The sequence below is a fragment of the Diuraphis noxia genome, unplaced genomic scaffold (assembly GCF_037042655.1).
Source record: "Diuraphis noxia isolate RWA-SAM2 unplaced genomic scaffold, SU_Dnox_SAM2 contig0005, whole genome shotgun sequence".
In the NCBI taxonomy this organism is placed as follows: domain Eukaryota; kingdom Metazoa; phylum Arthropoda; class Insecta; order Hemiptera; family Aphididae; genus Diuraphis; species Diuraphis noxia.
In genome coordinates this window covers 17,620,635-17,675,505 of record NW_028301715.1, presented here as the reverse complement: position 1 = coordinate 17,675,505, position 54,871 = coordinate 17,620,635, and the positions used below count along the sequence as shown (strand labels likewise).

General features: G+C 30.1%; 5 protein-coding genes and 2 pseudogenes across 6 annotated transcripts in view; 2 read left to right on the top strand and 5 right to left on the bottom strand.

Annotated features, from left to right (window-relative positions):
* The window catches only part of LOC149055003 (uncharacterized), a 6,374-nt gene extending 3,183 nt beyond the window's left edge, over positions 1–3,191 (bottom strand). Inside the window, exon 1 of the mRNA XM_089229488.1 lies at positions 2,114–3,191. Coding sequence (XP_089085614.1) covers positions 2,114–3,191 — 1,078 coding nt within the window. The remainder of the gene's footprint in view (positions 1–2,113) is intronic.
* Positions 3,192–20,767: 17,576 nt separating this feature from the next.
* On the top strand, positions 20,768–24,181 carry LOC149055002 (uncharacterized). Its single transcript, XM_089229487.1, has 3 exons — positions 20,768–21,487; positions 23,864–23,965; positions 24,032–24,181. The coding sequence occupies exons 1-3, from the start codon at positions 20,768–20,770 to the stop codon at positions 24,179–24,181; spliced, it is 972 nt and encodes a 323-aa protein (XP_089085613.1).
* On the bottom strand, positions 21,763–23,253 carry LOC107170814 (KRAB domain-containing protein 2-like). The gene is made up of 2 exons (XM_089228535.1): positions 22,128–23,253; positions 21,763–22,049 (listed from the first exon to the last, which is right to left on the bottom strand). Exons 1-2 carry the CDS (start codon positions 23,251–23,253, stop codon positions 21,763–21,765), a joined length of 1,413 nt encoding a protein of 470 aa, XP_089084661.1.
* Positions 24,182–30,754: 6,573 nt separating the features above from the next.
* Positions 30,755–32,824, bottom strand: LOC107170812 (uncharacterized; annotated as a pseudogene). The gene is made up of 4 exons (XR_016191932.1): positions 32,210–32,824; positions 32,009–32,141; positions 31,652–31,920; positions 30,755–31,576 (listed from the first exon to the last, which is right to left on the bottom strand). The product of XR_016191932.1 is annotated as an uncharacterized LOC107170812 (transcript).
* Positions 32,825–32,840: 16 nt separating this feature from the next.
* Positions 32,841–34,469, bottom strand: LOC107170811 (uncharacterized). The gene has a single exon (XM_015521003.1). It carries the CDS (start codon positions 34,467–34,469, stop codon positions 32,841–32,843), a length of 1,629 nt encoding a protein of 542 aa, XP_015376489.1.
* Positions 34,470–35,474: 1,005 nt separating this feature from the next.
* Positions 35,475–39,009, bottom strand: LOC149055001 (uncharacterized; annotated as a pseudogene).
* Positions 38,986–40,494, top strand: LOC149055000 (uncharacterized). The gene is made up of 2 exons (XM_089229485.1): positions 38,986–39,036; positions 39,115–40,494. Exons 1-2 carry the CDS (start codon positions 38,986–38,988, stop codon positions 40,492–40,494), a joined length of 1,431 nt encoding a protein of 476 aa, XP_089085611.1.
* Positions 40,495–54,871: the final 14,377 nt, after the last annotated feature.

Here is a 54,871-nt window from a genome sequence, read left to right as displayed (position 1 = left end):
CCCTAAATGTGAAAAATATAATTATTTTTAGTGTTTCCAAATAGATGATCATACTATCCTCGTTCTTATCAGAGTCTCACATTTTAAATGATTGTTTAACAGAAAACAACTTAGGTTGTTCTTGTAGTATGAGCAAAAAATATATATTGATAATACGTACCAGCAGGGGCTGAAAACAATAATGTTTAATTAACTTACAACGTTACAACTCTTTAAGTATATACATTTTTCCTAAATACCTAGATAATATGCATATTTGCTATTCATAATTATAAAAATTCTAGATTTAATGAAAAATAGTCATTAAAATTGTTATAAAATGTATTCTAATTTTAATAACTAATTTATCATATTGTATTATATTACGGTACAGTGAAATCAATTACTTAAATAAAACTACCTTTCTAAATAAGTAAAACGATATCTTGACACGTACAATAGTAATTTTGGACTAGTTCGAGAATCCAGACATACCTAATGTTAATTTTCTCTTGGAGTAGTTTAATGTGCTTAATTGTTAAACAGAATTAAAATTTTTTTTACATAACGAAATTTCGTTATGCATTTATGGTATGACGAAAATAAGAAATTGGGAATGTCCATCGCCAGTCATTTTTTCATTTGTTCTCAACAAATTTTCGTGAATTTTTATTTTATGAATTTTAAATTTGCAAATTTAGATTCTGAGCGGAGTTATGAAGGAATATATATTACCATTATGTGTGTTTTTTAAAATTTTTTTTAACATCTCTCATCATGTTTTGGGGCAATAAAAGTGCTTCGATTTTTGTCTTAAGTACCTCGTTAGAACATAAAGTGAATCTAGTTGGTACTTTGATTTGCCAAAACTAAAAAACTCTCAATATTTTTCTAAATAAACGGAATAAATAAACTAAAAATTAAGGAAAAAATCGGAATTTTTACGCTCAACCACTTTTTGACAAAATCAATTTTGGTTTTTAATGTAACTTTAAAACCAATGACCGTAGATACATGAGATATTCACCGAATGTTTATGTAGGTATATTCTATCCACTTTGTAATTTTCAAAAAAATTTGACTTAAGTTGAACTATTTATAGGCATATTCAATATTCGATCATTATTAGTTTTTTTTTAAAAATTACTATCGATAAGAATGTAATAGTTCAGTAGAAAAGTTTGAGAATTTACCTAATACAAGGCTCTATACACATTGTGACAATAGTAGTTGAAAAAAAAAAATAAATCCATGGTCTCAGTTTTGTTTAATAAGCATTCAAAGTGTGAATTTTGACAGCATACGTAAAAATCACGAAAATTCGTAAATTATTTTATGCTAGAAATTCATAAAAAATGTTCCTTTTATATCTAAGATTTGAAAATTTAATACAAGGCGCCTAACATGTTTTTACAATAGCAGTTGAACAACAAAAGAAATACATAGTCTCAGATTTTTTTTACAAGGATTAAAATTTTAATTATGACATCATATGTTTCAAAATGTTTATTTTATAATTCTCAATAGACCAACAAATCAAATTTGAGAAAGAAATATATCCCTCATTTAAAACTATTTAGTAACGTTAAAAAATGTATTAAAGAGATCAATGAAATGTCAAACAGATACGAAAAGTATTTCTTACCGTCTTTTGGAAAATAAAAATAATAATATTAATAATTTGTCTAAAATTGTTAAATCAAAGGCTTAAAAAGTAAAAAGTATTTTCTAATGATGATAATGAACAAATTGTTGTGGTAGAATTATTTTAAAGTTAATTATCATCAATATTTAATCATCATTCTCAGGGACGGATTGGAATTTCAGACCAGCCCGGGAAAATACTTTTTTACCGGCCCACCATTTGTTAGGAGATTGGGGGCAACTGGCAAGTGTACCTACCATACTGAAGATAGTAATTTTTTTTAGTATTTTTAAGAGTAGTCTACTGTAATCAGTGTTATTATAAAATCAACCTTTAACAATAAAATGTAATAATAAAAATAATAATAATGGAATAACAATAGTATTACCTACATATAAATGTTACATAATAAAATGTTAGTAATTATTTTTTATTTGAATAAATAAAATGGTTTAATTTACAATGACAGATTTTTTTTTAAAAGTAAACTCTCTTTTTGTAATTCTTCTATTATTTTATCTGAATCCAATAGTGTTAATTTCTGTTTTTCGATGGCCATTAACATGAAAGCTTCTAGTTTGGGATCCGAAAGCTGACTACGAAGTCTTGATTTAATATTTTTTAAGAAAGAAAAAGATCTTTCACATGATACTTGGGTTGATGGTAGAGTAAGTACATATTTGTATGCCAAAAATAAATTAGCATATGCATCACAATATAAATTATATTTTTGTAAAATGTTATAGCAACAAACAACACAGTTTTTGCAACTCTTGCAAGCCATAGTTTGTGATTCAGGATTTATTTTAGATTCAATGTCATCTTCTTCATCTTGTGTTAGCTCCAAAGAGTATGAAGTAACAAATGATTCAGCAAGACTTTTCTTTAACTTGTCCCAATTTTTTGCAAAATGTATTAACTCATCCTTTAGACCGTTGTAGGTTATATTTGAATTCAAACTTTTTAACTTATCACACAAAGTAGTCAATGCTTGATCAGGCAAACCATTTTGAATTACATACGAAAAATAACTTGGTGACAAACATGATAAGTCATTATACAATTTTCTGTGTTTTATAAATCTTTTGTTAATACTCTCAACAACTATATCTAATATTCTGTTATGAACTTCTATTTCAAACTTCTTTAAAGGATCCTCATGTACCATATCATTACTAATCTCACCTGGTAACATTTTTTTCTTTCTGGTTCTTATATTGGGTAATATTTCATTTACAGTTTTAGGACTATCATCATTAAATTGTAAATCTAACTCAGTATTAGCCCAAATAACAAATGACTCTGCAGATAATTTTACCCATTCCATATTTCTTTGAACTTTTTTTAAATGTTCAAGTGCTCCATCAACTAGGTTCTGAGCTGTAATTAAATCCATTGATTTTGATTGCAGATATCTCGATAAAGGACCTGTAATACTAAAAATTCTAATATATATATATGCAGTCAGAATTGTAGAAAAATTCAATAATGTATTTTTCATAGTTTCAGCTTTGACCCTTATATCTGGTGTGGATTTTTCATCGTTTAGAATATCATATAAAGCCATTAAAACATCAATATATTATAGTGCATTGCTCTTACATGGACCTTCGGTTGATCCAAATATTTTAACAAGTGCAACTTCTTTACTCCACCATCTTGTTTCACCAATACTTTGTAAGCGTTGATGTAGACTATGGCATTGTTCTGCCCAAACTCTCATACGCTTATGTGAATCTTTGAAAAACACCGCTAAACTATTATACAAATTAAAAAGAGATGCAGCAGCCAATGTTGATTTGGAAGCATCTGACAAAATTTGATTTAATACATGGCTATAACACCAAACATGAACTTGATTTGGGGATGATTCATTAAGCCATGCTGAGAATCCATTGTACTCCCCTTGCATATTAGCCGCACCGTCGGTAGTATTGGCAATACAGTTTTTTACATTCAAATCATTTAAAAGTAAAACATTTTGTAATAAATCGTGCATGCCTTTACCTGTTGAATCTGAACAGTTAACAACTGCAATTAGGCTTTCGTGAACACCATTGTCATCGACATATCTTAAGACTACTGCACATTGATCCGATGATGTAATATCTTGAGTAGTATCCAGCATAACTGCATACATTTTAGCATTTTTAACTTCATCAAAAATTGATTTTGTTATCAAACGACTTATTGCAGCAATAACATAATCAACTGTAGTTTTGGAAATAAATGTAACCAGTCCTCTTCTTCCTTTACTACCACTTTCGTGGGCTTTACGGCTCTTTTTTATTATGGTTTCCAAGTGATCTTTCATTTGAAAATCATATTTTGCTAAAAACAATATGATTTCTAAAAAATTTCCGTGGTCTACAAATGGATTATCTAACGTGTATGCTGCTTCAAATTGATTTCCCCTATAACTCAATCCACGTTTTCCTATAAGTTTAACAGCTTCAATCACTCTTGTAACAATTTCGCGGTTTTTTTTTATTTCTTTTTTATTTTCACAGAAAAGTAGTGAACCAATATCATGTTTTTTTGAATGGAAAAAAAAGCTGATACACAATTTTTATGTACTGTGCTTTTATCATGTTCATTAATTCGAATATAAGTATGACTCCATACATCTAAGCCTTTAGTAAAATTATTACTTTCTGAAGAAAATGCAAGACACAAATAGCAGAATAATTGTTTTGGATTTTTATTGTAGGTTAACCATTTTTGTTCAGAGCCATTACTTCTGAAGAAAGCTTTTTGAAAATTAAATGGAATTTCTTCATTTAATTTTGGTTTTTGAGGATGATATTTAAAAAACTGATTAAGCTGTGTAATTTCAGGTTTCTTGAATATATCTAGAGGGCCAAAATTAGAAAAATTACACATTGATCAGTTTGATAATTTACAAACTACAATAGACACAAAGACACATAGGTTATAGGTATCTAATAATGAGCCAAATGCCCAAATTAGTAAATTGTAATTTGTAATATAATATGTCTACAAATATTTTTAATTAAAAATATTATTAATTACTTTATTGTCGAAAATTGCAAAAAGTGAGATTGACCCTTTAGACCCGAGCCACAGAATTGTTGTAATTAATATTATTTTTGTCTATGTGCCTTTGTATGCTAACTAAAATTGTTTCCAAAATTAAAAAAAAACTTACTAGGTATAACTTCATTGTTAACACTTGTTTGATGACCAATAGATTCAATTACATTCAAGCCAATATTTACATTATCTTTATTTCCAATATTAAAAGTTTCATTCTCTATTAAACTAACATTATTAATGCAACTATCAGTAACCTATTTAATTAAAATGTTAAGAAATATTATACATTCAGTTTTAGTATTTGTAAGAGTATAAGATATATCAATTATGTGACCATGCTTATAAGTTATAATAATATTATTTACTTTTATAAGAAAAATATGAGTAATTAAATATAATAATTTAATAGTACTTTTATTAGAACAACAATAAATTACAAGACTTAGTTCATCTAAAGTAGATGTTCCAACTTCAACATCTGTAGTAGTTTCATCCTCATTAATAATACTCTAAAAATAAATCTATAATTATTATACTAGGATGGGTATTAATGATTTAAAAAGTTTAAGTTAAGTTAAAAACTGAGTTTAAAAAAAAAACATTAATTTGCACAGCCTAGTTATTAAATCGATCATAATTTATACTTTTAGATAAATACTATCTATAATTTTTAAAAGTATCAGTTGAATATCACACTAAAATAATTTAATGTATATTTTCATATTAAAAAATAAAATAGGTACCTATTGCATTAAGTATTTAGCAAAATATGTTGTTTCTCTCATTCTCTATCAATAAAATAAATTGTAAATTATTGTACTTTGTAGTTTGTACAGTAACAGTTTAATATTTTTAATTATTAATATATTATTATTATAATGACAAAGTTCAGCTAAAACTCACTTCGCTATTCTGATACTTGAAAAATGATTTAATGCTTTTAGAAGCCTTTGCTTCTAAAAGTAGTATTTTTTTCTTTTTGTCTCGAATTTTTTCAGCTCCTCCTTTTCGTTTTTTACCACAGTCTGATCCATCCATTTCCATTTTATTTTATAATTCACAACTATTAAAATTAACCAAATTGTGCTCACTGCCGAATGCTGACATCGAGGTTTTGAATAACGATTGATATTTAAATATAAATAAAATAAATTTCAAATAAAAATATTCTTATTAGTTATTAGGTATTCATATTAACGACCCGCATCGACTTGTATCTTCAATATTCATCGTCATTACCCGCAACCCGCCGGCCCATCTGATCGACGACAACCCAAATAACCAATTATTTATAGATTTTACTATCCACGGAAGTCGATTTTTTGATTACAGCTGTTATTGATACTACTTATTGATAATTAATATTATTATTCAGTTTCTGTTGTAGACGTTGACACGTTGTATACTTGTATTATTACAATTTACAATGTTTTACGTTATTATATTATAGACTGTTACTGTTATTACGTAATATCATTGAATAAAATATAATCTATAATCAATGGTAATATTTATTAATTATTTTATTATATTTACGTCTACCTACTATTTACTATTTAGTACGCGGCCCATCGAGAATTTCCCGATTTCCCTATGGCCCAATCCGTCCCTGAATTCATTCTACAAGATTATAAACAAATTATTAAAACAATAATAATAATATTTATCCATATACTAAAATATTTTATAATTTAATATGGATATGATATTTTAAGTCATAAATTATTGCATTTAAAAAGATATTGAAAATCATTTTTTTTTTTATATTTATTAGAAATAAACAATCTATACAAGAAATGTACAATAAGATTATGTGTTAAGAGAATACATGGCTTGGAAAATTGAGTAAGAAGCCACCCACTGGAAACACTTAGCATGATTTATTTATATTTATGTTGTGTTTTATTTTTTATTTATTTTTTATTTATTTATTTATTTATTTTTTTATTAAATTTATTTTATTTTCTCATGTTGAGATTAAATGAATATATACATGCAATGAACAAAGTAAATTTTAAAGTTATAATTGTAGTAGGTCACGGCACCATTTCCTTTTTAGCCTGCCCCTTGGATTCCCTGGGAGAGTTAGAGAGGAGAGGTTTTTAATAAGAGGATTTTGGTGGGATAGAAGTCGTGTGTGGAAGCGCAAGTAAAATGACTGAGCTTCTTCATTGATGGTTTTTAAGTGAAAATCATTATGCAATGTTAGGTTAGAGACGTATGGGTGGTGCATTGGACAGACGACGAAGAGCTAGGTTTTGGAATACTTGGATTTTATTGGTATTGGATTTTTTTACTGAGTCCCAGAGCTGAATGCCATAAGTCCAAATAGGTTTTAGGAGGGTTTTGTAAATTAGAAGTTTGGTTTTCTGATTTGTTTTATTATTTCTCGTTATTAGAGGGATGAGGATGCGCATTCGGGCGTTGAGAGTCAGTCTTTTGGTTCGTATATGATTTTTCCATGTTAGTCGTTTATCAAGATTGAGTCACAGGTATTTTATTGTGTCCGATGTGGGGATTGGGATGTTATTTAATGAGACAGTTGGACAAATGCCCTTCTTGAGAGTAAATGTATTGTGACTTGATTTGTTTTGGTTTATTTTGATTCGCCATTTGTTGTACCAGTTAGACATTAGGTGGAGGTGGAGTTGCAGGTTTGATGAGGCGACTACCGGATTTTCACTAATTGACAAGATTACTTTATCGTCAGCATAATCAGCCACCATGGTTTGAGGCGTGGTGGGTTGATCGGCGACATATATATTGAATAGAGTTGGAGATAGGATGCGCCCTTGTGGGACTCCAGCATTGATTTTGGTTATTTCTGAGTATTCAGAGCGATAATTCACTTGAAAGTGACGATCGGTTAAGTAAGATTTTATTAGCAGAAAGAGCGGGTGGGGAAGAAAACTTTTGAGTTTGTACAGTAATCCGTCGTGCCAAACCCCGTCAAACGTTTGAGATATGTCAAGAAAGACACAGGTACAGTAAAGTTTTTTTTTCCAACGAGAAAGATATTGCATCGACAACCCTATGAGCTTGATGAATGGTACTATGTGAGGGTCTGAATCCAAACTGAGTGTTCGGAAGAATATTGTTCGTGACAATATATGGAGTAATTCATTTGAGGATAAGCCTTTCGAAAATTTTCGATAAGAAGGGCAAGAGACTTATCGGCCTGTATGAGGATGGGTCGTCCAAGGTTTTATCAGGTTTAGAAAATAATATAATTTTTGAGAATTTCCAAAGGATCGGAATGTAGGAGAGTCTCAGGCATGCATTAAAAATATATGTTACCAGAACTATTGCTTTTTTTGGGGAGGCATCTATAGCTACTCCTACCGTTAATAGGTCGTAACCCGGCGATTTTTTTAAGGAGTATTTTAGGATAGCCTGTTTGATGTCATTGGGCGAGAAATGTTATTCAAGATGATTAGAGGTTGAGGGAAGGTCTAATCCAGCCTTTACCTCATCAACAAATTGAGGTAAGAATATGTTATGATGTGGTTGGAAGGTTTCCTGAAGGTGAAAATCAATTCTCATAAATAGATAATATGCATATTTGTTATTCATCATTATAAAAATTCTAGATTTTTAGGAAAATAGTCGTTGAAATTGCTATAAAAAAGTTTGTTTCATAATTCATAATATACCAACGAAAGCAATTTGAGAAAGAAATATTTCCCTTATATAAAATTATTTGATAACGTTAAAAAATGTATTAAAAAGATCAATGAAATGACAAACAGATACAAAAAGTATTTCTTACCCTCTTTTGGAAAATAAAAATAACAATAATAATATTAATAATTTGTCTAAAATTGTTAAATCAAAGGCTTAAAAAGTAAATAGTATTTTCTAATGATGATAATGAACAAATTGTTGTGGTAGACTTATTTTAAAGTTAATTATCATCAATATTTAATCATCATTGTACAAGATTATAAACTAATTATTAAAACAATAATAATAATATTTATCCATATACTTAAATATTTTATAATTTAATATGGACATGATATTCTAAGTCATAAGTTGATGCATTTAAAAAGATATTGAAAATCATTTAATTCAAATTTCTATAAAATTCATCAAAATGATCAACATTTGCAAATTTAGTTGAAAATTCATAATGTTTTAATTTTAAACATTTTAGATTCTGAGCGGAGTTATGAAGAAATATATATTAGCATTACGTGTGTTTTTTAAAATTTTTTTTAACATCTCTCATAATGTATTGGGGCAATAAAAGTGCTTCGATTTTCGACTTAAGTACCTCGTTAGAACATAAAGTGAATCTAGTTGGTACTTTGAGTTGCCAAAAGTAAAAAACTCTCAATATTTTTCTAAATAAACGGAATAAACAAACTAAAAATTAAGGAAAAAATTGGAATTATTACGCTCAACCAATTTTTGACAAAATCAATTTTGGTTTTTGATGTAACTATAAAACCAATGACCGTAGATACATGAAATATACACCGAATGTTTATGTAGGTATATTCTATCCACTATGCAATTTTCAAAAAATTTCGACTGAAATTGAACTATTTACAGGCATATGCAATTTTTGATAATTATTAGTTTTTTTTAAATTACTATCGATAAAAATGTAATTGTTCTTTAGAAAAGTTTCAAAATTTAATACAAGGATCTTAAAACATTGCTACAATAGCAGTTGAAAAACAAAATAAATTCATAGTCACAGTTTTGTTTAATAAGCATTCAAAGTGTGAATTTTGACAGCATATGTAAAAATCACGAAAACTCGTAAATTATTTTATAATAGAAATTCATAAAAAATGTTCCTTTTATATCTAAGATTTGAAAATTTAATACAAGGCGCCTAACATGTTTTTACAATAGCAGTTGAACAACAAAAGAAATACATAGTCTCAGATTTTTTTTACAAGGATTAAAATTTTAATTATGACAACATATGTTTCAAAATGTTAATTTTATAATTCTCAATAGACCAACAAATCAAATTTGAGAAAGAAATATATCCCTTATTTAAAATTATTTAGTAACGTTAAAAAAATGTATTAAAGAGATCAAACAAATGTCAAACAGATACGAAAAGTATTTCTTACCGTCTTTTGGAAAATAAAAATAATAATATTAATAATTTGTCTAAAATTGTTAAATCAAAGGCTTAAAAAGTAAAAAGTATTTTCTAATGATGATAATGAACAAATTGTTGTGGTAGACTTATTTTAAAGTTAATTATCATCAATATTTAATCATCATTGTACAAGATTATAAACTAATTATTAAAACAATAATAATAATATTTATCCATATACTTAAATATTTTATAATTTAATATGGACATGATATTCTAAGTCATAAGTTGATGCATTTAAAAAGATATTGAAAATCATTTAATTAAAATATCTATAAAATTCATCAAAATGATCAAAATTTGAAAATTTAGTTGAAAATTCATAAAGTTTTAATTTTAAATATTTTAGATTCTGAGCGGAGCGATGAAGGAATTTATATTACCATTATGTGTGTTTTTTTAAATTTCTTTTTAGCATCTGTCATCATGTTTTGGGGCAGTAAAAGTGCTTCGATTTTTGACTTAAGTACCTCGTTCGAACATAAAGTGAATTTAGTTGGTGCTTTGAGTTGCCAAAAGTAAAAAATTCTCAATATTTTTCTAAATAATCGGAATTAACAAACTAAAAATTAAAGAAAAAATTGGTTTTATTGCACACAACCAGTTTTTGACAAAAACAATTTTGGATTTTGATGTAACTATAAAACCAATGACCGTAGATACATGAAATATTCACCGAATGTTTATGTAGGTATATTCTATCCACTATGTAATTTTCAAAAAAATTTGACTTAAGTTGATTTATTTATAGGCATATTCAATTTTCGATCATTATTAGTTTTTTTTTAAATTACTATCGATATGAATATAATTGTTCGGTAGAAAAGTTTGAAAATTTACCTAATACAAGGCTCTAAACACATTGTGACAATAGCAGTTGAAAAAAATAAAATAAATTCATAGTCACAGCTTTTTTTAATAAGCATTCAAAGTGTGAATTTTGACAGCATACGTAAAAATCACTAAAATTTGTAAATTATTTTATGCTAGAAATTCATAAAAAATGTTCCTTTGATATCTAAGATTTAAAAATTTAATACAAGGCACCTAACATATTTTTACAATAGCAGTTGTAAAACAAAATTATTAAATTGTCACAGATTTCTTTTACAAGGATTAAAATTTTAATTTTAACAACAATGTTACAAAAAGTTTATTTTATAATTCCCAATAGACCGACAAAACAAATTTAAGAAAGAAATATATCCATTATTTAATATTATTTGGTACCTAACGTTAAAAAAATAAATTATAAAGATCAATGAAATATCAATCAGATACACAAAGTATTTCTTACCGTCTTTTGGAAAATAAAAATAAAAATTATAAGATTAATAATAAATTTGTCTAAAATTATTAAATCAAAGGCTTATGAAGTAAAAAGTGTTGTCAAAGATGATAATGAGCAAATTGTTGTGGTAGATAAATATTTTATAATTTAATATGGAAATGATATCTTAAGTCTTAAGTTATTGCATTTAAAATGATATTGAAAATCATTTAGTTAAAATTTGTATAAAATTCATCAAAATTTGCAAATTAAGTTGTAAATTCATAAAGTTTTAAGTTTAAACATTTTTTTTTTTTTTTTTGATACATGGTTTATAATAAATTTATTAACTATAGAATAGTAATAACAATAAAATATTTGAATATAGTTCAAACTTTGTTGACAATTAATTTTAGTTTTTTTTGATTTTTAAATATTATTTTATTCATGGATTCTGGAAACTTAGACATTATAATATTATATTTGCATTTTACAATGCACAATGAAATTATCAAAACATTTGATTGATTAATAGTGCCCATATTATACTATTCATACAACAATCCTGTTAACACCATTAAACATACTGTCTGTATTGGTTTAAAGTTAATAACAATGATATATTGGTAATACACTTCTATAATAACTGACAATGTCTCAAAAGCGCAATGGTTAGAGCTAATATAGAAAATTCATCATACCCTGTTAATATTTCTTTTAATGATTTAACCAATTCAATTTTAATATTTATAGATGTCAATACAATTGATAGATTAGGCTAATTATTCAGATTTTTCATCGATCTTTAATATTGAGCTCCAGTTGTATCACAAACTACTAGCTATATCAGCAATCACGATATACATCCATGCTATACTCATCACATCTTCTGAATTAGTAGATTTATAATACATTTAACATTTTCTTGCATTTAAAGTGAATAAAATATGGAAAAATATGTTTGACATTTTTCGAAATCTTTGAACACCAAAATAATCATGTCTTAATTTGTTTTTTGTTAATTTATCTCATGTACTTTGAATAATTGTTTAAGGCATTTTTAATTTTATCATCAATTAAACTAACTATGTGTAATTTTTAATAACAAATCACCATAAATGTGAAATATAGAATATATTTTTTTAGTGTTTGCAAACAGATTTTAATACTATTCTAGTTCTTATCTGAATCTCACATTTTAAACGATACGCTTCTCGGAAAACAACTTAAGATGTTCTTGTAGTATGTAACACAAAATATATTGATAATACGTACCATCAACGACTGAAAACAATAATGTTGAATTAACATACAACTCCTTATGTATATCTATTTTTCATAAATAGATAATATGCATATTTGTTATTCATTATTATAAAATTTTTAGATTTTTAGGAAAATAGTCGTTGAAATTGCTATAAAAAATTTTGTTTCATAATTCCCAATAGACCAACGAACAAAATTTGAGAAAGAAATATATCCCTTATTTAAAATTATTTAGTAACGTTAAAAAATGTATTAAAAAGAGCAATGAAATTTCAAACAGATACGAAAAGTATTTCTTACCCTCTTTTTGAAAATAAAAATAAAAATAATAATATTAATGAATTGTCTAAAATTGTTATATCAAAGGTTTAAAAAGTAAAAAGTATTTTCTAATGATGATAATGAACAAATTGTTGTGGTAGACTTATTTTAAAGTTAATTATCATCAATATTTAATCATCATTGTACAAGATTATAAACTAATTATTAAAACAATAATAATAATATTTATCCATATACTTAAATATTTTATAATTTAATATGGACATGATATTCTAAGTCATAAGTTGATGCATTTAAAAAGATATTGAAAATCATTTAATTCAAATTTCTATAAAATTCATCAAAATGATCAACATTTGCAAATTTAGTTGAAAATTCATAAAGTTTTAATTTTAAACATTTTAGATTCTGAGCGGAGTTATGAAGGAATATATATTAGCATTACGTGCGTTTTTTAAAATTTTTTTTAACATCTCTCATCATGTTTTGGGGCAATAAAAGTGCTTCGATTTTCGACTTAAGTACCTCGTTAGAACATAAAGTGAATCTAGTTGGTACTTTGAGTTGCCAAAAGTAAAAAACTCTCAATATTTTTCTAAATAAACGGAATAAATAAACTAAAAATTAAGGAAAAAATCGGAATTTTTACGCTCAACCACTTTTTGACAAAATCAATTTTGGTTTTTAATGTAACTTTAAAACCAATGACCGTAGATACATGAGATATTCACCGAATGTTTATGTAGGTATATTCTATCCACTTTGTAATTTTCAAAAAAATTTGACTTAAGTTGAACTATTTATAGGCATATTCAATATTCGATCATTATTAGTTTTTTTTTAAAAATTACTATCAATAAGAATGTAATAGTTCAGTAGAAAAGTTTGAGAATTTACCTAATACAAGGCTCTATACACATTGTGACAATAGTAGTTGAAAAAAAAAAATAAATCCATGGTCACAGTTTTGTTTAATAAGCATTCAAAGTGTGAATTTTGACAGCATACGTAAAAATCACGAAAATTCGTAAATTATTTTATGCTAGAAATTCATAAAAAATGTTCCTTTTATATCTAAGATTTGAAAATTTAATACAAGGCGCCTAACATGTTTTTACAATAGCAGTTGAACAACAAAAGAAATACATAGTCTCAGATTTTTTTTACAAGGATTAAAATTTTAATTATGACATCATATGTTTCAAAATGTTTATTTTATAATTCTCAATAGACCAACAAATCAAATTTGAGAAAGAAATATATCCCTTATTTAAAATTATTTATTAGCGTTAAAAAAATGTATTAAAGAGATCAATGAAATGTCAAACAGATACAAAAAGTATTTCTTACCGTCTTTTGGAAAATAAAAATAAAAATAATAATATTAATAATTTGTCTAAAATTGTTAAATCAAAGGCTTAAAAAGTAAAAAGTATTTTCTAATGATGATAATGAACAAATTGTTGTGGTAGACTTATTTTAAAGTTAATTATCATCAATATTTAATCATCATTGTACAAGATTATAAACTAATTATTAAAACAATAATAATAATATTTATCCATATACTTAAATATTTTATAATTTAATATGGACATGATATTCTAAGTCATAAGTTGATGCATTTAAAAAGATATTGAAAATCATTTAATTCAAATTTCTATAAAATTCATCAAAATGATCAAAATTTGAAAATTTAGTTGAAAATTCATAAAGTTTTAATTTTAAATGTTTTAGATTCTGAGCGGAGCGATGAAGGAATTTATATTACCATTATGTGTGTTTTTTTAAATTTCTTTTTAGCATCTGTCATCATGTTTTGGGGCAGTAAAAGTGCTTCGATTTTTGACTTAAGTACCTCGTTCGAACATAAAGTGAATTTAGTTGGTGCTTTGAGTTGCCAAAAGTAAAAAATTCTCAATATTTTTCTAAATAATCGGAATTAACAAACTAAAAATTAAAAAAAAATTTGGTTTTATTGCACACAACCAGTTTTTGACAAAATCAATTTTGGTTTTTGATGTAACTATAAAACCAATGACCGTGGATACATAAAATATTCATCGAATGTTTATGTAGGTATATTCTATCCACTATGTAATTTTCAAAAAAATTTGACTTAAGTTGAACTATTTATAGGCATATTCAATTTTCGATCATTATCAGTTTTTTTTTAAATTACTATCGATAATATGAATGTAATTGTTCGGTAGAAAAGTTTGAAAATTTACCTAATACAAGGCTCTAAACACATTGTGACAATAGCAGTTGAAAAAAATAAATAAATTCATAGTCAAAGCTTTTTTTAATAAGCATTCAAAGTGTGAATTTTGACAGCATACGTAAAAATCACTAAAATTTGTAAATTATTTTATGCTAGAAATTCATAAAAAATGTTCCTTTGATATCTAAGATTTAAAAATTTAATACAAGGCACCTAACATATTTTTACAATAGCAGTTGTAAAACAAAATTATTACATTGTCACAGATTTCTTTTACAAGGATTAAAATTTTAATTTTAACAACAATGTTACAAAAAGATTATTTTATAATTCCCAATAGACCGACAAAACAAATTTAAGAAAGAAATATATCCATTATTTAATATTATTTGGTACCTAACGTTAAAAAAATAAATTAAAAAGATCAATGAAATATCAATCAGATACACAAAGTATTTCTTACCGTCTTTTGGAAAATAAAAATAAAAATTATAAGATTAATAATAAATTTGTCTAAAATTATTAAATCAAAGGCTTATGAAGTAAAAAGTGTTGTCAAAGATGATAATGAGCAAATTGTTGTGGTAGATAAATATTTTATAATTTAATATGGAAATGATATTTTAAGTCTTAAGTTATTGCATTTAAAATGATATTGAAAATCATTTAGTTAAAATTTGTATAAAATTCATCAAAATTTGCAAATTAAGTTGTAAATTCATAAAGTTTTAAGTTTAAACATTTTTTTTTTTTTTTTTTTGATACATGGTTTATAATAAATTTATTAACTATAGAATAGTAATAACAATAAAATATTTGAATGTAGTTCAAACTTTGTTGGCAATTAATTTTAGTTTTTTTTTGATTTTTAAATATTATTTTATTCATGGATTCTGGAAACTTAGACATTATAATATTATATTTGCATTTTACAATGCACAATGAAATTATCAAAACATTTGATTGATTAATAGTGCCCATATTATACTATTCATACAACAATCCTGTTAACACCATTAAACATACTGTCTGTATTGGTTTAAAGTTAATAACAATGATATATTGGTAATACACTTCTATAATAACTGACAATGTCTCAAAAGCGCAATGGTTAGAGCTAATATAGAAAATTCATCATACCCTGTTAATATTTCTTTTAATGATTTAACCAATTCAATTTTAATATTTATAGATGTCAATACAATTGATAGATTAGGCTAATTATTCAGATTTTTCATCGATCTCTTATATTGAGCTCCAGTTGTATCACAAACTACTAGCTATATCAGCAATCACGATATACATCCATGCTATACTCATCACATCTTCTGAATTAGTAGATTTATAATACATTTAACATTTTCTTGCATTTAAAGTGAATAAAATATGGAAAAATATGTTTGACATTTTTCGAAATCTTTGAACACCAAAATAATCATGTCTTAATTTGTTTTTTGTTAATTTATCTCATGTACTTTGAATAATTGTTTAAGGCATTTTTAATTTTATCATCAATTAAACTAACTATGTGTAATTTTTAATAACAAATCACCATAAATGTGAAATATAGAATATATTTTTTTAGTGTTTGCAAACAGATTTTAATACTATTCTAGTTCTTATCTGAATCTCACATTTTAAACGATACGCTTCTCGGAAAACAACTTAAGATGTTCTTGTAGTACCTATGTAACACAAAATTTATTGATAATACGTACCATCAACGACTGAAAACAATAATGTTTAATTAACATACAACACCTTATGTATATCTATTTTTCATAAATAGATAATATGCATATTTGTTATTCATTATTATAAAATTTTTAGATTTTTAGGAAAATAGTCGTTGAAATTGCTATAAAAAATTTTGTTTCATAATTCCCAATAGACCAACGAACAAAATTTGAGAAAGAAATATATCCCTTATTTAAAATTATTTAGTAACGTTAAAAAAATGTATTAAAGAGATCAATGAAATGTCAAACAGATACGAAAAATATTTCTTACCGTCTTTTGGAAAATAAAAATAAAAATAATAATATTAATAACTTGTCGAAAATTGTTAAATCAAAGGCTTAAAAAGTAAAAAGTATTTTCTAATGGTGATAATGAACAAATTGTTGTGGTAGACTTATTTTAAAGTTAATTATCATCAATATTTAATCATCATTGTACAAGATTATAAACTAATTATTAAAACAATAATAATAATATTTATCCATATACTAAAATACTTTATAATTTAATATGGATATGATATTCTAAGTCATAAGTTGATGCATTTAAAATGATATTGAAAATCAAATTCAAATTTCTATAAAATTCATCAAAATGATCAACATTTGGAAATTTAGATGAAAATTCATTAAGTTTTAATTTAAAATATTTTAGATTCTGAGCGGAGTTATGAAGGAATATATATTAGCATTATGTGTGTTTTTTAAAATTTTTTTTAACATCTCTCATCATGTTTTGGGGCAATAAAAGTGCTTCGATTTTCGACTTAAGTGCCTCGTTAGAACATAAAGTGAATCTAGTTGGTACTTTGAGTTGCCAAAAGTAAAAAACTCTCAATATTTTTCTAAATAAACGGAATAAATAAACTAAAAATTAAGGAAAAATCGGAATTATTACGCTCAACCACTTTTTGACAAAATCAATTTTGGTTTTTAATGTAACTTTAAAACCAATGACCGTAGATACATGAGATATTCACCGAATATTTATGTAGGTATATTCTATCCACTTTGTAATTTTCAAAAAAATTTGACTTAAGTTGAACTATTTATAGGCATATTCAATATTCGATCATTATTAGTTTTTTTTTTTAAAAATTACTATCGATAAGAATGTAATAGTTCAGTAGAAAAGTTTGAGAATTTACCTAATACAAGGCTCTATACACATTGTGACAATAGTAGTTGAAAAAAAAAAATAAATCCATGGTCACAGTTTTGTTTAATAAGCATTCAAAGTGTGAATTTTGACAGCATACGTAAAAATCACGAAAATTGGTAAATTATTTTATGCTAGAAATTCATAAAAAATGTTCCTTTTATATCTAAGATTTGAAAATTTAATACAAGGCGCCTAACATGTTTTTACAATAGCAGTTGAACAACAAAAGAAATACATAGTCTCAGATTTTTTTTACAAGGATTAAAATTTTAATTATGACATCATATGTTTCAAAATGTTTATTTTATAATTCTCAATAGACCAACAAATCAAATTTGAGAAAGAAATATATCCCTTATTTAAAATTATTTATTAGCGTTAAAAAAATGTATTAAAGAGATCAATGAAATGTCAAACAGATACAAAAAGTATTTCTTACCGTCTTTTGGAAAATAAAAATAAAAATAATAATATTAATAATTTGTCTAAAATTGTTAAATCAAAGGCTTAAAAAGTAAAAAGTATTTTCTAATGATGATAATGAACAAATTGTTGTGGTAGACTTATTTTAAAGTTAATTATCATCAATATTTAATCATCATTGTACAAGATTATAAACTAATTATTAAAACAATAATAATAATATTTATCCATATACTTAAATATTTTATAATTTAATATGGACATGATATTCTAAGTCATAAGTTGATGCATTTAAAAAGATATTGAAAATCATTTAATTCAAATTTCTATAAAATTCATCAAAATGATCAAAATTTGAAAATTTAGTTGAAAATTCATAAAGTTTTAATTTTAAACATTTTAGATTCTGAGCGGAGTTATGAAGGAATATATATTAGCATTATGTGTGTTTTAAAAAATTTTTTTTAACATCTCTCATCATGTTTTGGGGCAATAAAAGTGCTTCGATTTTTGTCTTAAGTACCTCGTTAGAACATAAAGTGAATCTAGTTGGTACTTTGATTTGCCAAAACTAAAAAACTCTCAATATTTTTCTAAATAAACGGAATAAACAAACTAAAAATTAAGGAAAAAATTGGAATTATTACGCTCAACCAATTTTTGACAAAATCAATTTTGGTTTTTGATGTAACTTTAAAACCAATGACCGTAGATACATGAAATATACACCCCGAATGTTTATGTAGGTATATTCTATCCACTATGGAATTTTCAAAAAAATTTAAATTTGACTTAAGTTGAACTATTTATAGGCATATTCAATTTTCGATCATTATTAATTTTTTTTTAAAATTACTATCGATAAGAATGTAATAGTTCGGTAGAAAAGTTTGAAAATTTACCTAATACAAGTCTCTAAACACATTGTGACAATAGCAGTTGAAAAAAATAAAATAAATTCATAGTCACAACTTTTTTTAATAAGCATTCAAAGTGTGAATTTTGTCAGCATACGTAAAAATCACTAAAATTTGTAAATTATTTTATGCTAGAAATTCATAAAAAATGTTCCTTTGATATCTAAGATTTGAAAATTTAATACAAGGCACCTAACATATTTTTAGAATAGCAGTTGTAAAACAAAATTATCACATTGTCACAGATTTCTTTTACAAGGATTAAAATTTTAATTTTAACAACAATGTTACAAAAAGTTTATTTTATAATTCCCAATAGACCGACAAAACAAATTTGAGAAAGAAATATGTCCCTTATTTAATATTATTTGGTACCTAACGTTAAAAAAATAAATTAAAAATATCAATGAAATATCAATCAGATACATAAAGTATTTCTTACCCTCTTTTGGAAAATAAAAATAAAAATAATAATATTAATAATTTGTCTAAAATTATTAAATCAAAGTCTTATGAAGTAAAAAGTAATGTCAAATGATGATAATGAGCAAATTGTTGTGAGATAAATATTTTATAATTTAATAGGTATGTAAATTATATTTTAAGTCTTAAGTTATTGCATTAAAAAATATATTGAAAATCATTTAGTTAATATTTGTATAAAATTCATCAAAATTTGCAAATTAAGTTGTAAATTCATAAAGTTTTATGTTTAAACATTTTTTTTTTTTTTTTTGGATACAAGATATCTAATATATTTACTAATTAATAGTAGTAACAATAAAATAGTTAAATGTAGTTTAAACTTTGTCCGAACCAACTGATATTTTGTCTGTTGTATAATATTATTTTAATCATGGATTCTGGAAACTTAGACATTATAATATAATATTAATGCATTTTTACAATGCACAATGAAATATTTAAAACATTTGATTGATTAATAGTGCCCATATTATACTATTCATACAACAATCCTGTTAACACCATTCAATATACTGTCTGTATTGATTTAAAGTTAATAACAATGATATATTGGTAATACACTTCTATAATAACTGACAATGTCTCAAAAACGCAATGGTTACAGCAGTAGTATGTTTTAGTATGTTCTGGGCCCCCCGCAAATCCAGCTGATCCAGGTACCCCGCCCAGCCTATGCTATGCTATCATGAACGTGCCCGGCCTTTCCCCTTCCCATCCATGCTCGGCTTTGCCTCTCCCCCTCCCATCCATGCCTACAACTTACGTGCCCCCCTCTTATCTATTCCTATCATATACATACCCCTCTATTTATGTATATACCTTCCTTCCCACCCTCTTCTATATAGTAGAAATTATATATAAACCTCACCATACACGTATAGTATTACGTACGTACTTCACCATACCCCCCCCCCCCACCACTTCACCCAAATAAATAAATAAATAAAATAGTTTTATGGAATGTGTAAGTATACAACTTTTAATTACTTTTTAATGATCGAAATATAGTAATCAAACCTATTAACCCTCTATCATCACACGATTTCTAGGTATAAATAAAGTAGACTAGTGTTTAGAATATCATTAGTATTGATACAAGTACTTAAACATCAACCCGTTTTTTCTCATTTTATTATCTATTTAAAATAATTTTTACACTATTTACGAATTAAATTTTCAAGTGTATGTGAACATGGCTGGTTCAATCATGGATAATGCAGCTATATACAAGAAAACCTTTACATATATTCCACCATCACCACCTTCAGAACTCATTGATTCTACTAACTATACATTAAACTTCGTGAAACGCAAATTTTTACATATTGGGATCGATCCTAGTGATATGTTCAGAATAGCAGTGCATATAATAACTCCATCACGTTATGTTCACATTTCGACTGAGTTTCTAAAGCAGATATTTTCATTGATGGGTAATATCCTATCATTTATTCTCAAGCAACCAGGAAAATATAAAAGAACCATATTTCTCGAGACAGAGAATTTCAAATTATCTAGTATGATGTATAGCGGGGAAAATTCCTTAGTAATAGAGTCTAAGATACATGATGAATGTCGAATTCATTTAAATCGTACAGAACTCATACGACTACAATATCTAGAAGTGTGTATTTTTGAAACAATTATACGAAAATCAACTATTACGCAACCAATCGTCTTAAAACAATTTGAAATATTTACCGAGTATCTCGATAGAGAACTTAGCAAAATGGAATCATCACCAATAACGAGTGAAGAAATGATTATATTTATTAAAAATATTCTTGATGATCGTATTATCTCAAACAGTTCTGAACATGATGTTAATTTCATCAGTCAACTCGAAATGTTTGCATATACACAATTAGCGGAACATTCAATACAACGATGGAATAGGGAAATGTCACCAGAGGTGTTACGGTCCAGGTGGATAAATAGTCATTGTAAACACTGACCGGACAAAGTTTATAATGTCCAAATTATTCAAGCCAAGTAGATAATTATTCACATAAACCAGGCATTGTATACAACGGCCAGTACTACAGGTGCCAAGTGAACAATTATTTTGATGAATATATATTATAATGAACATTATATAATAATTTTATTTAATATGTTTTTAAGAAATTTGATTAGTAAACAAAATGGAGAATATTTTATTAATTATATTCATTTTTATTAAATAAACTATTTATTTTTACAAGTATTACCATTATGGCATTTAGAGTTGCATAAAATTCCAGCAGCTTTACATTTGCATCTCTTTGTTTCACATTTTTGACCACAAGTGCAGTGGTCATAGCCTTGGCCTCCTAGATTTGAAAACAACCTAGCTACTTCTCTTAGTGACAACTGAATATCGGGTACTTCATCAACACTTACAAACTTCTCCTTGCAAATAGTAAATTGATTTCTACTGTAATAATGTTGGAGTTTACCTTTGGTTGTGCCTAATTTATAATTTCCGTCTTCCACTATGAAAAAATTTAATTTAGAAATAAAAATATTAAGTAATAAATAGGTAATAATGAAAATGTTATTAATTATAATACCTGATATAATTACTGCCAAAATTGATCGTAAGTCGCTTCGGGCTCTATCTACGTCTGGTATTTTTATTTTTACCGATTCTCCAATGTTTCCTTCACAAAACCTTTTTTCAGAGATAGATTTCATTATATTTGCTTGTATTTCTAAATTATGTACAGATTCATTTCTTTTTGTGTGAATAGAAAGTTTTCTAGAGTTTAATGCATCCTCAGAATTGTAATTTTCTTCATTTTCTACTGTAATAATTTCATTGTCCCTGTTTTTTTCTTTATTTTCTTCCTCTTCAATAGTGTTTAATGCTTTTTCTAAATCTTCTTCAGTTTTTAATTTTGCTACTACATGCATTGGGAGTATACAATTATTTAAACCAATTTTAGCCTTAGAGCCAAACATAGCTTCGTACGGTGAAGATTTAATACCGTGATGATAAGCTCGATTTTTCATGAATTGTATAAATTGTATGCCTTCGCTCCTTTTTTTGGTTTTATTGTCTTGCAACCATGTTCCTAACATATTCTCGACATCTTGGTTGGCACATTCTACAGAACCTTGACTTTGCGAATGGTGAGGCTTACCATGTACTATTTTCAAGTCTTTCCACATGCTACATAATTCTTCTACTACCTTGTTTGCAAATTCCCTACCGTTATCGCTTTGCAATATAGCTGGAGCTCCAAAAGTTGTAAAAATATCCAGTAAAACATACGCAACTTCCTCTGCGCGTTTATGAGTTAAAGGACGTAAGTTTACAAATTTAGTTAAATGGTCTTGGTAGACTAAAATAAACTTATAATTACCATCAGGCTGTGCCTGCATGTCAATTAAGTCTATTTGACATCGTGAGTTCATTTCTTTTGATATTATAGGTTTGAATACTAAGCCCTTTTTAATTGTACTTCCCTTTTTTTGGCATGACTCGCACAAGTTTAGGTATAACATTATTGCCTCCCTTGTTATATTTTTATATTTATTATTTAACTCTTGTTCCATTCTACTACGACCTCCATGCCCGATTGATAAATGAGTTTCATGGAGAATATTAAAATGTCCTTCGTTATGTACGTAATATTTAATTTGGTTACCTTCATTTATTGGGACAACAAGTCTTTCCACATTACAGACTTTCATTGTATCATACTTCTTAATCAATTTATAATCATTTGGAATTTTCGTTTTTTTTGATTTTAATTCTTTCAAATGTAATATAAGTTCATCATATTTAATTTTACTTAAATACGTACTGTTAGGTTTTTTAAAATCTAAAATATTATTTAAACGATTAATAAATGTATTTTCCATTTTAAAAACTACACGCATAAAATATACTACACAATTATAACACAGCACTAAACGGTACACGTAAACGGCAGTATGTGTACTGTCGGCTATGACAAATATGACTTCATAGATACCGTCCCAAGATATAATAACAATAAAATTGTGATATAAATTGTGTTCATTATGATTGATGGATGACGAATGGTCATGCGGTGCATGTTGAAAATGCCCACAAATTCCCGATTATCTACTAATGACATTACTGATAAAAATCATCCTAACCCTAAGAGAAATTACTTAGATAATACTTTAAAATAACTAATATTCACATTGCCCACACCAGTTTTAGCATTGTATACAATGACTGATTTATCCACCTGGACCGTAACAGAGGTATGTTTAAAAAAATATATATATATTTATAACACTTATAAAAGAAATAATTAATTAATTATTTTAGATATTTAATGGGAATACCACTTCACCAACCTCACCAACAAACATCGTGGTAGACAATACCTTTGATACCCAAAATGAGGAGGGGGATGTTTTCAAAGTAAAGGTAATTTATAAAATAATAATAAAATATAGAATTGTTTAACATATTAGGTATTATATACTTTTCCAGTCATACGATTCAATTCACGATCTACTACAGTCATTCGATGTTAACGATGGTCTTGATTTTTTCAACACGCAATACTCTCCTCATCCACCAACATACGCTACGTTACCAAGACCATTACACGGAATAAAAAGATCAAACACGTTTCAATAGTTGTAATAAATTAGCAATTTATGTGAAATAAAAAGATATGATATATATTTTACATGTTTTCATTTATTAAAATAATATTAAGTTTATCTCTCTCCTCCCATCCATATATACCCCCCCCCACCATAATATCTATCATCAAAAATCGTTACAATATACATAGAACATTATATACTAGACCTAATTATTACTTAACTATTATTTTAACAATTTAAATGTATTCTAAAATAATTGAAAATATTATATAGATTAATCTTTTAACATGGTAAATGACTAGGTAATATTTTAACAATTCATGGTTTAAAATATTATCATTACCTAAATATATTAGAAATCAATAATCCTATAATCCTACAATATCAGGTTGATAATCGTATATTAATCAAGTATAATCATTATAATATTATCTATATTCATACCTATACCTACTATCATTTAATATTCTAACTTAACATTATTCATTTAATAGACTACCATTTATTCGACTATAATATATCATAAATAACATTTAAAAAGTGCTTTATATCACCCCCCCCCCCCCAATCATAATTTTTATTTACAATAAGTATTTTCAATATACTATATACCTATAACTTTGTTGAATGTAAACAACACACCCTATAGTATGTAGATTATAAGTAAAATTATTCACACTGTAGGCATTTTGTATTACTAGCATCATATTCGTTCTATGTAGTAGCCTGTAGGACGATTAGTCGTTGTTTTATATTACGCCTCGGAGCACTATAGTTATTCGTATCAATTATACATATTATTATTATATTATTACATATATCCGATCTTATTATTATTTACCTTTAGCTTCTGTGTATCTGGTGTACTTCAACAGGTTATGGGCCCAGTATAGTAAGGTAATTATAATAAAGTCGTGTATGTTTGATACAATAATTATTGATTTACGAATCGCGTGTTTGTGTACAGACAGTGTACAGCAATAATAATTCGCGAAGTATAGTGCAGTGCAGTGTTAGTGCATCGATCGTGTGAAGCGCAGCAATTGTGTTTGTTATTATGACATTTATAGTGTGACATTGTACAGATAATTTGTTACTATGGAAAACGAATCTATAAAAATTAATAAACTAACCGGTAATGACAATTGGGAAACATGGAAATTCCAAATAAAAGTCATAATGACTGCAGCCGATATATTTGATGTTATGACCGGAAAATCGAAAAAACCTGCTCTTACAAAATCAAGTTCAGAAACTGAAGAAGATGCAAGAAAAAGGTATGGTGTAGATTATTCAATATATAAAAAAGCGGACAACAAGGCTCAAAAGTATATAGTCACGTCAGTGGATGAACAACCACTGCAGTACATAATGAATTGTGACACGGCTAAGGAAATGTGGGACAAGTTGCTTAGTGTATATGAACAAAAGTCGGACTCGAGTGTAACGTTGATTCAACAAAAGTTCTACAGCTATGTTAAAGACCCAGATGACAATATGGCGATTCATATTTCGAAATTGGAGAGTCTTAGTAGAAAATTAAAGCAGTTAGGTGAACCAATATCCGACTCAATGCTTATGACCAAGATACTAATGACTTTGCCAGAAAATTATAAACATTTCTACAGTGCGTGGGATTCGATACCAAATGTGGACAAAACATTGTCTAATCTGTCATCTAGACTCATGTTAGAGGAAACAAGACAAACTCAAAGTTATGATGCTGAGAGATATACTGCAAGTAGTAGTGCATTTTCGGCAAAGAAATCATTTGGAACAAATAAAGAAAAACGTACGAAAATTGGCAATTCTGAAAATCAATGGAACAATGATAAAAAACCAGGCAAGTGTAATCATTGTAAAAAACCAGGGCATTGGAGACGTGAATGCCGGATTTTCTTAAAAGAACAAAAAGAAAGAAATAAGAGCAACTCAGGAAATGCGTTGGTTGGTGTACAATCAAAGGACATCAAAATCAGTGAGTCAGAAAAATGGTATGTGGATTCAGGTGCTAGCGATCACATGACTAGCAGAAGAGAATGGTTCAGTAACTATGAGTCATTTGAAGTTCAGTTATCAGTACGTATTGGTGATGGCAAACATATCATGGCAATTGGCAAAGGGAATATAAATGTTCAAGCGAAAATCGGTAATAAATGGGTTGACAGTCATTTGTCACATGTCGTTTTACATGTACCTGATTTTAAGGTAAATTTGTTTTCGTGTGGAGCGTGCCTTGACAAAGGTATAAAAATGATGACAGACAGCGATGGATGTACATTTAAAAGGGATAATCAAATAGTTGCTATTGGAGTTCGTGAGAATAAAATGTTTTCAATGGCTCTGAAGACAAAGTCAGTGCAAGAAGCTGAACAAGCAAATATTGCAGTTAAAACTCTCACATTACTACAGTGGCATGAAATGTTGAGTCATCAGAATGTCCAATATGTTCGGAGCTACTTGAAACATATGCGGATTCCATTTACAGAAACGAAAAACAATTTTTTCTGCGAAGCTTGCATTTATGGTAAACAACACAGAGAGCCATTTACACTGAGCAATACAAAAACTACAAAACCAGGTCAATTAATTCACAGTGATGTCTGTGGCCCTATGGAGGAAAATTCACTTGGAGGTAAACGGTATTTTGTTATATTCAAGGATGATTATTCTAAATATACATATGTGTATTTTATGAGCCAAAAATCAGAAGTTAAAAATAAATTTGAACTATTTTTAAATACAGTCAAAAATCAGTTAAATATTTCAGTAATTACTTTAAGAAGTGATTGTGGTCTGGAATATAAAAATACTGAAGTAAAAGCCTTATTGGATAAATTTGGAATAAAACATAAGACGAGTGTACCATACACACCCCAGCAAAATGGAAAGGCGGAAAGATCAATGCGAACAATTGTAGAAGCGGCCAGAACTATGTTATATAGCAAAAATCTATCCAAGACACTTTGGGCAGAAGCAGTGAATACAGTCGTGTATACAATAAATCGTACAGGTAACACAGATCGAGAAGGAAAAACACCTTATGAATTATGGTTCAATAAAACACCACATATAAATCATCTGAAAATTTTTGGTAGCAAAGTATATGCACATATACCAAAAGAAAAACGAAGAAAATGGGATAAAAAGGGTAGAAAAGGTATATTCGTTGGATACTCAGAAGAAACCAAAGGATATCGTATATGCATTGATGGAAGAGAAATTTCAATAAGCAGAGATGTAATATTCAAAGAGTCAACAAGTCCATCTACAGCTACACAAGTAAAAATCATAAATAAAGAAGAAGAGGAAGAAATAAATTCGGAAGGTGAAGCTGGAGATGAGGAAGACAACAACGACGACGAAGAAAAGTTGGATGATGATGAACAGAGACCAATAGGAGCTGAAGAGCAAACAAGAATGACACTCAGAGACAGAGGAAAACTCAATAAACCTATAAGGTATAAAGATGCATTATTTTCAGCATGTAATGATCCAGTTACATACGAAGACGCTATGACAGGTGACAATTCAGATGATTGGAAGGCAGCAATGAACGATGAAATGTTGTCATTGAATAAAAATAAAACATGGACACTTGTGGACTTGCCTCAAAATAAAAAACCTATAAATAATGGTTGGATATACAAGACTAAATACAAAGCGAACGGAGATGTCGATCGGTACAAAGCAAGGTTAGTAATAAAGGGATGTGCGCAAGTTCATGGAATAGATTTTCAAGAAACGTTCAGCCCAGTAGTGAAATATGATTCTATTCGAGTAATACTTGCGATAGCAGCAGCCAGAAAATTAGTACTCAGACAATTTGACATTAAAACCGCATTCTTATATGGAGATCTTGAAGAAGACATTTATATGAAACAGCCTAAAGGTTACGAAGACGGAACACAGTTAGTATGCAAACTTCAACGGAGCCTATATGGGTTGAAACAGTCACCCAGGTGCTGGAACAAAATGTTCAAAAATATGCTGATGAACTTTGACCTAAAGGAAACAAAAGCAGATCCTTGTGTATTCGTAAGTAATAAAAACAATCAATTACTAATTGTCGCTATTTTTGTAGACGATGGACTAATCGCAGCAACAAATAACCAGTTGGTGGACATAATGGTGAAGTATCTAAAGGACAACTTCGAGACGAAGGAAGGTGAACTTGATCATTTCTTGGGTATTGAAATTGATCAGAGACCTGATGGTTCAATTTTCATACACCAATCTTCATATTGCAAGCGCATTTTAGAGAGGTTCAATATGGAAGAAACCAAAGTCCTGCATATTCCCACAGATCCACAACACTCATTAGATCCAAATTTGTCAGGATCATTGGAAGCAGGGGAAGTTTCATACAGAGAAGCAGTTGGAAGTTTGTTGTATCTAAGCCAAATAACAAGGCCTGATATAACTTTTGCAGTAAATCTTGTCAGTCGTTATCTAGAAAAGCCTCTGACAATTCATTTGAATGCGGTGAAACGTATATTTAAATATTTAAAGGGAACATTTAATTATGGTTTAATTTATGATTCTAGTGTAACACCAAAGTTGCGTGGATATAGTGACGCAGACTATGCTGGTAACACAACAACGAGACGATCAACATCAGGATTCATTTTCATGATGGGAGATGGAATCGTAGCATGGTGTTCACAAAGACAAAAATCGGTAGCACTTTCGACTACTGAGGCAGAATACATAGCGCTGAACCAATCTATATAGGAACTCACTTGGTTGACGCTACTTATCAGTGATCTTCTGGAGCCACAGGGAGATACACCTGTTTTGTATGCAGACAATCAAAGCGCCATCAAACTAGTGAAAAATCCAGAATACCATAAGCGAACATAACACATCGATATTCGCTATCATTACATTCGTGAGAAGTTCAGTGAAGGGATGTTTTCTCTGGAGTATGTGCCAAGCAAGGAGCAGTTAGCTGACATATTGACTAAGCCAACTCCACGACCAAGATTCCAGGAACTCAGGGAGATGATGGGAATAAGATATATTAATTCTAAGTTAGGGTATATTGTTTAAGGGGAAGTGTTGAATGTAAACAACACACCCTATAGTATGTAGATTATAAGTAAAATTATTCACACTGTAGTACAGCAGACGCTGAATAGGCATTTTGTATTACTAGCATCATATTCGTTCTATGTATAGTGCGGCCAGCGAAACTAGAAGCTTGACGGTTACGCGCCCTATCGGCCGTTTTCGTGTAGACCAGGAGTTCTAAATATGTTGGTTGTTTGTGCAGCTGCGCGATCTTTTTTTCGAAATGAATATAGTGAATATGTTATTTTTTTATAGGTTGTAGTTTGGCTCATGAAAAGTGGTTCTCATTCTATTGTAAATAATCAGTAAAATGCGTTGCTAGGTAGTCTTGAGATTATAGTTTACGATACGTATTATAATTGAAATACAATTTGGAGGGAAATATACAATACACTACAACGTTGGGTACAACGTATAATGGTAAACTATTGTGTGACCGTTGCATGCCGAACCCCTGTAGATTTTAATACAGACCTCTGTCATTAAACCATCTGCTGTATGACCTTTATGTTAGTCACTGGACATCTTTGCTTCGTGTAACGTGTATTTTGTGTGTGCTGGTTGTTATAATTTGAACTGAGTTTTTTACGAATTTCTTGCTGTTTATTTGTACATTTTTGTTTTTTTTTGCGGTTTTTCACTATTTTTGTGCATTTATTGTTCAATAGAAATGTCGATCCGGCCTGATATACATTCTCAAACCAAAAAAACTATATACAACGTGTACAATTATTTTAAAATGTTGGCCAGTAAAAAAGACCAACCGGAAGTGGCAGGTTTTTTCGGATTATGTCAAGAGCGTACGGCAGATGCTTGCGGGGTAAGTCGGTCTATTGTACAGAGAATTTGTAAGGAAAGCAAAACTATATCTCTTGGTGTTGAAGAAGAGTTAGGTGTCGGAAGTTCAACCGATATAAAATTTCGATCACCTAGAAAACTTTACAGTCGTAACAAACCTATCACTGATCTTGACGATTTTGACAGTGAAGTGGTCAGAAGGGTGGTACACAGCTTTTATGACAAGGGAGAATTTCCAACAAGTGCAAAAATTTTAGCAGCATTGCGAGAAAAAACTGATTACCGGGGGTCGAAATCATCAGTAAAAATCTGTACGTGCTGTGCCGTACTGAACCGAATAACGTTGTGCAGAGACGTGGCGAGTCTAACCAAACTGTGTCGGTTCATGCCGGGCCGCGCTCTAGAAAAAGCATGGATTACCTTTAATGATATTATTAATATTATTACTAACTATATTATTATAACAATCAAGTAGTATATTATATCACCGCGATCATGTGTTTTTCTTAACCTTTTGATTTTACTCGCATGTATAGTATAACTATAAGTTCTCTTATTAGTATCGAGAATCATGGAAAAGAGGGGTTAATTAGCACATACATAATTAATACATATTATAGGAGGTGTATGATAATAATAAAACATTTTATAAGTATGTTAAAATATTAAGATTTATTATATTAATATATACATATATACATTATATAATTGTTTATTTTTAATTACACTATACATTAGACATTTATTATTATTATATTTTACAATTGTATATTTTATTTTTATTTAAACAATACATTAGACATTTATTATTATTTACATTTTATACGGAGATATTAATTGCGTAGCGCGTAATGGCCGTAAGCGTGTGTACGTATCCGATCGTCGTCGACAACGCGTTTGTCATCAAAACGATTAAGAGTCATTTTCATGGTCTTAATCGTTTTGACGCGGTGCTCGAACAATCGGATCGAAACGTTTTGCCTATACGGTGTGTACGGTGTGTACGGAGGTAGTGGTGTTGGAGTGAATTCCACACCAGCAATAGCGGCGGCGGTGGTAGCGGCGGCGGCATTCTCGTGGATCGTGGTGATAACCGATCGGGCCATCAGACGAGCACGCCGTTTCAGCTCCTCTACCTTTAGCGTTGTGTCATCGTCAAAATCGTCCTCCATGTAGTCGTCGCCATCATCTTCACCCACCTCCTCACTCTCGGCACCATCCACCGCGTTCTCGCCGTCGACCTCGAATAGACAACGCTTGTGGTCTTCGAACGTCATATGATTTCGGACCACATGCCCTCGAATCCCCTTGGCCACGAGTTTTTCACCCCCTTCGATTTTATACGCGTAAGATTTAGCCCGGAGTGCTATAAACTCGTGCATAGTTCGGCCAGCTGTCTCGTCCTTGAACATTCCGGGGATCTTCTTACGCGTACCAGTGTAGCAGGGGTGTGTGGCGGGGAGATTCGAGGTGTCCATCCGCTCGAGTAGCGCGGGGTTGTCGAGCAGGTCCTTATAGAAATCATCCGTGTGTATTCGATAGATCAGGGAATCTATGATAAAGACATTATGTACGTTAGATATTATATGAGTGTAGAAAAAATTATTATTTATTATTTCGTAAATACCTGTATCCATATACAACAGTCTAATTGAATCGTTATAGTGCCGCCGCATCACGTTGTAATGGTAGTCATACATCAACTCCTTACTTATTTCTAGCATTAAATAGGTTTGGAGAAATGTATGTCACTCATTTGCAAGGATACGGCGGCCAGATTCTCGGTGTATGTGGTAACGTGTTTGAAGGTGGGTTTATTTATGAGTTTACGCATTCGTCGGGGACAGGACACCAATTCTATGGAAATACGATTCCTAACGCATTCCATAGTTTTCCCTGAAAATGCATATAATATTATAGTATACAATGATAGTGTGTGTGTAATGACAGACTAATATTAATAATAAATCGTTGAGATATTCACCGAACACAGCGTTGTTCAGTAGTTTAAAGAAATCACGTTCAAATGTGTTGTCGGCCTTCTTTCTCATCTCCGTATTAAGATCGATATATTTGGCAAGCCATCCCGACTGTTGGAATTCCAACACCCTATGGACCTATAATTTTCGTGAGGTTAATATTAAATGTTTTTTAGGTGAAAACATATAATATAATATTATTATACCTTTTCCACAATCAGACCATTAGCGATGGCCTGCTTTAAATTTCTATAGTGAACTATATAACGTTCTTTCCGCTCCAACGTAGCCATTAACTTGTTCACCTTAGAACCCGGGGGTACAGCGTTCCGTGGTAGGAAGGGGAGATCGTTGTGCGCATCGTGTAGGCCGTCGGGGTAGGTGATGTCGACCTCGTAGATACGCCCAACGTCGGATTTGTCGGTCATACCATCCAACAGCTCTAGAGAGCGATCCAAATCCCCCTCATACCACTTGAACCCCCCGTAGGGCATGTACTCTCCCATGGCGTACCCGTACAAGTTGTTACCTGCAAGAATAGGTTTAAAGTTAGTAATATAATTAATAATTGTATAAGCGTTGTATATATTTACAATCCTGATAGACGAGCCACGACGGCGGCTTATCATCATCATACCCCGGCGTCTTAGGATTATTGGCCCGGCAGTACCGCTCACTGGCCTGCACTAACCCCCTCTGATACCCTGTTCCAAGAACAGGACCATATCGTAATCGGTCAACAACTCTAGTTTAACACCAGTATACCGCAACATGGCGTCGAATGTAAACCCCGGCGCCGTATAATAAATAATAATACACAGGGTCGAGGTTGTACGTCTACATACAGAGGTCGCGGAAGTTCTCCATGACGTCGGCCAGAAGGAGAACGTCCACCTTCAGGTAGAGGTCGCTGTAGTCACCGAGGGTCTTACAATTGAAATGACGCCACACCTCCGTTGCGTGTACGTAGTCCACGTCGGTCACATGCTTTTCGAGTAGCACACTATAGAAGTCATGTTTCGGCGGTAGGGCGGTCTCCTCGAGCCTCGACCATTTGTCGGTATACTCGTAAGGAAACACGCCCTTTCGCGTGACGAGTGGCATGTCGGTGGGTCGGAACACCTTGGCGGTCTCGCGGAACTTCTCAAACTCACCGGGCTTCGTGACGAGGTTCCCAGCCAACTCGGCCAGACTCGAGATCATGAACCGGCAAGAGTCCAAGAACCTCACACTGAAGTCGGGCATGACACGCTTCGAGAACGAGATGTAATTTTCCTCACTGTTGGGGATTACCGTTATCGACTCTTTATCGTAACCGAGTTCGGTCACGATAAAATGTGCGTCATATTTCGAGAGGTTGTGCAGGAAGCACGGGACAAACTTGGGTGTGACGAGCTTGAGGTTGCACGGGGCGCAGAGTGTATGCCTTAACCGTCCCGACAGATGACAGTGGTCGGCGACTTTACACCTGGCCTCGGTGAACGCTAACCCACACATATCACACACACTCTTCACGTTATGCGCACGCATTTCCTCCACACTCATCGAAATCGGCACATTAGTCGCCTTCAACAGGTTCCCCAACCTGGTGGCGAGCGCGGTCACACTGGCGACAAAGTGTTTAGCCACCTCGTCACGCGATTCCGACCCGCGATATATTACAGGTGTCTGTGGTATATCGTATTTCTCCATAATCGCTACGGGTACGTCCGCTGCCGCCTTAACAAAGTATCCGTAGCTCATCGGATGGTGTGTGTGAATCCCGTCAGTGCTTGCCCCCACCCGCTCCGTCTGTTTTTCTAGGAGGGCTTCAAAATCCGCGTATATCGCAAACGGATGACGCTGCATGCTAGCCCACCCGTTAAACTTAAGTACCTCCCCCTCCTCCGGCATAACAGGTAGAATAGGTTTATTAGGCCCGCATAATCTCATATGTTGTCGGAGAGCCTCATTACCACGCAATTTATTTTTTTTCACCTGTTCATCGAACGAGGTGAAACACCGTTTACAGATAAAAAGCCGATTGGTGTGAGATGTTTTCTGGCTTCGTACCAGCCGGGAAAAATGTGAGATATACGTATAATGCATCCGCTCTGAGCCCTCAATTACAAGCAGGTCCAAATGTTCGGCCTTCTCGTTTTCAACAACCCTGATCGGATACACTACACTCTCAATACCGACTTTTCCCCCCTTACCACCCTTTCCCCCTTTAGCCACCTTACCCACCTTACCAGATTTCAATCCGTATACATTTACCGATACCCCCCTATTCCGTCGTTCAAATATACAGATTTCCGATATTGGTGTCGGGGAGGATAGTTCGGAAAAATCGTACCGATGCTCCTCATTATAATAATTTTGTCCTACACGACTATGGTGGATTACTGGAACGTGTTTGACTAGAATAGCCCACTTGAAACAATCGTCATCAATATTCATAGGATTGATGACGGCCTTTTTCCGCATAATGTTTTCCGGGAGTGGAATATACGATGACCCTCCAAGAGGGGTATGCTCATAGATACCTAACAGCAAGCCATCGATAATGGATAGGGTGAAGCCCGACCCCTTTTTAATATATCTATCATCTAGAGAAATAATAATATTATAGAATCGAAGATTATTCTTATGACTTATACTATATTATTATATCTATAATAAATGCTAATATTCAGTTATTTATTATTCCTTTATATTTAACATTATTCACTAGATAATTTTAATTGTTGTTTTGAATATTATACTATTTTATAGAAATGTATGTTGGTGATTAATTCTCGATTGTGTTAATAATAATATTAACTATGAAATATTCATTTAAATAATTAAATAAACTTATGATATTATTATTATTGTATACTATATAATAATATTTAATTATTTAGTATTCCTCTATATTTACTATTATTAACTATATAATTTTATATTCATTTAAAATTATACTATTTTATAGAAACGTATGTCAGTGAATAATTTTCGATTGTTAATATTAACTTTGATATGTTCCTTAAAAACTAAATAAACTTATGATATTATTATCATTATTATATACAATATAATGATATTCAATTATTTACTATTTCTTTATATTTAATATTATTCGTTATACTATTTTATATGAATATAATATAATATTATATTATATTATTTTATAGAAATGTATGTTAGTGAATAATGTATCCTTAATTATTAATATAAACTAAAAATGATATTATTATATACTAATATTCTGAATATTCAATTATTTACTATTCCTATAGGTATACTTTTATATCTATATAATATTATACTATTTTATAAAAAAAAATAATATGTTAGTGATTATACATATTTTTAATTATTATTAAATTATATAATATTAAATATAATACATAGGTACCATGTAATTTTATTGAAATGAATGTTAATAAAATAATAATTATTTTAATTTAAGTTGGTATCGATTATTTGTTTAATGTATTTCTAACTTTATAGAAAATTCGATATTCATTATTCATAACTCATAAGTATATAATTCACTAATTTTACATCTAAATAATATTAAATAAAATACATACCATGTTTTTTCTGTATATGATCGGATAGATTATTTCGACGGGTGAAATCTTGTTTACAGTGATCGCATTGAAATTTAACCCCCTCGTGAGATTTTGCATGTCTCAGTAAATTAGACCTCACAGAGAAAACTTTTTCACAGACACCACACTTGAACATTTTTACGTAATGGACACTGAACGGGGGGCAATAGTAAACTGTAGACTGTTTTCAAGAGCTTGAAGAACAGTATGACTCCTTTGAGTTAAATCAGCTCTCTTATAAATGATACATTTTCCCTCCCCACGCAGTTGTAGAATACGCGATAAAATATCTATTTTTGATATACTAAAATGAAAAGTGATGTCCTACACGTAAATTGTCTTTTTCTAATGACTTTTACAGGTTAAAAGAGAAATCATATTCAGCTAATAACAACAAGGTGTTATAGAAATGTTTGATCGTTATAATATTACTACTATAGGTGCTAGATACTATGTGAATGTATACATAGATAAGTGATTAGGAATTATCTTAATCTTAATAATTTATTTATTTGGGTGAAGGGGGGGTATGGTGAAGTACGTACGTAATACTATACGTGTATGGTGAGGTTTATATATAATTTCTACTATATAGAAGAGGGTGGGAAGGAAGGTATATACATAAATAGAGGGGTATGTATATGATAGGAATAGATAAGAGGGGGGCACGTAAGTTATAGGCATGGATGGGAGGGGGAGGGGCAAGGCCGAGCATGGATGGGAAGGGGAAAGGCCGGGCACGTTCATGATAGCATAGCATAGGCTGGGCAGGGTACCTGGATCAGCTGGATTTGCGGGGGGCCCAGAACATACTAAAACATACTATAGTGCGGCCAGCGAAACTAGAAGCTTGACTGTCACGCTCCCTAGCTGCTGTTTTTCATTAGGGCTACGAAGAATGCTTTCCCGCGTAAAATAATTTCAAACCACTTATACACTTGTTGTATAGACCTGTTTCACAGCTACTCGTACGGTACGCGCGCGTATCGTATATTCTTACGTGTGGCTATGAAACGGGCCTTTACTATAAAGACATAACATTTTATATTTTTGTAATACACATTTTTTATTTATTTATTATCACATAATCAAACATAATATAATAATACTAAATTACTAACATTTAAAATATTTACATAGTTTTCGAATTTTAAAAATAATTATAAAACTACTCATCGTCGTCGTCGTCGTCGCTCGAACTGCTGTCATCTGGATAAATTGTTAATATAATCGGCTCTAATATTTCGTCCCTCAGTCCTGCTTTATAGAAATCTTCTTCTTGAATTTTCACGCAATTTTCTCCACATTTGGCCCAATCATCAGCAGTTACCGCGTCAATTTCTTTATGGACAAGTGCCTCAACATCAGCAATTTTAAATGTTTTTAAATTGTGCCCAAATTAATTCTATGGGATTATATTGACAGTGGTAAGGTGGAAGTCTTACCACTTCATGTCCCATTTGGTTTGTCAATTGATCCAACTTATAAATTTTTCCATGTGGCATCGCAAGTTTGACTTTCGCTCGTAATTCGTCAAGAGTTTCTACGGGAGAAAAGTCTATATTTTTTTCCCGCAACCATTGTTGTACATCCGCCTTCCTACTATTTGATTTCGGGTAGTCCTCGAGTAATGCAGAATGATATGATGGCTCTTCCAAGTTCATTAACATTTGCAAATACCAATTTTCAAAGATGGTAGCATTCATCTGTGAATGATAATCTTTGGTATTGCCAGAGCTACAACGAAAAATTAACTTTGCATCTTTGACAAAACCAAAGGAAGGAGACCCAGCGTGACAAATTATAAGGCGACTGCCTTTCCCTGTAGGTACTTTTAAGCCCTCTGTATTATCGTGGTTTTGCCAAATATATCCCCGAGTATGATTTTGGTTTACCCAGGTCTCGTCTAAATATACTATTGGCCGAGTATCACCATTTATACGAAGCTCGTTCATTCTACGTAAAAATTTTACGCGCGCAGCTACTATGTCCGACCGTTCCATAAGAAATTTGCGACCGTCATTACACCGTTTATACTTAAAATTCAGTTTTTTCAAAATGATTTTTACTGATGATTTCGACCCCCGGTAATCAGTTTTTTCTCGCAATGCTGCTAAAATTTTTGCACTTGTTGGAAATTCTCCCTTGTCATAAAAGCTGTGTACCACCCTTCTGACCACTTCACTGTCAAAATCGTCAAGATCAGTGATAGGTTTGTTACGACTGTAAAGTTTTCTAGGTGATCGAAATTTTATATCGGTTGAACTTCCGACACCTAACTCTTCTTCAACACCAAGAGATATAGTTTTGCTTTCCTTACAAATTCTCTGTACAATAGACCGACTTACCCCGCAAGCATCTGCCGTACGCTCTTGACATAATCCGAAAAAACCTGCCACTTCCGGTTGGTCTTTTTTACTGGCCAACATTTTAAAATAATTGTACACGTTGTATATAGTTTTTTTGGTTTGAGAATGTATATCAGGCCGGATCGACATTTCTATTGAACAATAAATGCACAAAAATAGTGAAAAACCGCAAAAAAAACAAAAATGTACAAATAAACAGCAAGAAATTCGTAAAAAACTCAGTTCAAATTATAACAACCAGCACACACAAAATACACGTTACACGAAGCAAAGATGTCCAGTGACTAACATAAAGGTCATACAGCAGATGGTTTAATGACAGAGGTCTGTATTAAAATCTACAGGGGTTCGGCATGCAACGGTCACACAATAGTTTACCATTATACGTTGTACCCAACGTTGTAGTGTATTGTATATTTCCCTCCAAATTGTATTTCAATTATAATACGTATCGTAAACTATAATCTCAAGACTACCTAGCAACGCATTTTACTGATTATTTACAATAGAATGAGAACCACTTTTCATGAGCCAAACTACAACCTATAAAAAAATAACATATTCACTATATTCATTTCGATAAAAAGATCGCGCAGCTGCACAAACAACCAACATATTTAGAACCCCTGGTCTACACGAAAACGGCCGATAGGGCGCGTAACCGTCAAGCTTCTAGTTTCGCTGGCCGCACTATACTTACAGCTAATATATACTCCGGCCACCGAGAGACCGCTACTGGGCGGCGACCAAATTACGTCCGTGTTCGCGCATTCCCACCACCATACCACATTTTTTGCTTGCCACCGTCAGGTTACCACCGCCGCCGCCGATGTCGTTTTCGTCACCACCAAAAACGTATCACGTGACAGTGGTTGTCTGTATACAGCGCGACTATAGTTATTACTGTTTACCGTATTTTACGTATTGCCGTACAACCCATACCAAGTTTTTATCACGTGTTTTACACATTTGTTTATTGTTTTTACATTTTTTAGTTGACCACATTTTTTAGTTTATTGTATAAGCAAGACTACAATGGATCGTAATGATATTAATTCACCTAAGAAAAAAAATCCTTGTGGAAAGGTAAGTGTTTAGTTAAAAAATTTATAATTTTTTTTTTTTATAATTATCTTTTGCTAATTCTTATTATTTAAATTATTTTTTCTGCAGTTTGTTGGTACTGGTCAAAAGCAAATAATCATAAACCTGTACAAAGATGAAGTCAATCAACAACTCGAAAATCCCGAAAGCCCCCGATTGAACTACAGACAAATGATTATGAAAATTTCAAAGGCATGCGGTATTGGTCAACGAACAATCCAAACTACTTTGGCCGAGTATAAAAATAAAGGTACTGTATCATCGCCCAACAAAAAGAAAATAAGACCTACAATTATTGAAAAAGTGGATGATTTTGACAAGAATGCAATTAGGCAAAAAATTCATAGTTTTTGGTTCAATCGTGAAGTGCCCACAATTGCGAAGATGTTGACTGCCATAAATGAAGATGAGCAACTCCCAAGTATGAAACGTTCATCATTTCAAAAAATATTAAAAGAATTACAGTTTGTATACGTCAAAAAAAGTCGGAATAGCGCGCTTCTTGAAAGAGATGACCTCGTGACTTGGCGGCAAAATTATTTGAGCACCATAAAGCAATACAGAGCACAGGGCAGACCGATCTATTACTTAGACGAGACGTGGGTCAACGCGGGAGAAACGCATAGTAGAACATGGGTCGACAGTTCGGTCACTTCACGACGTGACGCATTCAAAAGGGGCCTCACAACAGGACAAAAGGAACCCTCGGGCAAAGGTAAACGGCTCATCGTCTTACACATTGGTTCATCTGACGGCTTTGTCCCGGGGGGCCTTTTGTGTTTTGAATCAAAAACAAACTCATCCGACTACCATGATGAGATGAATGGTTCTACTTTTTTTGAATGGTTTGTCAAAATTTTACCGTTACTTAAAGATAATGCAGTCATTGTTATGGATAATGCCTCGTATCATTCCGTAAAAAAAGATCCAACTCCAGTAAGGTCGTGGAAAAAACAAGACATTATAAACTGGCTGGAAAGTAAAGGTGAGGTCGTAATACAACCAATAGTAAAGGCAGTATTGTTGGAGAGAGTAAAAAAAATAAAATCGGAACACGAAAAATACGTTATCGACGAGTACGCAAAAGAAAACAATAAAACCGTATTAAGATTACCTCCATACCATTGCGAGCTAAACCCGATAGAGCTCGCGTGGTCATCCGTTAAACATTATGTCCGGACGCATAACAGTACATACAAGATAAAAGACGTACAAGAATTATTAAAACAAGGCGTAGAACATGTAACGCAAGAAATGTGGACCAATTTTGTTGAGCATGTCGTAAAGGAGGAACACAAATTCTGGAAAATTGACTTCATCACAGATGAAATTTTGGAGGAAGAACCTGCCGAAGATCAACACATCATGACAATAGGAACAGGTGATACCAGTGGTTCTGAATGTTCTGATTTTGATTCAGAGTATTCAGATTCTGAATGATTAATTTGTATTATTATTTTTGTTATTGTATTATTTAAATTTGTCTTTTATTTTGGTATTATTATTTACAAAATCCATTTTGCATTACATTTATGAATGATTAAATGAATTGCGATTATTTGTATGTATTTTATTTGTAATTTTTTTGTATTAAATTTTTTTGGTATTTAAACGATTTTTTTTTACTAAATACATGTTATTTAAATGTGTATTATGTAATATACATATATTATGTAATTACTCATTTTGGTTTAAATAAATAAAAAATTGCATAAATAAAATATTGGTGTTACATATATATCATTAGTATTGTATAGTGTATACACAATAGACACGCCCGACACCGGGTGTTATTATTTCTATTGTTTACTTGAGCCGCTGTAGACAAACCACTTGTTGCCGCTCGGCAGCGGCGGCCGTGGAATTAGCTACCATCACCGCGTAGCGAGTGGGGGCATGTTGGGCGGCCAATAGGTAGTAGAGTGGGAGAAAAATGGGTACGGAATCGCGGAGCTCGTTCATTTGGATGCGCCAAGGAGTAGCGCTCTCTCAGTGGCCGGAGTATAGTAAATTCATCATACCATTTTAATATATCTGTCGCCGCCGCAACATAATTATAAATAAACTTATAGCATAATAGTATTCAATTATTTAATATTGGGCAGCGAGGATAGCTGGACACAAACACACACTCACACTATTACTGTTGTCATTATAATGTTTCATTTTTATATCTATTTAAATATGTCTTGTGAGTTATATTATACCTATATGGGCTACTGAAAGGGCTAAAGCTCTAATAGCTGCCGTCATATTATATTGTCATTTGCTTGGACATAAGGGCCGCTCATTTATATATACCTTTTTCTGTTGGGCCAGAAGGGCCACAATATATTGTATACTGTTATAGCCATAAGGGCTTGATTTATTATATATTATATTTTTTATACTTATTGTGTTGCTGTGATTTTTATCATATATTTGTACTATTATTCAATTTGTGTATTATACAGCAACTCATTTTTGATAGCAATCGTGTTACCATTTTTCTTTTATTATTAGTCATTGTATACAAACCCACACTCATACACATTTAGACACAAATACACATAGTTACACAACACGCACAACTCATAGCTCGACAGTATTTGCCCGGCGTTCCCAACCACTGCTGTTCGAGCTATTACATCACTACACACCCTGCTAGTCCATGTCTGTGAACTTGGCAGCACTAAGGTAACAGAATTCAATTAAACCTATCCAACAATTTTGTTGGACATTGTTGGAAAGTTTTTAAAATTTGTTGGATAATAAAAAAAAAAGTTATGTTCAATTTTCCAAAACCACCGCCAAGTTCTCATCAACGGCCAACACTAAATCAAACACAACAAAAACTATCAAAAACTGTAGATGACAATTTGTTGGAAAGGTCCCACGATTTGTTGGATCACCATTTATTTTATACGATTTTTTGAAAAAGTGCCGCTAACTTCACACCAGTGGCCAACAATTCCAAAAAACTACAAAACCAACCTAAACCGTTGTTGACGGTTTGTTGGACGTTGTTGGAAAGGTCCCACGATTGGTTTTGATCGCCGTTTATTTTTTTCGAATTTTTTAAAAAATCCCTATAACATGATACCAATAAAGTGGCCTACAATTCCAAAAACCCCAATAACCATCCTAAACCGTTGTTTTCGGTTCGTTGGACGTTGTTGGAAAGGTCCCACGACTTGTTGGATCATAAATATACTACATTTTTTTAAAATTTTTTCGATATTTCTGATCTTTAAAAATATAAACAAATGAAATATAATATTGTATTCATACAAATAAGGTATCAGTATAAAATGAACTTCAAAACATAATAAAAAATGATGATAAATAAAATCATTATAACATTCAAATTATAATTATTCAAACAAATGAGGTATAAATTAAAAAATATTTTTCCAAAACAATGTAAAAAATAATGAGAAAAAAAATTTATCTTTTCCTAAATAAAATTATTTCCTATAATATTTTAATTAAATTTCAAATATTTAAAATCTTAGATATTTAGGTTAATCAAAATAAAAGAATTTTTAAACAACATAATAATATAAAACGTCAATTAAAATCATTATTTGTACAATTAATTTATTTTATTTTATTGCTTTATATAAAAAAATGGTATGTAGCATTATACGCATTGTACCTTTAATCATACGACCTACGTCGTGCTGCTCCCATTATCCACTTAGGCGTCTTATATATCCTAATATAATGACCAATCCCGCTTAAAACACTTGGCTCTATGTACGCAGTCATTCCTGTGAGACGGTACCTGAAGATAAATTATTATCTTTTATTTATTTATTTGTCACTTGTTTAGTTTAAATATTTTTTATTTTATTTTGTACTTAAAAGTTTATGATCTATCAGAGTATTGTTTAGTTAAAATATTTTTTTAGGGTAATTAGATAATTAGTTTTTATATTGAAAAATGATTAATGCAAAACCATACATATATATATGTATTTATTTTATGATCAACCTTAAACATTCATATTTCTTTAAATTTATGTTCAGCTTTGTTGAATATCACCAATACTGGTGGCATTATGATATCATCCAAATTCATTAAAGTTTTATTGACGATTTAAATTAATTGGGACTAAATTTAATCCAAACATTTTAAACTTAATTTACTCATTATGTATTATGTATTATACTTGGAAAAGAGAATAAAAATAAGTTCTTTATAAAAATTATGATTGTTAAACTTTTTAAAATACGTAGTTGGTAATAATAATCTGTTATGGTATTATATTATACCCGTGCAAATAACATAAAATCAAATTGCTATAAATCGGTAATTTTTTTAAGTTAGAAAAGAAATTCATTCATTAAAAAATACCAAAAAAAATAATTTGTGGTGAAAAATGGATCATGCTTTTTAAAGGAAAAAAATTGTTATGCGCATGCGCAAAATAGAGTGTCAAAAAAATAGTCTAATTATTTGAAAATGTGTATAATAATGTTTATTAGTTAGCCGAAAAGTAGAATTGAAATATATGAAGCCTACACATAGTTATTGAGTTTTTCCACTTATCGTGATCACACTGTATAGAAAACCAAATTTTGTATAGGTAAAGAAGAAATTTGTAAAAATAAAGAAATATAACAACGTGTTTTGCATATTAAAACCCATAACAACCAACTATGAACAAAAGTACTTTTTTAAGCACCTCCACGGGTCTTCGAAATCGGTCCAGCCGTTTAGGAATGCAATAATTCATTTTGATATAAATAGATAAAGTAAAATATAAATATATATTATTCAAAAAATAAGTTAAATATCAGCTAAAAAACTATCTTTGTATAATTTATAGTAGCACCAAGTGTTATTTATTTTTGTCTGCTACAGGCTACTGCAAATAAATTTATTATTAATTTTATGTTTCTATCATAGTTAATTTAAACGAGTAAGTATCTTTTCAATTATTAATTTATATTATTTAAATAAGTGTACCTACCTACCTAATATTATTATACATTATTTAATTATTATGATTTTCTAATTGTGTAAATATCACTGATATCACAGTAATATCACTGAGAAGTGAGAATATTAATATTTTTGTGTTGAATGTAATACGCCACGTGACCATCTGGAAGATACAGGCTATGGCAATAGCGGCCTTTGGAATTCCCAGGTGATGTCGAATTATACAACTCTACACGTTTGTATACAATTTAATAGTGTATTATTATATTTAAATACAATACCATATTATATATAAATAGTTATTATTAGTCAATAATAAAATGATCACTCAATAGCTTATATTAAATACTAATATAATTTATAATTGGACCGAGAATGTTTTGTCATTTTACCATCAAGACAAGTTCTGAATGGCTGTATCCTAGTATCCTTTAAACATTTTTATTGTTTGACGAAATCAATAAAGTTTTTGGTGTTTTATATATTTATTTATTATTTTAAACTCAACTAAGGTAAGCAAAAATTACATTAGTTTTTTTATTTAATATTATTCATTACTATACGATTACTTACTGTCGGATAGTAATGAAAATTACAATCTTTTCCAAATATTTTTAATGGATATACTATTAGACTCAAATATTTGGAACAGATTGTAATTTTCATTACTTTTTTATCATATGAAATCGGCATATTGAAATATAATCAACTGTTTTTAGTACGTAATAATATATTTTTTCTAGTAAGCAGCATAAGTCGAAACCGATTTCCTATCGTGGGTGGGTACAGTTTATAAATAACCAATTATTGTGCGTACGAAAATAATAAATTTTCCATAAATATTATTAAATTTTTTTAATTCAATATATCAAATTCCTAGACAGTTCTTCTGGTACGGAGTCAAGTTTTAGAAAATATAAAACTGAAAAAACTTTGTTTTAGAAAATATAACATATTTTAAAATGCTGAGTTTTAGAAATGTTTATTTTGTTAAAAACTTCTCTACGTTCTGTTTTCTGTATATATTACAAAAAACTGACTTATGAAATAACTCATATGTTCTAATTGATATTTAATTTTAATTTTGTAATTCAATTTATAATTAGTAAGTATAAAGAGTACAATTTTCATTTTTATTATTATCAATATCACTTAGCTCGCACAAAATAGGTAATAAAAATTAATTTGAAATTCAGAATAGCCAATTTGTTAATCTGCTATTTATTTTTTATTTTTATTTCTATTATTAATAAAACAAATATATATATATTTACAATCTGTATTCAATTGATACAACAAGTAAATTTTAGAATATTATGTACCAGGCATTTAGGCGTGATAGAAGGGGGAGGGATCCAGTGACACTATTTCAATAATTTAATAATTTAATATTTCAATTATTATTTACAATGTTTTGGAAGAATATTTTTTAATTTATACCTCATTTGTTTGAATAATATTAATTTGAATGTTATAATGATTTTATTTATCATAATTTTTATTATGTTTTGAAGTTCATTTTATACTGATACCTTATTTGTATTAATACTATATTATATTCCATTTGTTTATATTTTTAAAGATCAGAAATATCCAAAAAAATGAAAAAATGTAGTATATTTGTGATCCAACAAATCGTGGGACCTTTCCAACAACCTCCAACAAACCGTCAACAACGGTTTAGGATTGTTTTTGGAATTGTTGGCCACTTTATTGGTATGATGTCATAGGCATTCTTTAAAAAATTCGAGAAAAATAAACGGCGATCCAACAAATCGTGGGACCTTTTCAACAACGTCCAAAAAACCGTCAACAACGGTTTAGGATGGTTTTTGGAGTTTTTGGAATTGTTGGCCGCTGGTGTGAAGTAAGCGGCACTTTTTCAAAAAATCGTATAAAATAAATGGTGATCGAACAAATCGTGGGACCTTTCCAACAACGTCCAACAAATTGCCATCTACAGTTTTGGATAGTTTTTGTTGTGTTTGATTTAGTGTTGGCCGTTGATGAGAACTTGGCGGCGGTTTTGGAAAATTGAACATAACTTTTTTTTTATTGTCCAACAAATTTTAAAAACTTTCCAACAATGTCCAACAAACTTCCAACAAAATTTTTGGATAGATTTAATTGAATTCTGTTACCTTAGTGCCACGAAATTCACAGACATAGCTAGTCCTCCATATTTTTAATACATAGGTGTTAGTGGTAAGCAATCAGGTGTCCGGGGTGCGCGTATTATTATCATATGCTATCGACCCAAACAATATCATTAAATTATTTAACCAATTAAATTTCAATATTTATAAATTACATTACAACAACGTATTATAATGGATCTCACAGAAATTAAACATTAATAAAAAAAAAAAAAAAAAACAGGAATCTGAATAACTCTATAAACAGTTCAAGTAATTGCAGAATATATTCAAGATGTCAATAAAATTGATAGATTAGGCTAATTATTCAGATTTTTAATCGATCTTTTATATTGAGCTCAAGTTGTATCACAAACTACTAGCTATATCAGCAATCACGATATACATCCATGCTATACTCATCACATCTTCTGAATTAGTAGATTTATAATACATTTTACATTTTCTTGCATTTAAAGTGAATAAAATATGGAAAAATATGTTTGACATTTTTCGAAATCTTTTAACACCAAAATAATCATGTCTTACTTTGTTTTTTGTTAATTTATCTCATGTACTTTGAATAATTGTTTAAGGCATTTTTAATTTTATCATCAATTAAACTAACTAGGTGTAATTTTTAATAACAAATCACCCTAAATGTGGAAAATAGAATATATTTTTTTAGTGTTTGCAAACAGATTATCATACTATCCTAGTTCTTATCGGAATCTCACATTTTAAAAGTTACGTTTCGCAGAAAACTTGTAGTAATGTAACAACAAATATATTGATAATACGTACCATCAAAGCCTGAAAACAATAATGTTTAATTAACTTACAACTCCTTATGTATATCTATTTTTTCCTAAATAGATAATACGTATGCATATTTGTTATTCATAATTATAAAAATTCTAGATTTAAAGAAAAATAGTCATTCAAATGCTATAAAATGTATTCTAATTTTAATAACTAATTTATCATATTGTATATTACGGTACAGCGAAATCAATTGCTTAAATAAAACTACCTTTCTAAATAAGTCAAAACGATATCTTGACAGGTACAAATGTACAATAGTAATTTTGGACTAATTCGAGAATCCAGACATACCTAATATTAATATTCTCTTGGAGTAGTTTAATGTTCTTAATTGTTAAACAGAATTAAAATTTTTTTTACAGAAAGAAATTTCGTTATGCATTTATGGCATGACGAAAATAAAAATTGCGAAAGTCCGTCGTCATTCATTTTTTCGTTTGTTCTCAACAAATTTTCGTGAATTTTTATTTTATGAATTTTAAAAATTACTTTGGGTCCTTAAGTAGTCAACAATTGATTAATGTAGTGTTTGGATTAATCAAAAACCTAAACAAATTAGAATTACTGTATATTATTCTAATTAATTTTGAATTTGTCATTTGAGTATTCAAGAAGAAAAGAATGTAGAAATATGGCAATAATTATAAATTATACTTACATGATGAGTCTGTAAAAAAATATATATTACTAAACAATGGTCATTACTCATTAATATTATAATAATATATAAATTTGAAATTATCTAAAAGTGGTATTTAATGCCAAAGACCCCTTTGGTTTTATCTACCAACTACCATCAAAGGAAATAAATAAAATATTAGTTCTGAAATGTGAATATAAATAATATGGTATGTTTATGTATATTATTAACTATATTAAGTAAATATTGATAGTATGTGCATATCTGAGAGTGTATGTATTGTTAAAAATACTATTGATATCTCTTGTTATTAATGTTCAAAGAATGTTGTAGATGTGTACTTTTATGTTTGGTTTATGGAATCTACTTTACTTTATATTTTATAATAATAATATTAAAAATAATAGCAACAAAAAATTTAATTTTTAATGCTACTTTTTAGAAGAATAACTTTCTGTACTTAAAAAAGACTTCATAAATATCATGTACTCTAATGTATTTGATAATATTTGATACTTATGGTCATACTTGTTTATAATTTATCGCTTTTGAAAAAGTTTATTTTATAATTCCCAATAGACCAACAACAGAAATTTTAGAAAGAAAAATATCCCTCAGGTAAATTTATTAGGTGACGTTAAAAAAATTCAATGAAAAAAATTTGGTAACGTTAAAAAAAATTATTAAAAAGATCAATGAAATGACAAACAGATACAAAAAGTATTTCTTACCGTCTTTTGGAAAATAGAAATAACAATAATAATATTAATAATTTGTCTAAAATTGTTAAATCAAAGACTTAAGAAGAAAAATGTATTGTCAAATGATGATAATGAGCAAATTGTTGTGTTAGACTTAATTTAAAGGTAATTATCATTATTAATATTTAATCAACATCGTAGGATTATAAACTAATTGGTAAAACAAAAATAATATTATCTATCCATATACTAATATATTTTATAATTTAATATGAATATGATATTTTAAGTCATGAGTTATAGCATTTAAAAAGATATTGAAAATCATTTAGTTAAAATTTGTATAAATTCATCAAAATGATTAAATTTTGAAAATTTAGTTGAAAATTCATAAAGTTTTTAGTTTAAACATTTTTTTTTTTTTTTGATACATGATTTATAGTGTAAAAGAACTACTTTGGGTTCTGTCAAAAACTTGAAAATAATTGTATACAAGATCCCAAACAATAGTATAGTAGCATACTTTATTTTTTCAAAACCAAAAGTAATTTTTTGTCTATTACTATAGTGTTTATACTTTTTACAGAATTTCCATATAGTATATTGTATTTCATTGAGGTTTTCATTTCTTAAAAATAAACTGTAGGTACTCATGTTTCATGTAATAAGTAATAAATAATAATCAATATCTGAAAATAATGAATTTATGTGAAAAATATAATTATTTTTAGTGTTTCAAAACAAATTATTATTATTATTCTTTCCAAGCCCTTGTAAGAATCTTACATTTTAAATGATACGTTTCACAGAAAACATTAAAGATGTTTTAAATTTTGAATTTTATTGAGATTTAATACAATTTTATAAAGGTTTTTCTTGCAGTATGTACAAATTAATATATAAATAATACGTACGAATATCGACTGTAAACGATAATGTTAAATTGACTTACACATTTCTATTATGCACATCATATTTTGCATAAATAGATAAAATGCATAATATATTTTATTCATAATCAAAGTAAAAATTCTAGATTTTGAGAAAAATAGTCTTTCAAATTGCTATAAAGTGTTTTCTAATTTGTCATATTAAATATTACAGTACAGTGAAATCAAATACTTAAATAAATCTAGGTATCATTCTAAAAAGTCTAAACGATATCTGGGCACGTACAACAGTAATTTTGGACATGTTCGAGAATCCAGATATAATGTTAATATTGTCATATGTGTTATTCATAATTAAAGTAAAAATTTTAGATTTTGAAAAAAATAGTCTTTAGTTAAAATTTAGAAATTATAAAAACTGTTTTTTTTTTTTTTTTTTGACAGATAGTACGTTATGCATTTATAATATAGCAAAAATATATATAGCTTCGAACCAAAAAAAAAAAAAAAATAATAATAATAATAATACAACCAAAAAAAGTTATAAAATATTAAAAATAACTATTTGAAAACAAGGCCTAACTAATCCCACCCGCTGGTTACGCCACTGCTTTCGATCTGTTATAGTATGTGTGTGTGTGTGGTTCGTGAACCGTAACAATATTTATAAAAAAATAATAATTTTTTTTTTTCTTTACTTGAGTTAAACAATCTATACCTTAGGGGCACAATAAGTTTATATGGTTAGAGAATTTCCAACATGATACGTTTGACTTGAGAATTGAGAAGTCATCCACTAATGACACTCAAATTGATTGATTTTTTTTTTTTTTTTTGTAGAATAATTAGTTAAACAACCGATACTCTGTAATTGATTAGTTGAGGGCAGGGGGGTGAGCAAGTAGGTCACGACACCATTTACGTTTTAAACGTCTGGGTGGGTTACCAGGAATAGTATGGACTGCAAGATTACGTATTAGCGGGTTGCTATTTGAGGAAAGACGATTGTGAAAGCGTTGGTAATGATCTATAGCTTCTTCATGTAACAGTTTTATTTTTAGATTAGTGTGAATAGTGTGGTTTGAGAAGTAAGGAGGAGCGTTTAGAAGTTTCCTGAGTGTTATGTTTTGAAAAGTTTGTATTTTGTTTATATTTGATTTTTTTGCATTACCCCATAACTGTATTCCATAAGTCCAGACTGGTTTGATTAAAGATTTGTATATGAGCGGTTTTGATTTGATATTAGTGAATTTGTTATTGTTAATAAATGTTTTAAGAAGCCGTAAACGAGAGTTTAAGTTTGTTCGTTTAGACTTAATATGGTGGGCCCAGGTTAATCTACGATCTAAAGTTAGTCCAAGATATTTAACTGTTTGAGAGTTTGGAATAGGGATGCCATGAATGTAGACAGCTGGGCAGGTAGAAGGTCTAAGGGTAAAAGTACAATGTATGGATTTGGACTGATTTATTTTCAACCGCCGGTTGGTGTACCATTCTTCCATGAGGGAGAGGTGATTTTGAAGATGGTGGGAGGCAATAACCGGGTCATTATTTATTGAGATTATAGCTTTATCGTCAGCATAGTCGGCGACTAGCGTATTCGGGGAGGTTGGTTGATCAGAGGCGTAGATGTTGTAGAGCACAGGCGAAAGAATTCCGCCTTGTGGAACGCCTGCCGATATTTTGGCTATACTGGAGAGGATTTCACCGAAACGAGTACTGATATATCTGTCAGAAAGATATGATTTAATGATCAGGAAGTATACAGGATGTAAAATTTTTTTCAATTTGAAAAGGAGCCCATGGTGCCAGACCCTATCAAATGCTTGAGAGATATCAAGAAAAACGCAAGTACAATATAATTTTTTTTCTAAAGCATAAGAAATTGCATCTACAACTCTATGAACTTGGTGGATTGTTGAGTGGGTAGATCGAAATCCAAACTGAGAGTTGGGAAGAATGGAATTCATAGTTAGGCATGGTAGAATACGTTTAAGTAAAAGTCTTTCAAGGATTTTAGCGAAAAAAGGTAATAGACTAATGGGGCGGTAAGAGGAAATGGAGTCAGGAGGTTTATTGGGCTTTGGAACCAGAATAATAATCGAGAATTTCCAGAGGGAAGGAAAATATGAGAGCCTGAGAACAGAGTTAAATAGATGTGAGAGGTGGATGATCGCTTTTTTTGGCAGGCATCTGGCAACTTCAGCAGTAATTTGATCAAACCCGGGAGATTTTTTGAGAGGGTATTTATCAATAGCATATTTAACTTCATTCGGAGTGAAGTGTTTGACAGGGAGAGCAACTGGTAGTGGGAAGTTTAGAAACTCTTCCACAGAGTTGATGTTATTTGGAGAGGCAATATCAGGGTGAGGTTGGAAAGTTTCAGATAGGTGGAGTTTGAACAGTTCGGCTCTATCTGTATCAGATATAGCAAAGCTGCCATCGTTTTTTTTTATTGGGACGTTAGGGGCTTTAGTTTTACATGCATTTTTTGTTGCTTTCCAAAGATTACCATCATTTGCAGAGAGATTAGTTAGAAAGCTTTCAAAAGATTTTGTTTTGAGTTTAGCTAACAATTTTTTTAGATGGTTGGCTAATTTATTGTATTTTTGCTTGTGTGAAGGCAAGCGGGTTCGCTGGTAAAGAGCCCTTGACCTACGTTTTTCAACAATGATTTCACGAATGTGGACTGGTATAGCAGGAGTCTTAGAAAGTTTGAGGGAGGTGACTGTAGATGACCAAGCTGAACTTTGAATGAGGTTGTGAAATTGTTAACAGCTAGATCCAGGATTTTAATTTAATGTTTAATTTGATTTATTGGTCTACAAGGTCATGAAATTTGATTTAATTAGTAGTATGGTTAAATAATTTCGAGGATTCCTGTCGAAGAGGAGGAGAGACATTAAGAGTTAGCAGTACTGAGGAATGGTCAGAATTTAAGTCAAGTATATTCTCCATAGTACAGTGAATGTTGTTTGGGATTTTTGTGATGAAAATATCTAGAATATCTGGGTTTTTACGTGCTGAGGCCGGCCAATATGTTGGGCCTGGTGGAGCAAGGACTTTAAGATTTTCTCTAGTTACAAAATTATGAAGAACCTGACCACGCGGATTGTCTGCACGGCAACCCCAGGAATGGTGTTTTGCATTGAAGTTAACACCAATAATGCAATTGTTATGCACAGAGTTAAAGTAATTAGTAAAATTTTGAAACGTTATCTTATGTTTTGGAGGAGAGTAGACGGCCGCAATAGTAATAGGAATATTATTTAACTTTATGATTAGGGAACAGGATTGTAAATAATCAAAACAAAAATGTGGAAGAGGTTGAAATTGAATAGCATTTTTTATGAGAATAGCGATACCACCATGAGCCGTGTTATCAGGATGGTCGGTTTTAAAAGCTTATACCCAGGTATATAAATGTTGGAGTATTTGGTGAGATGGGTTTCAGTAATTAGTGCTAAGTCAATGCGTGAATTGTAAAGAACTGTTTGGAGTTCGTTGACGTGATATTTTTTATTCCATTTGCATTAAATTGTAGTATTAAAAGTGATTTATTTGTAGCTTTGTCTGACATTTTATTTAGCAAGAAGTTTTTCGATTACTTTGGTGAGTAGGGATATTAGAGGATTTATCAGTGATTTGAAATCCTCAAGGAAGTTTGTGATGGTAGAATTTAAATCAGGAGCGGTTGAAGGAGTTGGATTATTAGCTGACCTACCAGAAGTAGCCTGGGCATAGGTGGGGGAATGAGAATCGGGCTGAATTGGGTGGGTGTCATTTATTGGATGACTATCTCTAACATTTGTGGTATTAAATCTAGTGTTAGTTGGTACAAAGTTACTTTTGGTGTATGGTTTTTTGGCACGCTGGAGATCCTTGTATATGGAACAGCCTTTGTAACTTGCAGGATGATCGCTTCTACAGAGAGCACTCTTTGGTGGATCGGAGCGTGGATTTGGACAGTCGGGGACTTGTGATTTTAGCCACAGCGGACGCAGCGTGAAGGGTAGTTTTTAGGTTTTTATGTGACCGTATTCCTGACAGTTTGTACATTGACAAGACTTGTAGGGCTTTTCGACTTTGATTTTCGTGTGCAACAGTGAGGACAGATGAAAGATTTCAGCTGACTTGATTGATGGCTCTAGATCTACGAAAAAGAGCGGAAGTGGAATTTTTGTTACTTTGTGGAGAACATTTGTAACACGTCTTATTTCAAACAAACGAACTTCTAGTTCTTCTTTAATTGTGTCTACATTAGTGGTTGGATGAAGGTTACGTATGACGACACGGAGTGGTTTATCTTGTTTGAGCTGGTAAGTGTGAAATTCCGCTTCTTGATCTTTTAAAAAGTGAATAAGTGCCCTGTATGATTCAGGATTCGATGTTTGAATTTTTAAACGGTCAGCAGACGTTTTGCAGAAGAAATTATCTACACTAATTAATTCAATTAACGATGTACATAGGTCTAAGTAGTTTAACACGCCCCTTACAAAAATAGGAGGCGGGGGTTTGAAAACTTCGTCTGAGATATAATTGTTTGGTTTATCAGGCAGCTGTTGAGAAGACGAGTTTTGGTCAGGCTCGTCAAGTTGATTTAGGATTTCAAACCGATTTGTTGATTTAAACAGTTTGGTTTTTTTTTTTTAAATATTTTGCGATGTAATATTGACCTGATCGCTTGTCAATGAGGTTTGAGAAGATGAAGAGAGATTTCTTTTACCTTGAGTAGCATGAGTAACATTGTCATTTGGATTTTTATTTGAAGTTGCGTCGTCATATTTGGTATTAGAAGCGTGAGGGTTTGACTTTATTGGCTGACTGGACGTTGTTGTTTTGCGTTGACCGATTTGCTGATTAGCTCTATTATTCATAATTAATTAAATTGCGGCGGCGGCGTGTGTTTGTTTTATCTAGACCGCCTGGTGGCGGTCGCAGATAAGGAGAACTCGTATGCACTATTGCGTAATAACGCAGTAATGTGAGTACTGCGAACTTATGTAAGGATTTTAAACGACGATTTAACAATAAAAACACTGCTAGTAGGTTGCGAAAAAAAGAAACACTAAAGTACAACTAAGATTTACTCATTGTCACTGAACAGTGAACGCTAATGAGTGCGATTATATTAATTACGAGAGGAGCGCACAGAGACACGTGTGTATCGGATGGCTTCTACCGCGGAACTAAAAAAAATAATAATAATAATAATAAATAATCTAGCATATTATTTTGGTTCAAGCACACAAATTTCGTTTACACATATTGTAACTTAACTACTAATTCAGTCATACTTTATTGGGGAAACGTAGGTACTTACTGTAACCCACTAGAAAAAACAATGTGTAGCATTATTGTTAATATAAGTTACGAAATATTATAATTTATAGTTTATTATGAATTATTATAAACTATCATGATTTAAAAACACATAGTTGTACATTATCATTATGATTAAAATGTTTACAGTTTAGTAGGTAAATCATTGTTTTTGATTGAATCTAACGATAACCTTACCTACGATTTGATTCTTAAACAATGGACACATTTTCAATATTTGAGATCAAAAAGATAGGTTTACAAAATAAATATTTCGTTTCAAATTACCAGAGTCAGGCACTATTTTTATTTGTCAACATAGAATTAAAAAAATATACTGATAAATCACGCTGCTGTTAAGTAAACTTTTAGTA

Excerpts from the sequence above, each read along its gene's own strand:
- LOC107170814 (XM_089228535.1), bottom strand. The coding sequence starts at position 23,253 with ATGAAAGTCTGTAATGTGGAAAGACTTGTTGTCCCAATAAATGAAGGT. Across the intron at positions 22,050-22,127 it reads TTTGGCAGTAATTATATCAG|TGGAAGACGGAAATTATAAA; the intron begins GTATTATAATTA and ends ATTTTTTCATAG.
- LOC149055000 (XM_089229485.1), top strand. The coding sequence starts at position 38,986 with ATGGATCGTAATGATATTAATTCACCTAAGAAAAAAAATCCTTGTGGA. Across the intron at positions 39,037-39,114 it reads AAAAAAATCCTTGTGGAAAG|TTTCTGCAGTTTGTTGGTAC; the intron begins GTAAGTGTTTAG and ends TTTAAATTATTT.
- LOC149055002 (XM_089229487.1), top strand. The coding sequence starts at position 20,768 with ATGGCTGGTTCAATCATGGATAATGCAGCTATATACAAGAAAACCTTT. Across the intron at positions 21,488-23,863 it reads ATAGGGAAATGTCACCAGAG|ATATTTAATGGGAATACCAC; the intron begins GTGTTACGGTCC and ends TAATTATTTTAG. Across the intron at positions 23,966-24,031 it reads GGGATGTTTTCAAAGTAAAG|TCATACGATTCAATTCACGA; the intron begins GTAATTTATAAA and ends ATACTTTTCCAG.
- LOC107170811 (XM_015521003.1), bottom strand. The coding sequence starts at position 34,469 with ATGCGGAAAAAGGCCGTCATCAATCCTATGAATATTGATGACGATTGT.